Raw genomic sequence first — 72,089 nt, forward strand, 5'->3', positions numbered from 1 at the left:
TAAATATATATATATATATATATATATATATATATATATATATTGTGCATGTGTGTGTGTGTGTGAAAGAGAGAGTGTTATGTGCCAGGATTAGAGAAAAGTTGGTTCGGGACTGGTTTATTTTATAAAGAACGTGCAGGAGGGTATGAGGTGGGCAGTTAACAGGTCCATAATACGGTATCCTTGTTTCGTATTTATATGATTTAAGTATGATACACATCATCAAGAAGTGGCTCTAAAACATCACAAGAGGTCTGCTTCATCTCACACCTATAGCATGCTTCGCGGGGTAGTAATGGGAGGCATATGTGCCATCAAACAATTACGATAATAAATATGTTTTTTTAAGCATCAAGTTTCGGTATTACAAGGACTTGTATAGACCTTGTCATTCCGTTTTGGAATGCAGAAATGACTTTCTTCGAGACCTAATTGCCACGGTACATGTGTTTTGTTGCTAGAAGAGATGGCAGCATATGAACGAAGCAAAATATCGAAGATGTTGGCGAGAACACTTGTTTACTTCATTAGCCCTGACTTTCTTGAAGGACAAACGCATTTAGTCCGAGAAGTTATTGCAAACAAATGAGGCGGCGCACATTTTTCTTCGAGGCAGCAGTGCACTCTAACCTACATCTTCCTGACTTAGCAAACGTCACGATTGTTTGCACACACAATGACCTATCTTCAAAGCAGCTCGTTTTACGCGAAGCGCAACTCCGCCTTTTCTGGACCGAAATGACTCGTGTTAGCCTCGAACACGTATTTATCTGTTCTTCAAAAGGAGGCGACCACACAGTTGCGGAGACCGTCCCACTCTATCTCGATGCACACATCAGCTCAGCTCACTACAGGGGTCTCGAGTTTCGCGTCCATCGTAAGGCCACGAAAATATCACTTGGCGGCCCTCTCATGTACTATAGATAGCGACCAACATTGCAACGATGGGTATAAGTTTCAAATCAGCACTTATCACGCGAGGAGCAGTCATCAAGGTCGGTCTCACTTTCATAAAAGTATTTTGATACGCAATAAAGTGTCCACGTGCAGCAATTGGATACTCGCACGGTCAATGACCGACCGCTGCCATGACAGATCACACCAGTACTCTCGCTTCATTTTTTCCTGAATGTCGCGCAAGATAGCGCTTATGTCACGATGCGCATGATTCTTACCTTTATGAGGTATTTTAGAACATGCTAATACCATGTCCACGGTTAGTAACTTTCTTGTAAGTGGTTAGTGTAACCTTGTAATTACGGCCTCTTAGAGTGATTTGTGGATCAGCACTCAGCATTTTCATTGATTCCGGCGTATTTTACAGCGCGAGCTGTTATGAGATCAAAACAAGGGTCACGCGCGGTGCCGTAGTTGTCCGCCGCCGCCGCCGGTGGCTGTAACCAATATTGAACAAAAAAAACACTCGGTAAATAAAAAAAACACCAATAACACAATGGAACTCCAGCTCGGGTATGCTGCGTGCCAGCCCAGAATTCTACGGCTGAGCCCCGCCAGTGTTTGGAACTCGTTTTAGGGGCGAAGCTTCTTACGTCGTCGGTCGTACGTTCCGTGTCGTCGTAGTAGCCAGCTTTATAGGTCATAAAATTGCATTTCATGTCAATAAAAACGGTGTCGCAGCATATCCACGGAGTTAATGATGATGACATTGATGAGGGATGCGTAGCGCCCGTGCGTCTATCTATCCGTGCGTCCGTCTGTGCATATATGCGTCCGTCCACCCGCTTCGCCCCAATCATCTTCATTCACCTCATAGATATGCTTTGACTTTTTTGAAACTGGCCTCAGGCAGGCTTGATGTCGCGAAACTAATCGCGTTAATATGAGTAATAAACCGTTTTAGAACATCAAAGGAACAGCCAGGCGTCACACAATACGAATTGCGTAACGAGTTTGTCTTCCAGTGCTCCAACCTATTATAAAAGCTTGTTCTTGATCACCTACCAACAGTGGTACGTAGCCACTTCAGACATGATTCTTTATCGTCGTCAGCCACTGCATGAACAATTGCCACAAAATTCCTTGCAAGTGTGTAGCGGATACCACGATTCTCGAAAGAATGACGAAGCCCAAGTTCCCACGCTTTCTAACTACCTCCTGCCATGAGCCACCGGCGCTTGTCTTCTTTCTCTCCAGCTGGCTGGCCGCCATCGGCGGGGTGCTACATCCGTAATAGTCACATTGTAAGCAGATCTAAATATTTTATTTATTTCTATCTTCCTTTTACTTTTTTAAACATTCAGCCACGCCATATTTTTTTGAAACAATACTCATTAGCACCAAATAATATTTTTGGATACAATACCATATCATTCGATACAATAAAAAAGCCTGCTTCTTCGTTCATTCTTTTTGTGGGTATGAAGCTTTGGTGCAGAAAAAGAACGACAATGTCTGAACACAAGTTTCCTGCGTCCCTATATCGCCTTTGCATTGTCTACGTCTCTGGCAACATCGACACTTTGTGTCCGGCGCACGAGGACAAATTCGGCAGCGCCTTCCCACTGAACGTGAGCAAGGACTTAGTGGGGCAGTCATTGAAGCAGCAAAACCTCGCTTCGTTGTACCACCTGCTTAAGCACTGCTTGAGTCCAAAGGGGCTTCGGTATATCGAGTATCGCCTGCCGACGGCCATTCTATCGAGGCTACCTAAATTTGTGCGCGAGTCCCCAGACTACTTGAGGGAGCTAGTCGAGTTAACACTTGTCGGAGTCGCGAACGAGGACGACAGGAGAATGATTGAGGTTTTCGGCCACCACGCCCATCTACGATGAGTCAACCGACGTCGACTCAACGCCAGACAGCAGGCTCAGATTTGAGTCTCCGAGAACTCTACGGAGATCTGCAAGCCGATGCCGCCCTTTGCACTACCCATGGATGGCACACTATACCAGCTGATGACCCGGCAGCAGTTGCTAGAAAGTGAGATCCTCTTTGACCAGCGCATCACAGAGTGGTCAGGATTCAACATGCTTCACGGGCAGCTTTGGAAGCAGATGGTGAAAATTACCTGCATAACCGACGCACTACTCCCATTTCTTAAGTGCTTCCAAATGAACTTGTCCGACTTCGCAGCATGCAACCTAGGCCGACTGCTGCAATCCATGCAAAGCCGCGAAGCCAACAACTTCCCTCTCGTCTTGACAGGCCAAGAGAACATCCTGCCACTAGGCCTACAGCGAGTGTCTAACGATCGCACCCTAGGAGTTTTTTCAGCGACTTTGAATATATCCTCTCTGGAGCATGCCGAGCTTGGCCTCGAACTCACTGGGACCGGACTGAAGACACTGGCTGCGTGTCTGTTTTACCTGTGCGCTGCAGCCACCAGTGATGAGAGCCAGGTTCTGAGAAACATGGAGTTCAAAGATCTGCTCACATTGATCCCGCCAGATCAACTGTCGTTTATGAAAGACAGCCCCTTCAAGTGGGTTCTGCGACTCAAGTTCTCGCTTAGCACACTCAAAGGAACCGAGATGGGGGAATCTCCTCAGCTTCGGCGAAACGGCTTAACACTGACCGAAGCTCAAGTTTGTCAGCTCAGCGACACTTTTCGAGGAGACCGCTTCTTGAAGCTTCCCCACGCTCCATAAACTTGAGCTGAACGGAGTGAAGTTCATGTGAAACATTGAACTGGGATCACTTATGACATAGTTTCACGCCTGGCATAAATATTAGCCAGGGAATAAAGCGTGGCCTTGGCTGCTCCATTTTCTAAAATATGGACTGATGTCTTGAATTGCGGGAAAACTTTTTTTGATATTTAAATTGGGACGGTACCGGTGGTCTTTAAGAGAGTATACGGTTCGGTTTACGCTGGTCAATAGTTTTGCTTGGAGTTTTCTGAGCATCTATTGCGCAAGCATAGATAGCTGTTTGAAGGCCAGTCAGGTAATGTCTGTGAGAGGGTGTTCATGAGTAGGCGGCATGTTTGATCTGTCTTTTTGGCGAATAACTCTAACAGCCCTTACGCTCTTAGAGTTATCCGCCTTGAAGTTTGAACTTTGGTTTTCTCTTCTAAAAATGAACTTACGAGAATGACAGTTATAGCATTAGGGTTCTCAGTGTGGAAAGTAAGTGCAGCGGGAGGGAGTACACGGGACAACGCTACGAAGAAAGCGGAGCGCTGACTTCGCGCAGAACTTTATTGTGGAAAACAAAAAATATATGAAAGCGACAATCGTGCGAACAAACGACGGCATGGGATAAAAAACGTTCCCTCCCAAAAACCCGAAGCTGACATGAGCAAGCACTCGAAACCAACAATTCGGGGATAGGAATTGCTTGTTCTTGACAATAAAGTTCAGTTAGAAGTCAGCGCTCGTCTCTGTTCGTATCGTTGTCCCGTGTCTTCCCTTGCGCAGTATTGTTGTTGTTGTTCTCCTATTGTTAGTGTCGCATACCCACTGTGGGGGATTGGCCAAGAATCAAGTGGTTTCAACATTTACTGTTCAGATTTGGAATGATGGAGGTTTAACAGAAAGATTACCGATAGCCTTTACTCTACAAAATTGCATACTGACGAGCTCGTACCCCACTTTGCTTCAAAGTGCAGTTTGTCAATTCAAAGAAACTCATTTTGTTATCATTAGTGTCCCTTTGGGCGGGTGGTGAATCCCTGCAACTCTGCTCGTACTTAGCGGGTTGCAAAAATTTTAACCGCACTTTCTCTATTCGTGAGAAAACAAGTTCGTTTAAAGTGCGCCTAGTGGTCGAAATTATACGGAGCCCTGAACTACACCATCTCGCCAAGCTTGACTCGCTTCGGCACATTAAACCTCATGCAACGAAAACAAACCTTATTTGCGCTCCTTACAACTTTTTTCTAGGCACAAAAATTACCTTGTTATATTTCAAAATTTAGAAAATGAATACTTCTATTGTTACAAGCTTGTCTGTATTATACACAGGATGTACTTACAGACTATACAACAGGCACAGTCAAAAGCGTCCAAGTGGCTGACCAACACAATCGTCCGACAGCCTTGTTCTTGTTCTTATTCACCTGTTGCCCGTGACGTGCACTGTGGGGGATTGGCCAAGAGTTGAGTGGTTTTATGAAATAATGTGCAGTTTTACAATAATGGAGCATATATAATAGAAAGATTACAGATTGCCTAGAAAGTCATGGTGCTTTATCTAATACATATACTTAGTTAAATTAAAAAAGAGAAAAAACTTCTTTAAAAACTTCGTCCTTCTTCCGTGACTTTTTATACGTATATATGGTAATAGCCACGTTTGGATTATAACCTGATGAATTGTTCAACCAATAAGTTTTTTCAGTGCCGTCCCTGACAACCGCACATACCTTCGCACTGGAGAACCCAAAAATATAGGCTCTAAAAGACAAAATTAGAGGCAAAGACAAATCCATACCCATATCAGGTAAACGTATTTCTCCCTAGTGCAGTAAACCGGCTGCACGTGGCGTGTGTCAGCATATTTGAGAAGTTTGGCTAAAGATATCTGGGGCACGCTGTATATATTCGAGTAAAAGGTGACGCCCCATCCGAGAATGATAGAAAAAGAAGGGTGTTTGACTCACAAATGAAAATACTTTTTTATTTGACTTCTCAGTGTCTGTATTTTTCTATCAATACATCGAGAAAATGTATTTGCACCTTAGTAGTGAAACGCATTCAAGTATAACGCGATACTGCAAAGGACACGGGTATCTCGTTGCTGTTTCTTTTTTCGTAAATGAGGTGATCTGTTTTCGCAAGAAGCATCAAAAGATCTTTAAGCTGAACCAAGCAAAGGCACGTAGGAGTCGACGAGTGGCGGGAAAGGGTTCCTCAACGCACAGAATGGCTCATGGGCCAAAGCTCTCGATGCCGTGAATGTAGATTTGCCCAAGCAGTAATTTTACACTCTGCCGACAAAGTCGTGGTCTCTTTAAGCAGCTCTTTTTCTCGAGCGCCATGACATTTCACGACTCTAGTGAGACCGAAGTGATGTTGTCTAAAAGAAAGTCTATTTGAAAAGTTACATGCTGGTGCTTGAGTGAATTTTAGCGCAACCACCTCAGAAAGGCAGATCTAGTGTCTAGAATAAATGTATACTTTTTCCTAATTCCGTCGTGTTCGTTAATGATTGAAGCAGAATACTTGATTTGCAAGTTTTAATGAAGTGAAATATTAAATAAATCGTTATCCTGCGCCCAATTAATTCCATTTCGCTGCTTCAACCTTTTCGAAATCAATAAAGTATTCTAGTATTAGTATTGTTGTATTTGTATACCGGAACATTTTTTTGTATTTTTGCGTAGGAATTTTGAAACTATCCCTTTACGACAGAGACATATGTATCTCAGTATTTGTTTTAGGCTTCTAGTGCATGTACACGAAATCTGCATTCTGGACTTGTTTGCTGTGTATTTTGCCCAGCCCTGTTGCCAGCCAAGTATTCTACCACAGAGCCACGCCTGTACTCAAAACTACTTCGGAAAAACATATGTTCCGGTAACGACAATTGTGGTTCCGCTGTTCACAATCTGACTTTGACATAATGTAACAACCTTTACATACATATTCTTATATAACTCAGCTCAATACAGCAACCAACAAACACCGGAGAGAGAAAAAAAAGGCATTATATATATATATATATATATATATATATATATATATATATATATATATATATATATATATATATATATATATATATATATATATATATATATATATATATATATATATATATATATATATATATATTTATATAAGGTATAGTGTGACCTATGGCATAGTGTGCCTGTCCCACTTGTATTTTCCAGCATATGTGAGCACGTTAACTTGCATCTGGTTTGCAGCTATATATTGGATGTCATGACTTACCTCCCAATTATATGTGAACGTCTCACGTACGGCGCTGCAGTTCGAGTTTTCGAGTTGCTTTTTCGAACCATATGGTCGTGCGTGAACTTTTCACCTCGCTGTCAGAGACAAGCGCAACGGTGTCGTCTCAGCTTATGCTCCTTGTAATTGCCTCTGAGGCAACACGTGCATCTTCGAGAAAACGGCTCGTGTCCACTGCACACACCTGTCTTCATGATGGTGGCAGTCGAACACTGACGCATTAAGTAACTTGGAAAACTGGGCGAGTTGGTGGAGATTCATCGTGTATAACAGAGCGAAAAAGCACAAAGACAAGTGGACAAGGCACCACACTGTACCGCGTCTTCACGCATTATTGTTTCATAGCTACCTACATCTAGCTATCCCCTCTCCGCTTAGGGATTTAGGAATATTCCTATTGCAATGAGAAAAGTGAATGATCCAGTAGTGTGATACATCTTGCGGTTCTTTTTTCCTGCTCTACTTACACGGTAAAGCTTTATGTTCTGCACTCCATATTCTTTTCTTGCTGGTGTCTCCACGACCTGGTAAACTAGGATCTAGTTAATTTGAAACGTTCGCACGCTAGCTTCGCTACGAAGATCCGTCGGAAGCCTGCATCAGCCACGCATATTATGAACAACACCAGATTGGTTTGGTAATGTTTCATTAAACAGATTGTCTCTAGAAGAAGAAAATGAAAAATGAAAGGAAGAGGGCAATTGAGGGAAATGGACACAATTTTGTACGCTACCTAGTGAGTCATTTTGTGCATCCCAAGTATCACATGCTCCAACGAGCTTCAAAAAGCTGAAGAAAATGGACTGCTTATAGCGCTTTTACAATAGCAATTAACGCGTATGGCTGTAGTACCAACGCACTTGCACTGGTGGGAATCGCAGCTGGCCGGAAAGCGTGTACCAGTGTACACGTGCTATGTTTTCTTCGTATGCACGACTACCAGAATCGGCTTACACGAGCACAAAACAGTAATAATTATATTTAAAAAAAAAACGCTGTCTTCATCGTTCAGCCTACGTTCGCTTTATATCAGCGTAACTCGGAAGTCAAGAACCTCGTCTGCTCCACTACCGTCATCCCGGTCATCACCACAAACACGTTGGAGAACATAATACGGGGACGTCTTGGCTGACCTTCTTTACGGTTCGAGCGAACACAACGGCTTCTTGGGTTTCCCACCTTGTCTCTTTTGCTAGTCGTGCTTCGGACACAATGGTGTTACAGGGTTGTGACCGAGTAGGAGGCCTCTGACGAGCTGGACGATATCAGAAACCGGCGGTGCGGTGCCAAAGCGGGCGGTCCGCGGAATTTGGCCGTGCTGATTGGTCAAGCGGGGCCCGCCACTTGTGCACGCGCGCCGGCGGCCGTGAGCTCGCGCCGCGCTGTCCTTGAGTGCCAGTCCTTCAAAAACAGAGACCGCGTGGCCGGCCGCTTAGAGTTTTTCCCGCTGCTGCCTCTAACCATGAAGCTTGCGTGTCTCCTGGTTTTCGCGGCCGGCGCCGCGGCCCGCAGCATACAGCAGTGCGGCGAGGCGAGCACCTTACGCCAGCTACACGTCGTGAGTAACCGATCAACGCCATCCCGTTAATCTTCCTCTTCGTCTTCTTCCTCTCAATGCATGCGTTCGCTCGGCGGTGCGGCACTTTTTGTCTCCCCCCCCCCCCCCCCCATGTCTTATTTGCTTTTTCAGATGCAAATGTGTGGCCTGGTGCGTTCACAAGTAGCCCGCCGCCGCAACTGTTGCGCGTGGGCACCGTACGACCTGTTTTGCTATGAATAACTCACGTAATTGTACCTTTAGCTCCACAGCTTGCCGTTTAGAGTTGGAATGGCGTATGGATGTTGACAGTATCAAGCACTGCGTTCCGTGTTGGTGATGAAGACAGCTGGTAGTAGAGAAAATAACGTGATCGAACTGATGTGCCGCCGTGTATGACACGCAGGTCTGTTGTGTTTCGTTACCATGTAGTCGCGCAGAATTATTATTGGTTTGGAAAACTCAGTGTGTTTTGGGAAAATTTATGTCAATCACGTGTTTATATTTGTTATTTATCAAGGGAAACTAGGTGTTGTAATTATTGCTAAGATGTGTACTGAAACAAGTTTCGACCACTTACATGAGTATTCTAACGCTTGTGCTTGCGTTTTGATACGTGATGTTACTACAGTGACTGTGCTTGCGTTTAGATATCTCCATATTACGTGCACAAATACAAATCTAGAATATCGCCATACGAATAAGCCAAAATTAGTCAAAATAGTGTTAACGTGCCACAACCAATGTAGTCGGTTGAATACTCACTCACTCACTCACTCACTCACTCACTCACTCACTCACTCACTCACTCACTCACTCACTCACTCACTCAATCACTCACTCAATCACTCACTCACACACACACACCTCCGGCGCACGTGCCTGGTGCCTCGCGTCTACTCAGCACCGTGGTCTAAAGTATAACAGAATTGTTTAGGTCTTACCATCAGCCCAATTCGTTTGGAGGTATGTCACTCACCGGTATAGGCACTGTTATAGCGGACTTGACCTCAATACCTCTAACTAGCAGCAGTGTTGTGGGAGACCAATGAAACATCCGCAAGAACAGTTGCGAAGACTTGACCATGCTGCAGGCATGCAACGACACTGTTGTGATATAAAAGCATGCTTTAATAAAGGTTGCTGGACATACAGTGAAACAAGGGCACATAGGTTTATTACGCCCTTTACACTCATGACGGCGTACAGTGCAGCACGTGAACATAAAAAAAAGGTAGCAAAATAGTGCTACGCTATACGCCATCACATAGCGTCAAAGTAGACGCACGCCGTCAACTACCAAAACAACTCGCCCAAGCATCTGCTTCTGTATACAGAAACAGCGTTTCGTATGCGGTGACTATAACAAAATTGTTAGGTTAGCATAAGTACAAGTTTATGTTAACAGTGTTCTTTCCCGCAGCACACTTTGTAAATAACTGAGTGAAACTCTATTTACGTAAAAATAGACTGTTCGCTTTTAATTGCGCTTGTTAACCTTTGTAGATAGAAAACTTTTTCTTTCAGAAGTAAAATACAATATCTTACTAGGCAGACATTATGCTTGCACTCAGTATAATATGTCTTACAACATTCCAGTCCAATAAGTAATTTTTGTGATATACTGTTATTAAAATCTAGCCCAAGTTTTTTTTTTGCGTGTGACAAAGCGCAACTATAAATCTCACTTGTGTAATACTGTGCTTTATAAAAAATGGCAGCATATCCACAGAGTGAATGATGGAGAGTGGGGCGAAGCATTCGTCCGTCCATTCATTCTTGCTTCCGTTTTTTTTTTATTCAGGTTACCCCTAAAGGCCCTCTAGAAGAGGGTATTACATGGGGGGGGGGGCAATACAACATGGTTTACAGCAAGATACAGTGCAACGTGATAACCGCAACAAAGCGCAAACCATGAATACGGGCAGCCATTGCATGGCGTTATACAATAGTTAAAAAACGAAAGAAAACAAAACAACAAAAGCAAAAAATATTTAGTTAGTCACCGTAGTGCGCATGAGCTCTGAAAACTTTACCGAGTCTTTCTCGGTGGCAATATGTGCAGGCAAACTGTTCCACTCAATAATAGTGCGCGGGATGAATGACTGAGCGAAACGAAGTGTGCGAGATAGCGGGCGTTTGACTTTGTTAGGATGATCACGGCGGGGAAAGATGGAACAGGCGGGTTCAAAGAAACTGTCATGTAATGATGGGTGATAGTAAAGTTTGTGGAAAAGTGATAGGCGTGCATATTTCCGACGAATGGCCAAATCCTCTAGTTCAGCACGGTTTTTTAAGTTAGTTACGCTGGAATAGGTAGAATAATCTGAGTAAATGAAATGAGCAGCTCGGTTTTGCAAAGATTCAATATTTGATACGATGTAGGCTTGATGAGGATCCCAAATGGCACTGGCATATTCTATTTTAGGGCGAATTAAACTGGTAAAAGCAAGTTTTTTTAACTGCGATGGAGCCTGTTTATCGCAGTTCGTCCATGCGTCCATGTGTGTGACCGTCCATGCGTCCATCCACCCATTCGCACGTGCGTCTGTTCGTGCATCCGTCCCTGCGTTCATCCATGCATCCACCTCTGCATTCGTCCATGCATCTGTCTGTGTGTCCGTTCGTCCAGCTATTCAACACTCCAAGTACCACCATCTCGCATCTTTTCATCATATATTCCCCTTATAGAAGCACCGCCATCCAGCGGACATTCCAAGGACTAAACGAGAGGTGGCACACGCACACTTTCTTACGGATTGCGCTTCGGGTCTACTTCCCACCTTTAACCACCTAGTGGTATAGACTAGTTCACTGTATTTATGGCACTGCAGCCCAACGCTTGTTAAACTTTTCTAAAACCAAGGAGATTACGCCCAGCGAGTATAACATAGCAACACTTTTCTTTCAGATAGTGCTCAATGTACCATACGAGCACACACCGATGGCAACGAGCATCGGCAACTACAAACCTGTATCGATATGGTTTTGATTATAAAACCATTGCTTTAGAAAACACCTGGCGTCTTTCGTTAAGCAGCTGGCGTCTTCTTTTTGTTTTGCTTTAGAAACATCTGGAGTCTTTTTGTTTTGCCTTTAGAAAACATTTGGCGTCTTTCGTTGGTTTATTTCATCAATCAACGGCGTTTAGAACAAAAATTTTGTATTGTTTAATCACGCACAGGAGTAATATCACCAGGCACTACCTTTCAGGTAAACAATGGCTGCTACTGGGAATGCGAGACTGTAGAAGTCGGCTTTTAACGCTTCTACTTCTACTGACGTTTCCTACTGAAACATGCCAATGGCTGCTAATGGGTTTCCTACTGAAACATGCCAATGGCTGCTAATGGGGAATGAGAGACAGGAGCATTCGGCTTTTAGTTAAAACGCGCACGCCGCGAACTTTTTATTGTTCAACAAAGCACAGGAGAAATCTCCCACCGGCACCACCTTGCAGGTAAAAATGTAACACTGGTTACACACTACGACTACGAGAGACGAACGGGTGCGGCTTTAAAAAGCTTCGCCCCTAAAATTTAAAAGCCAAACGTCAGCTATATTTTTTTGAGATAATGCTCGTAAAGTACGAATCACAACCATTTTCTGTGACCTTGCTCCCCCCTTAATGCCCCAGTATTTACGGCCGACAGGAATTTCGTAACACTTAAAACTTCAAGGTAAAGTAACCGGATCTTTAGCTGCAATCATCACTACTTACAATTATTGTTAGGTAATATTATATCGTATTTATGAAGCTATGTGTGTGCTTTCAACCATTTCATTCTGTATCATTGTATGTATGACAAAATCCCCCCTCCCCCTTCCACTGTCCTCAGCGTGGGGTGGCAAAGCAGTCCTTCTCGACTGGCTTGTATCTTGCCTTCTCTTTCCTTCCTTTCTTAATCGTGATCATTTATTTTGTGATACCCCCCATATCAGTGCCTCGGACGAGCCCTGTAAGGACGCTTTAAATAAATAAATAAGTAATCACGTGAGCTAAACAGAACTAGGTGTAACGTTAGGGTAACCTTAACTGGAGAATTCACGGTGCGTTCCGGATTCCTCCACTACGGCGTCTCTCATAATCATATGCGGGATTTGGGACGTGAAACCTCACATATCAATCAATCAATTGGTATATGTCAAGCACAGTGATCATTTTCGAATAAAGGTTGAGACTTGCAAAGATGGCTTCGTCACAAAGCGCATGCTGCTCAAGGAGAGAGAGAGAGAGAGAGAGAGAGAGAAAACATTTATTGAATGAAGCTTGTGAGTGAAGGTGGAAGGGTGCGTTATTCCAGGAACCCTTTGGCCTGGACAGCCCACCGGGCTCGAGTGACAAGTTGACGCTGCTCGACCAGGTCCGGCTGGGAGACTTCAGCCTCCCACGCTTCACTGAGAAGGATGCCAAGAAATTTTGAGAAGCGAACCATGCGTAGCTTCGCTGTGAAACGAAATCATACACAAAAAAAGAAAAAAAAATATCAGCATATCTCACGCACTGTGGGAATCGGTGCTACGCGAAACAGTCAAAAAGGAGAGGGCATACAGTTTGACCCTGAGCCAAGTGTTCCGAGGCGGATGCACAAAAATGGAGAAGTGTACATTAGCGTGTACATCAGGCACGCTTAGTAAACAGCGACGCTGAAAAGCTATTTTATAGCTCAGTTAATGTGGTCTATAGGCAATGGACTATTACACAGTATTTGCATGCGAACAAATGAAGTGCACGTCATAGCACACACACAGACAAACACACACACACACACACACACACACACACACACACACACACACACACACACATATATATATATATATATATATATATATATATATATATATATATATATATATATATATATATATATATATATATATATATATATATATATATATATATATATATGTATATATATATATATATATATATATATATATATATATATATATATATATATATATATATATATATATAAGGGAAAGAAGTGTATACCTAAGGGCTCGTTTTTCAGTGTTTGACACAATATTAATGAGATCTAACAGACAGTAATGCCAAGGAATGTACAGGGGAAGTTATTAGAACCAATGGAATGTAAATAAGAAGAAAGAAAAGTGGGTGAAAGGATAACCAGCCGTGAGCTGGTTATCCTTTCACCCACTTTTCTTTCTTCTTATTTACATTCCATTGGTTCTAATAACTTCCCCTGTACACTCCTTGGCATTACTGTCTGTTAGATCTCATATATATATATATATCCAGTTAAATTACTACAATGGCACCACGTCATTAAGTATTTTATGTTATGCCATACATGACATGCACAGGATACAAATCATGATGTTTCGTGCGATGCATGTCATGAAAAATAATTTATTAACGCATGTTTATCATGCGCGCATGCCCGTTCTCGAATATACCCTGTTAAGTAAACGACACGGTGGCTTCATACATCATGTCATTGACGCTATTCTCTTCTATAGGTACTTTCATTATGCTCATACTTAATGTGGTGCACGTTCCGGCATAAAAGCAAAGCAATAAAACTGTTGCAGTGGAATCACGCTTACATTTTTTTGTTTATATCATCACCTACATTACGTGGATGTCATGAAATATTTATTACAACCTGTCATTAATTTTTTTTTCATACCATTATGCCCTACAATGCAAGATTTAGTGTATATCAAGTCAGCGACCACAAGGGCGCTAAAACGAGGGCGCATATAGCATGGTTCGCATGAACACATAAAATGTGCGTTATGGTATGTTTGTCATGACATCGGTATATGTCAATTAAAGAACCCCAGGTGGTCAAATTTTCCGGGGCCCTTCACTACGGCGTCTCTCATAATCATATGGTGGTTTTGGGACGTTAAATCCCACATGTCAATCAAATAATTGGTATATGTCAAGCCAGCGAAGTGAACACTAGAGCACTAAAAATTTGACAGATAGATAGATAGATAGATAGATAGTTAGATAAATAGATAGATAGATAGATAGATAGATAGATAGATAGATAGATAGATAGATCATACCAATAAATGTTTCTTTGTCATCCGCTTTTGTCGGCTTCCGTGACGTGCATTAGTAAGTCGCGGACGTACAATAAACTAACCGCGGACAAAAAAAAAAAAGAAGTATTGACGATACGTTGGGGTGTATTCGGCGTCAAGAACCGACAAATTATTGACGTTGTTGTGTGGCTTTCCGCGCAATACATGCTCTTACTCAGCCGTGTATTACGGACACGAATAATGAATTTCCCTATACAAATGAGCCATTCTTTTATCACCCAAATATTATTTGACTTTTAGAGCTGGTAATCCTGCAAACGAGGTGCGTTTGATAGATGGTGACCCCGCAACTCCCCGCCACCAATACTCCCTTCCTTTTTCGTCATAATAACATGAGAGGGTGAGTTTGTTTTGGAATGAGTGCGTTTCGCAACGTGTAAAATAATCGAATGCAGTGTTGCGGGTAATTTTCATCGTAACAGCACGTACGCGCGTAAATATTAAAAAAAAAGGTTGCGTTTCCAATTGCTTTTGATAATGATATAATGGGTCGTTGTTTCTGTTTTATGGCTTCATGAACAGCACCGATGCAATCCTTAAACCTTGAATCGCCGCTTGCCCGACCACTACGTTTTCGTACTATTTATTGCACTGACCACCGAGAGCCGCGGAGTCGACAACTGTGACGTGTACAACTTACGGTCAACCGACTCGACGCCGCTGGCGTAAAAGGGTGGACGGCGATCTCGCCGCTTTATCGGCCGTCGGTGTCGAAGCACGCACATCGGCAGAAGCGTTGCGTATCCGCCGCCCATTTTGCGCCTCTGCCGAAGCGGTAGCGGGACGCGTCAGCGCCCGCGCTTGACGTGCGAGCAACGGTGCGTGAAATACGCGGTGAAATACGAGCGGCGCTTGCGCGCCGGTATTCAGCGGCCAAGCAGGTCGTCCATCACGCGCACGGCGCGCCGAAAAGAACGCCGTCTCTGGCGTTGTGTCGCGCCCCGCGATCGGCCTACTGGAGCTTTCGCGCGCACCCCTCCAAGGGTTGGCGCTGGAACCGCATGTGCGCATTTGCCGGATTTTCTTTACAATTCAGATTGGCCGCCCATCCACCTCTTCTGTAAATGAAGTAAGGGACGTGCAGATGAGAATGAATGCAACCAGTTGCAAGCACCGCAACTCCCTCACGCATCTTGGGCAGCGATAATGCGTTATTCGTGGCGCGCGCCTTTTATTACAGCTGTAGAATACGGATACTACGTGCATGCGCATACACGAACGCGCAGCTACTTTAGTACCAATCCACAAAGTCTTTAGCTCGAGTCACGCTGCAGGCGTTGTTCCCTCTTAGGCGGCGATGCTACTTCAGGCACGGTTCACGCCGTGCAACGTGTATAGGGGCTCGGTCGCACGTTATTTGGCACACTTGCTCGCGCAGTGTCACCAGCGAGCTCGCTTGAATGTTTAGCGCGGCTTGCGCGGGCATTCCTGACACACCGAAGCTCTCGAAGGCCGCAATGAAGCATCCCTTGATCAACTCGTTACGAAAGACGTGCACATTGGTATGGCACGGTGAAGTAACAAGAGCCTCACCACTTTGTTGGAAGACAGATTCTGTCATAGCACCTAATATTTTGCATACAGGGTAAAAAAAAGGTATAGCAAGAACATATGCCAATGAAAAAAAAAGCGAGCATAAAAGTGACGCACCCCTGTGCTTCTCTTCTATTGATATCTGTATACGTGCAATTAGGGTGTACAGGGAAACTAAGCTCTTGCGAATGAATGGTATTTTCAGATGTTTCGCCACGGAGACCGCACGCCAACGTCGCTATACCCCAACGATCCAAACTCGCCCAGGGATTTTCCAGAAGGCCTCGGTCACATAACGCACGTGAGTATACGCACACATGGCTTGATAATTTATTTACTGAAAGCGCGGCACTTATCACGCTGTTTTGATCGATACCGAAATGGTGTTTTAACGCCACAAGTATAGGCTAAGGCTAATGGAGGTAATGTACAACACATTCCCGCAATTAGCTATGCATCAACATTCTGAACATGACATGTACTCTGCTTAAATTACGACTAACCACCATATATTCCTGCGTTAATAGAAAAAAGCACCTTTTCAGCGTTGAATTGTGAAGGCGTTCGAACTTTAGAGGGCGTCTTGAATTATACTATGTGTTTTTTTTAGCACGAAAGTGTTTTGCTCTTTCATGAGAGAGAGGCAAGCGACCCTTGTACTTTGTTATGCGTGATCCGACCGAAAGTATTATTTGTTGACTTGGTCAACGTGGCCTTTTCTCTATGCCACTCAATACATCCTTCAGCAATGTGAGAGCCGCATCTGTTATCTATAATATCATAGATAACACATGACAGATCATAGATAACAAATGTGATATTTAAATAATACTTTATTTTATTTTTATTAATCTTCTTGAGGATTGTTTGGACCACTGCGTATTACTTTTATTTAACACTGTTATATACAAATTGCCCGCAATTTGTAAGTTTATCACGTGTGCGTCGTGAATAGCTTCCTGCACAAGATACACCAATCCACCTCACCGGAATAGGAATACGACTGTGGTCATGAAGATTAGATTGTAATTAAGGAACATTATTTTAGAAAGTGTAAAGTATGCAAGTGAGAGAGAAAATTAGAAACAAAATTAGCAGTTTGGAGAGGTGCCGCCTCACATTACAGAAATAACTTGCACCGTGGCATAAAATGCGTCTTTAGAAAAAAGCAAACATTTTCCTGAAATACTTGTTAGGGAACACTTGACTGGATAAGCGCTTGCGATGAACCGCGGTGTGTTGCTATATACGCAATGATGTGCTGATGTATACAGACAGGGAACTCCCAAAAGTTGCTACAATTTTTTCGTCTTGTCGGCAATGCTGCCTGGCAGGGCAGGTCATCGGGAAAATGGCTTAATGGGGGATGTAGACTTCGGAATGATACCTGTCTCAATTGCCTAAGTGGCAATTGTGAACGCATGGTCGAACTCCACGCAAATGTAAATACTGCACCCTCATTGAGAAAAAAAAGTCATGTGGTTCAAAAGGTTTCAATAATGTCAGAACAGCCAGATGCACATCAACAAGTTTTCTCGCCCGAAAAAAAAAAGTAAAGATGAGCAAGTCGCGAATCAAGGCAATGATCATTTTGTTTTTCAACAGAAAAGGCATGGTTCACAGTGCATTCGTGCCACAAGGACAAGCTGGCAACAGGGAGTTTTACTGTGATATGATCAAACGCTGGAGCAACGAGTTGATGTGTTCGAGAAAAAATTGCGATAATCGGAACTGGAACCACGCAAACACGCCATTTACGACAGACACCACTCAATATCTCCGAGTTGCTGGCCAAAATGAATTGCATGGGAAGCCCCAACCATTGCACAGCTCTGATCTGGCATCACCGGACTTTTTTGCTACAGAGAACCAGAAGAACCCCGAGAAAAAAAATTGACATGAGACGTTGTAGATGGTAAAAGCAGCAGCGATGACATAACTGACGGAAGTTTCTAGGGCGACTACAAAGATTCTATATGAAACGTCAGAAACGGCGCATCGAAAAAGCCAGGGAATACGCTGTAAAGTTCTGAAAAGATTGTAAGCATATATTGAATGAATGTTTTTTTGAATAAAAACAACAACAACAACCACGACAACAGCAAGGACAACAACAACAACAACAACAGAGAAAAATGTGGGACTTTTGCGACAGACTATATTGTGGGCCCTATCAGAAATGTGTGCGGGAGGATGTTTCATTGGAATCTCGATTCGTGCAAGCCAACTGTACAATGTCAGGTTATTTTAACTTATGTCAGCGTGCTGTAGGTTTTTTAGTTGTTAACTTTTTACTCCGAATAAGCACTTTATTTATTTATTTTAGCGGGGAAGAACCAGTAGAAATGGAGTAGTGGAGATAATATAAGCACCAAATTCATCACCACACGTCAGTTGGAACAGAACAGCAAGAAACAGGGAATTACCGCGTGCACTTTCCCCTTTTGTAATAGGAAAAAAAAATTCAGCACATCCAGCTGATCACCTGTCTTCCTACAGACTCCCGATTCATGAAATCAGGATGTGGAAAGAATAAAAGAGGAGGAAAGGCATAACATGCGTCCCTCCAAAAAATATTCAAAGCACTAACTTCAAATAAATTCTAAGCAGAGACGAACATTTACCACGACGAAACAAAAAGTCGAGTTCGTGGGGCCAATAAAAGAAATCATGATTAGCATGCGGTGGGCTCTAAGAATTTCGCTCGTCGCTGTCACGCAGCAAAAGTAGTCAAGGCACCGCAGTGGAGCGCTCAGCGGCTCTCAGAGTTCGCGTTACGTACTTCATGCCGCAGCAGAGATCCAATAGCAGTATCCAACACTAAAAGATGAACAAAGCAGTGATAAATGCCCCTCGGTAAGCGCTTGTTGGCGTCCCCTGCTGTGCCCTTCCCGGAAACTATTTTTTCCGTGTGTGCCTGCGTGCGCAATTTCACTTCAATCTCCCCCTCTATGTCCTTCCTCCTTCGAGTTGGTTCAATGGCGTTGTCACAGAGGAGGAGAGACAGATAGATAGAGAGAGAAAGAGAGAGAGAGAGAGAGCGATAAAAACACATCAAAGAACGAGCAAATACACCGTGATGCACGTTTGGTGACGGGGGGTATAAATCACTCGCCACAGTTGTTCTGCCGTGGCTCTACTCAAATTTTACAGCGTTATATTTCAAGCGAAGCCCGAGGCGTGTGGAGTGGCACAATTTTTCACGCACCCATTAACTGTACCCCGCGGCCATTATCGCGTGTCCCACGACGCGGTCCTCGCTGTCGCTCCTTCGGCGTCGCTGTTGCACGTGGGGCCGTGCGTGTAAGGCTGCAGTCGGCGACCGGCTGCTGCGGAATTTGGGAGGCGTGCTTCCGTGAACGCGCTGAGCTGTTCGATTGCGTCAACTTCATTTGCTGGCATAAACCAACGGGAAAATGTGTGCCAGGCGCTCATCCTTCGGTTGACGTGGTCGACGGAATTACTCGGTGATTGTTTGCCCTCTTGTAATTACATGTCAGCTGGGATCTGTAGGGCGGCCCGTTTTTGAAGGATCGACGTTCGACTGCCACTCTGGCTGGCAATAGGTCAAGCTTTTAACAATTTTGTACATGATATATATATATATATATATATATATATATATATATATATATATATATATATATATGAAAGTAGATGCGCTTTCACATAACTGTTTATTGTGCCGACGTTTCGACAGGAACCCTGTCTTTTTCAAGGCATTATGCCTTGAAAAAGACAGGGTTCCTGTCGAAACGTCGGCACAATAAACAGTTGTTATGTGAAAGCGCATCTACTTTCATATTTATAACCTTGCGGCAACCGATGTTATTCTTCTGCATATAGGCCTTATATACATACATATATATATATATATATATATATATATATATATATATATATATATATATATATATATATATATATATATATATATTTTATTTTATATATATATATATGTATATATATATATATATGTATATATATATATATATGCTTGTAAAATCGTCCAGAAACAGCTATGAATCCTTGCCCAACCGTCGAGGCATCCTTTGGGAGCGGGTAATTCGTGAAAACGTTCCGAGAACGTTTTGCTGTCAGCTTCAATCGTGTCAGCTTTCGCCGGCGCAGACAAAAGAAACAAAAATAATTGGAGGATGATTTTCGCATAAAAGTTACATTTCGAACGGAGAACGTCACTGTTGACACACCGAACTGAGAAAGTAAAGAACACAGCATCATCTAGAATGTGGTAGGTGCATCCGCGCGTCCTAGTTCATTGATTTGTCATTAGCGTTGTAAGTTTGTCATTACGCAACCTCCATGAATGGAGCACGCGTTCTTAACGCCTCACGTTCTGCTGCAAGACTCTTGTCGCTGATCTGATGAGTGCAGTTCTGGAGCTTAGATTTATGTTCATCGCGCCTTGTTAGCGTTGGTTGCAAAATCTGTACACGTGACGCGAGATGTCGAAGTCTCTCGCACATTAATAAACATTATAAGATTGCGAGAACACTTTTGTTCATTATTTCTCGGAGCCAGTGAGTCGTGGTAATGCGCAGCTAAAACTACGTTAAACAACAAGACCTGCATTTCGGAAGCGTCACTTACTTAAGGGTAATCGTTAAGGTAATCTCCTTAATGAAGAGTTATAAGTGGCCATTTTCAGTCTGATTTACTGACACAGCTGTATTCTAAGGAAATGGCGCAGCGGCATGACGCAACGATGTTGCGATCTGCGAGCCAACCCATGCCACGGGCGCCGGAACGGAAGAAAGACAGCCGCCTCACTTTGTGGAGATAAGGAAGAGTACAAAGACTCCCGGTTGTTTTTCATGCGCTGTGAGGTGCGTGGGCGAAATTACTAGACGAAGCACTGCTGTCACTGGGGCCGGCATGAAAATGCGACGGGAGGCGCCTTTGTGGTCCAGGAAAGGCCTCAACGCCGACTTTCCGCCGATAACGGCATTCGGACCATGGCGGCGCATTCAGCATGGTATGGCCGATGGCGAAAACTTGTCGTTCCCTAACACAACTTATAACGAACTACAGGCGATTTCCATCTCTCCAAGTTACAGTTAACGGCTTATGCAGCGCGTTATATTACACCACGCTGTGCGTCCCTGACTGATAGGCCACGGACGCTCAAATCAGATGTCCAGGTGCATGTCATCGGAGGCACCTGGCCTGCGACCACCTTTAGACAGCATAGGTGGACGGGCCGAGCGGAGGGATTACGGACTCATCACACCGCGCTTGCTGGAAGCATGATTTGCCGGATGGGACAGCGTCGCCGGAACAATACAGGTGTTTGGGTTGTGTGTGTGTTGGGGGTGGTGCCGGCATAATGAGCCTCGGAAGCGCTGTGGGACGTGTTATGGGATAGTGCAGCCTGGACCCGTTCCACGATCTAGGAATCTGGGGAAACGAGACTCCTTATAATCAGCCTTTTCAGGCTGCTTCGAGAGCTTTTTTTATGTAGAGCTTTGGGCCAGAGAGCTTGCCATGTACAAAATGTAAATACACCCCCTGTTAAGTTTTCCTTCCTCTGGCCTTCGCATCTTAATCCTGGGTCCCCGGTTCCTGCAAAGGCTGGTTGCAACAACGCTCACTCTGTAGGATTGAAAGTAAGAACGCCGCCTCTCCTATCTGCTGATCTGTCAAGTGAAAGCAAGCTTGAGCGTGTTTCAGCTTGGAGTATCATTTGCTAACTAAGCCGACAACATGTCACTAGCGCCAGTCATCTCTTGAAGGTGCGCAAATCGAATAATGTAAAATTAGCAGAGTTGTATTCGCTGTTTCGCAATGACTCTGCAGTATCAATTTTTAATATATCGTTCACATGTGACGCCTGTATAGCTAACTGCGTGCCAAGTAAGGCAATGATATTAGCGCGACAGTTTTACTAATACAGTTGCCAACTATAGCTTGCCCAGCCGCGAATGGCACTTGCGTAAGAAATATTTTGTGAATAGAAGCCTTCGTTGTTACTGCGTCATTACCAGTGGCTTAAGGAAAGCTGAGCAGCTGCGTGAAGCTTTGTAGTAGTAGCTCGCTCGTTTCTTCCAGGAAAGTGAACAAATTTCTCGTTTGTATAATAGTGCCAGGCGCGAATGTATACAACAACTGCATCTATCTTACCGGTATACTTACAATGGAGTAGAAACCTGAAGGCTTACAAAAAGAGTTCAGCTTAAATTTAGGACGACGCAGCGAGCGATGGAAAGGAAAATGATAGGTGTACTCTTAAGAGACAAGAAGAGAACATAGTGCGTCAGAGAATTAACTGGGATTAATGATATGATAGTTGAAATCAAGAAGAAGAAATGGGCATGGTCCGGGCACGTAGCTAGCGCGTAGGCAGGATAACCACTAGTCATTATTGGTACCTGAATGGATTTCAAGAGAAGGCGAATGCGTCAGAGGGAGACAGAAAATTGGCTTGGCAAATGAAATTAAGAAGTTTGCAGGTATAAAGTGGCAGCAGAAAACACAGGACCGGGTTGATTGGCGGAACATAGAGGAGGCATTTGCCTTGCAGTGGGCGTAATCAGGCTAATGATGATGGTATTAGGTGCGAAGTGGGAAAGAGCAAATACTTGAGCGTGTTGGGAAATGCACGTTCTTAAAGGTTTGCCTACACTCAATAAGAATACACTGAGGTAGGGTAAAATTTACAAATAAGGCTGAAATGCTAGATGTAGGGGTAAATCTTTTTTTCTTTTTCAGAAAGGCAAGAACGACCAGTACAACTTGGGAAAATATTTGAGGACAAAGTACGAAGACTTTTTGACCTACGATTCCAACGAAGTGAGTTTTTCTTTTTTTGTAATATTTTACAACATATATATGCTCCTCAGAACAGGGATCTTGACCGGACTAAAGTAATGCGCAAATAGTTATAATATTTGAATGGCCTTGGTCATCAGTAAATCTTTTCGACGAAAGCACTCTTAGCATGAAAATATTTCATGCGAGCTTCTCCAAAAACAACTGATGCCATATACTTTGCGAAAGTGAAGGACCAAATTAAGTCCCTTTTTTACTTATTGTTAAATGAAGGGTGAAGAGCAGTCTACAGTGCAACTTCTTTAAAGGATTAGTTGCCCTACCGGTACTGCAGTGCACTTTTTTTTTGAAAAAATATTTATGACACACTTCTTTCAGGTTCCACTCATCGCAACTTTCATAAGAATATTAGCCACATCTGGTCATATTGTTAGCAATTCATACTTATTTATAACTTGACTCTATTATATTTCAGCTGTTTTAGAAAATTGTTAGCCCTTGTACGTGGCTTTTATCTTATAATATGTAATGTTCCAGGCACACAGAAAATAAATCAATCATTTGCTTATGGATCTTGGTAAGTTCTGCGCCTTAACCTGCAGCAGGGGTGCCTTAGCTAACAGGCCGCAGTCACGAAAATTTACTCCCTCAGGACCAGGACTAAAGAGCTTAAAGTAAAAAAGTAAAATTTACTGGAGTGGAGACGATGCCGCTCGGGTGAAGCCGTCCGCCGCTAACTTGCCATACGCAGAAAATACGCCTTCCACAACGCTAGCCGCTGCAGCCACAAGGATGTTCCAGATGCTCTCTGGCGTTGTGGCGTCCGCACGTTGTAATGGATATATTGTGCGATGCCTAAGGCTACATAAATCAAGGTAAAAGTGCACTGGGATAAATTTAAGGTTGCGAGTAGCACATTTCGAGCTTCTCTGTATGCCGGAAACATGTTGACAGCTCGTAACTTGTCTTCATATTTGACGATCATTCTTTTCAAAGCATGTTGGGGCGTGCTGTTCAAGCTTTGTGTCCTTGATATTACGGGAAGCCTGGAAGTCATAAGACCCCATTTTTTCACATTGGAAGCAGAAGACTGTACTGGCCGCATTGTTTCGACCGGACTAGGCTGAGACCTGCAAGTTGTCCAGCTGGACTTGACGCATTTCTAAAGCACCCGGAAAACACAGTAATACGCCTCCTTGTGCTCGTTTATATCACTGGACTGGTGCGCGAATAGAACAAGCACGCAGCCTATTCAATAAAATTAAAAATTACATTTCGTTTTAGGTTCCTTGTGTTAATTAAAAAGGTAGCTCACTAATACAAGGTTAAGTAACGTTATTTGAGCAACAAACCAGAACCTGTATTTTTTTTACAACCGTGCCTTGCGTTTTGTTATTTTTAGTGCAGCGAGCAAAACCAGTAGATCTGAACTGTGCAACGCCTGTTCTTGCTGCAAAGAAAGTGACCATAACTGAGGCGCCGGGTACTCGTACCGTTATATCTATTCAATTGGAACAAGTTGTTGAGGATGGGAGAGTTGCATCAACTAGCTGCACGGCAGCTCTTATAAAAACAATGCTTCATGTTTCCTAGGGTACATAAAACAGCTCAAGAATAAAAATCTATACCGCAGAGAAATCGCACACTGAACCATCGAGATAAAACAAAGGAGATAGAGAATCAAAAGCGCATGTCTGAGGAGGGCAGGCTTGGTGTCTCCCTTCATATACATACAGCAAATCCTCCACGGGCCACAAAAAGACCAGAAGGCACGTACACATCCGAGCTGCGGGCGTTTGCGTTTATGCTGCACTTCTATTCTCCATCAGCTTATGAGAATGTTTTGATCGAAGCACAATATCGAGCACTGTCAGCAGAGTGCACTATACTAGAATAGCAAACAGTTTCATGAAAGGACAGGCTGGAGTCACAGCTGGGTCGCTGAACTCGGAAAATCTCGCCAAATGTTGCACAGGGTATTATTGTACGTTGGTTGTTAACGACAAATGAGGAAACACGTTGAGACTGTGGGCGACTAGATGGACGTGAGTACCTTGAAAGTGGAATGCATTAATATAGACGGCATGTGCACACGCTGGTTGGCCTAAGCTTACCACTTAGGAGGTCACCTGTGTCCTTTTTTTTAATTGACTCATGAACAAGAGCCGAGAGAGTCTCGTTAACTAAATAGTATCGAAAAGCTCTGTTAATAAGGCCGGCTGCAATTAAAATACCCACATTTCAAGCACGACTTTGCAAAGCCAAGACATCTGGTTCTGGAGGTTTGGATACTAGCTGTGATAAAGAAACTGGCTTTCAATAATGAAAGCCTTCACGAACATATCTTTCTCGATGAGGATGTCCTTTTGTGTGATGCTTTGGACACCCACATTTATATTACACAAAAATGAAGTAGCCGAAATCTACAGATGCAAAAGATTGTATCCCATAAATAAAATTAACAGGAAAGTGTGTGCCGAGAAAGTGAGGTCTGCTCTCACGAGTATGGTTACTTTTAAAAATCAGCATCACATACCCTTCGTCGGTGTGCATGCTTGCAAGGAAAACTCCAAAGAAACGTAACAAAGTCGACTTTACTCTTATCTGCCGTTTGTTTTTTTTCCTTACAACTTGCCCCTTAATACACGTCATAACTGTTAAAAAACCAATTCGCACAGGCGCGGCGGGCGCTTCGGCTGTTTGGCTCCCGTATCTTGCATATGCCATGATGGCCACCGCCGCGCGCAGCGCAGCTTCGCTGCGATCCATTGGTTTAGATAGGTGGTCTTCACTCCATCCTTGTTCGAAAGTGAAAGCGAAAACGGCGAAGGGGGAGGGGGGTTGTACAATTGTCAAAACAAACATTCAAACATTTAAGGAGACCTTCATATGTCATATATCAGGAATTACTAAATGAGATTTGATCACAATATTCCAGCAACATAGCAATACTAACTTCCGAAATGACTAAAATCTGGACGCCAAGTCTGAAATATAGAGTTTTGTTTCGCGATTACGTATAAACACATTGTGAAAGCAGTAGGTAAATGACGAAAACAATGTTCTAGACCACTCATGCTTGCGTAGTTCATAAAAAAAATGGGCTAGACACAGTTATGCACAGAAAGAGATCCGCGTGTTTAGGACCTTTGACCTAGACAGTTCAAATGTTTAACACAAGAAGGTTTGCTTCGGGGATTTTGTGGTTAGTTAAAAACTAGGTAATAAAAATTAATATAGAAATAAATATAGACAACAAGGTCATATCGCATATCAACGGAGTGGCCGCGCAACGGACGCAACTGAGTGGCCCAGGGGTGGGGGGTGGGGTTGGGGTCTGTTTTGATATCGCTATTAAAAACTGGGTGATGAATATCTCGAATCACCTAAAATATAATTTTAAGAACGGGCATGCTATAAACTTTCACGGGCTACTAATTGCTACTACAGTAAAACCACACTAAAACATTTTTCTAAACTTAAGAAAAAGAAAAAAAAAACACGCAAGTGCCGGCAAACGTACGAGCCGAGAAACTTAAAAAAAATGGCAGCATATCCACGGAGTGAATGATGGGGAGTGCGGCGAAGCATTCGTCCGTCCATTCGTTCTTGCTTCCGTCCATTCCTGCGTACGTCTGTGTAACCGTCCATGCGTCCATCGACCCGTCCGTGCGTGCGTCTGTTCGTGCGTCCGTCCCTGCGTTCGTCCATGCATCCGCGCCTGCGTCTGTTCATGCGTCCGTCCATGCATCTGTCTGTGTGTCCGTTCGTCCATCTATTCAGCACTCCAAGTACCACCATCTCGCATCTTTTCATCATATATTCTCCATATAGAAGCACCGCCATTCAGCGGACATTTCAAGGACTAAACGGGAGGTGGCACATGCACACTTTCTTACGGCTTGCGCTTCGGGTTTACTTCCCACCTTTAACCACCTCGAGTTCATGGTATATACTAGTTCACTGTATTCATGGCTATGCAGCCCAACGCTTGCTAAATCTTTCTAAAACCAAGGAGGTTACACCCAGCGAGTATAACGTAGCAACCCTTTCTTGTCAGATCGTGCTCAATGTACATGCCAATAGCTGCTAATGGGGATCGCAGCGTGCGCGTTACCTAAAGGCTGAATGCTCCTGTCTCTCATTCCCCCTTAGCAGCCATTAACATGTGCATTGAGCACTATCTTTTATTGTTCAACAACGCAGAGAAGAAATCTCTCACCGAAACCACCTTGGAGGTCAAAAGCGTTAGGACCACTATTTCGGGTATGTGCCACTGGTGGTTACGTACTACGAGGGACGCACAAGCCACGCCATAAGGAGCTTCGCCCCTAAAAAGAGAAATTAGAGTACTGGGAAGACGCACGTGCACAATTTTATTTCACACTTTTCGCTTGAAGGAATCATGCAGCGCCGCCTGGCACATCTTCTCACGCCCGATGAGTAGAAGGTGTACCTGAAGCAGCTGCAGTGCCATGTGGTCCTCAGCATCGTCCAGTATACACGCCCCCCATACCCGACACGACAGCTCACAAGTATAGTGCCTAGAGTGTCTTAGGCAGTATACCATACACGAGATACAGGACATGCGAGGAGACTACAAGAAGCTTTTTCTACGATAACGGTAGCGATGAGTCCTCCCTGGCACTCAGTCCATGCATAAAGGATGACTACGGGAAGCAAGAAGGTATTCTTGAAGTACATACTTTCGTCAAATACGTCAATAGAAAATTTTAGCCCCCAATCACGCCAAAAAACGCCATGTTTTGACAAAAATAGCCAGAGGTAGTGTTTCTGGTGGCGCGACTTAAAGATTCATCATGGATGTCCCCTTCACCGCTTATGGCGGTCAATCCCACCGTCAAGCCACCAAGCAGAGCAAGCCAAGACACGTGAAAAGTCAATATGGCGGTCTTGGAGGGCCGTTTCACAACATACAATGCGGGAATGGTCCCACAGTTGTGACGTAACAGCAAGGTTGCCAATGCATTGGATCGTACATAGCTATGCCGGGGCTGGCCGAGAGTGATGTAACAGCAAGGAAAACGCAGCTCCCGGGAACGTAACAGCGAGGTTTTAGTGTATAAAGAACTGCGCTGAAGTAAATACCTACATGTTAAGTTACATTTCTTTATAAATTGGTAACTTCATAGTTCTTTAGCTATGGTAAAGTATACTTCCACATCGACGTATACTATAGGCTTGATGTGCTAAAGCGATAGGATACTAACTGTCAGAGGATTTTTATAAAAAATAGCAACATTCTGTAAAACTTCATTTTAAAAAATAACTTACACGTACGTCTTTTGCGGGCACGTTGTTGAAAAAAAATGTTCTTTAATTCGGGATATCTAGAGGCGAAATTATGGCTGTGACTAGGACCAAAGGGCTGCAAAAGTATTCTTTGATGATTCACGGCAACTTAAAAACAAAAAATGCAGTTTAATGCCTGTGCAATAGCAGCACTGCAGGTCAGTGGTTGGCAGGTCATTAAAGAGAGATATCAAATGTGGTACGTTACGCTGCCAACTGTGACATACGTAGGGACGTAATGGCCAATAGTAAGCATGATGGCTGCATGAGATAAATGCGAAGATATACTGTGCATAACGCAAGTCTCCCCGTCCTTAATATCTGTCTTTGTGAGTATTGATAGGCGCATTCACTCGACATATGGTGTTCATAATAAACTAGTGAGTGATGTGCTAACTCTAGTTCATCATTGTCAGATGCGAGCAAGAAGCTCTAGCCGAGAACGGTGCCTGGAGAGCATCCAGACCAACCTATACGGCCTTTATCCCCCACGGGACAAGAAAGTTTGGAACAGTGAAGTTGACTGGCAACCTGTACCCATTCAAACAATGCCCGTCGACTTGGATGGCGTGAGTGTACAATTTTTATCGCGTTATGTGTAAGTGATGAGTTATTCGATGAAGGAGTCACTGCAATAAACTTCGGATACGTTCATGCGACAAGTTAGGCTTTCTATGCGAAAGCGCCAGGAGGCACCAGTCCAAGACCATTCGTGGATGCACTTTACAGATGCTGTACGAAGATGCAATATGCCCCGCTGATGACGAGGAGCTGGAACGAATCCGCGAGTCACCGGAAGGCGCTGAGGTGATGAGCAACAACGCGGTGAGTTTATACCAAAGTTTTTTTTTGGCCCTCCCTCTTCACACAACACGATTTAGTTAAAAAAAAAGCATCGCAATGAATAAACGACAAATGTGGCATGCTTCCTTACCACTGCTCAAAGGAGGTCGTTTTTCGGTTATGTATTGTACAGCTTCTTTCCGTCTGACTGAATTTAGGCGACAGACAGGTGTGTATAGTTGAAATGATTCCATTACTCATTTTCCCTGCACGAACACCAAAAATGGACTCATTGTACCTAAAAAATCTTGCACTGTCGTAAGGTGCGGTATTCTGCCAGTCTGGCTGCCTATGTGTTGCCAGTCTTGATACGACCTCTCGTTCATGTCATTTCGTTCTCGTGAGGAAATCTTTGCGATACCCACAGGTCCTCTTTCGAAATTGAAACTTTAATGGTCAAACATTTATTATGGTTACCTTCTCTGTTTTCCATAAACCTTCTATGTTTCATGTTAAATCTAGGCCTTCTAACCACTACAAAGCAGTTTCCCGCAAAGACACGCTTGCACCACACGACGGAAGGAACTTTGCTCATCCTCCTGCAAAACTGATCTAACAAGTTGCATACCTGTTGCAGAATTTGATGAGGACGCTCGAGCAGCTGTCTGGCAAGAAAATGACAGACTGGGTCAGCGTGAGAGATTTGCTGGACACTCTGACTATCGAGGTATGTCAAGTGATACGCTAAACACTTTTTTTTCATTCATGAAAATATGCGCTGATAATCATTACAACTCATTACACAAAAAAAATGTTGACTTTCATTTCGGCATACACTAGTAAATGCAACAGTCCCCTAATTATGCTTCCCTTAAGGTGAAGTTATTGTTAGTGTTGTATTCTGTTTGCGCAGCGGAGTCGCAACCTGAAGATTCCTGACTGGGCGCTTCCACTTTGGGGCAACATGACAAGGGTGGCGAAATACACGACCATATTGAATTACAACAGCGCTCTGCATAACAGACTACGAGCTGGTAAGATTCTACATTGCTTTTTTCGTCCGTGCATTTACTTATCTCAGCGGTCTCATATGGCGTGTCAACTGACACATGCCGCTCCAGTCGGTTCGCGAAAAAAAAGAAAACGAATTATTCGCCTTAGCGCCTGGATAGAATAGATTATGTAACAGTATGGCTACGAAAACATTGTAGTATGTACGCTACAAAGAAGCGATGAGAGGTCATTTAATTTATACTTGGTGGTGGGGTAAAAGACACAAAACGATGTGACACAAACAATAGGAAAGAATAGCGCGTATGTTCGCTCATTGTTTTCATCCCATCATTTCGCCTTTCGCGATGTTGACGTCACATTGATTGTTACAGGTCTTCTCTGTCCTTTATCTATCCTCTATGTCAGGTACGTGACCTTGGCGAGACATAATGATATCCCGTGTCAAAGGAACGTGCTTTTCGTATTAATTGAAAAATGAGTGTGTGCTCACATCGATTTTCGTTACGAAGTAAAAGAAATGCTGTAGTTATACAGTCTCGGACACTAACCAGGTGTTCCTCCAAAATGCGGTCCACGCTGTTAATAAGTGGACATGGCCAAGTAGAGAGACTTGATGTTGTAGCTCATTCTGGATAAAATAATGGTATATACACTTACTTCTGATATTGGGTTTTCATAAATCACAAGTGATAAGACCTGCAACTTAGCGTACTGAAAATTTTTATATCTTCTGCCTCACGGGCTTATTACAAATATGCAACATTTCAGTGTACCGTATGTTTCTGTGGCAACACTATCTGAATGTAAAAGTTAAGGGAATCGAGATAAAATAATACCATTTGAATGAAGAAATCTGCCACAGGGGCTCACATAAAGAAAGCTTTGTGTGAGTTAATTTAGAAGCCTAATGAAATCATATTTTTAATAGCCAACACATCTATCAGTGACAGTTAGCCAATGGGATTCGGGCGTTGGTAGATGACGACAAAATCATTAAAAATTGACTTTTTAAATGAATCAAAATGCATTAATAAATGTTCTTTGTAATAATCTTTGTCCCACTCATCACCCACTATTGCGTTTCTATATAAGTTTCTTCTTTCACAGTCGGCTGGCATTGTCCTTTTTGATGGCGCTTGTCAGATAACTCTGTGTCTCTTCCTTTGCGCGCTTCTCCCAATTAATTGACGATGGCAGATACAAGGAGAAAAAGCAAAAAGTACCAACGTAGGAACAATCAGGCAAAATTTGCTAACAAATAAAAAAATCCACCCACCAAAAAGAAAATGTCGTTACACACACCCACGTGATCTTGCTGTCGGCCAGCGCCCATGTATATTCGCTTTGTTGTTATTCGTTCTCAGATGACGGACATAACCTAACCACAGACCGAAGTCGAGATGCCTTATCTATATGTTATCGTTAGAACCATTGATGTAGTGCTAAAACACGAAGATGTAAGAAGCAAAGCGCATATGACGAGTGCTCTAGCCTCGGCAGTGCATGGAAGGAAGCACGTATACGCCAGGAGAAGAATGAGAAGGGGCCGGGTAGGAGCTGTGTCTTGTGCCACTTATTAACGCGTTTCTTCCGTTTGCGTATAGCGACAACGAGTCCGTACCGAATAGTTCAACTTTCGGAACGCTCCGCGCATGCGTGATCGTGGCAATCCAACCCGGCACGCCAAGAAACGTCACTTGTTCTGTAATGCCACCACGTGTGACAACTGCGCAGCGTGATCCTGAAACGCTCGCGTTCGATTAGGCGCTGAAGAGCAGTCGCAACTCATCATGCAACGTAGTTTTTTTAAATTTTTAATGTTTATAGGGCTTTAGAAAAAGCCGAAAGGTATAACAGGGTTGTTGTTATTTAACCAACGTTTCATCCGCTAGGGAGCCGTGATGTTGGTAACAAGAGGTTAATTAGGGAGTATTACTTAATTAGGCTGCTGAACCAATCAACAGGGAGTATTTTATCAGCTCTTGTTGTGTATCTCATCATAAAAAAGGAGATAAAAATATTTGAATGCTGAATTTTAATCGCAGAGTTATCGCTGAATACCCGGTGTAACAGCACCTTCTTTTTTGCTTTGCTGGAATAATTCTCTGCAGGTCTGATGATCCGAGAAATACTGCGGCACTCCGATGAAGTCATTAATGGAAACTCGAACGTGAAGCTGTACATGTACGCTGCGGTATGTCTTTTTTGTGTGTTTTGTATGCAATATACACGCATGAGAAGCCGTGGAATGCGTCAAACTTCGCATTGGACAGTTAAGCAGAGTCGTATGCCCTGGTCGCTGGAATTTAATGTAGCGTACGCATACCATAGGTCGTTTGCGCGTGAGTCTGTGAAGCTCACTTTCTTTATAAGCCCGAACTCCTCGTAAAGGTACATCACTCAGATGTCTGTTTAACACGTCGACCACTTGCCGGTGACGTAACCTTTTCTTAATTTGTAGACACGATCAGCGATTGATCTATGCACCGCGCTTGTTTGCGATGCCCAAATGTGTCCAGGGGCACTATACAAGTTTTTCGGTACTATTAGAACTCTCACGCACAAAAGAAGACTAACCATATTTATGAAATACAAAAATAATTAGGTACGCACTAATTACTCAGAAAATAATTTGTAGCACTTCAACTACCATTGTTACTGACATTTTCTGTCAGTTATCCCAATTCAACCTACTGATTTTTTGCAGAAGTGTGAGTGGTTAGTTCCACCATGCAGCTGGCGAAATAAAAAATGATAAGCTTTTTTTTTAAGAGCGCCCATGGTACCGTAACTACTGTGGTAGCTTATAGCTATAGGTAAGGTGCCGCAGCTGGAAGATCGACAAAGCCGGCTACATTTCAGGGCCATGGAAGTCACATTTTGAAAGAGTGAAATGTAGTAACATACGTGAAGCTATATTTAGGACAACTTTAGGCATCCACGGGTGATAGAAATGAATACAGAGCTCTTTGATACAGCCTGTTTTCTAATCATATTATATTTTAACCACTGTATGTAACTTTTTTTCCTTCACTGTATTACGAGCTTCAGAAACTTGAACAAAAGTGGTCCACTTACGGACTCTATAAGTCAATCGAGTCAGAAAGTAAACTTGGATGATTGCACTAACAAAAATGCCTCTTTTAAGAAAGACTGAAAGACCAAAAACTTGAAATACTGGTGCCAAAGGGAACTAAATTATCCTTAGAGGCTAGCATAGCCTGCTGAGAGAAATAGCGCAGCTTATCAGTGCACTGTAACACTAGTGAAGTCACTTTGATCATTTTCACATACATTCCTTCTTAGTCCAACCCACTCGCTCTGAACTGTTTTCAGCATTAAAGCAAAATTTTGATACTTTTCGCATTATCTCGGGGAACGCTTATTGAGAACATGTTTTAAGTTACGATTAGGCTGTTGACTTCTTTCGCAGAAAAGGACAATTAGTTGCAAACTGACACGCCCTGTTACAATGAATGGGTGATGCAATAAGATCGCTTCATCCCTAAATAATTTCTTGTTGATTGCTAAACGAACAATCAGATTACACTTAAGCGCATTCACGTCTTGCTAAATGTTGCTCGGGAATTGCATGAATTAATTAAAAAAGAAGCAGTACAAACGCGTTCAACATCATGTCGCGAGCGTTCATGTCACTTGATCTATGAGCGATACACGTCAGGAAAGTTCGCAATTAGCGTGATTACTTCCGCTTAAGTTATGATGTCATACTTTGTCATCATTTGGCTGCGCCGCAATGTTTTTCTGAGTTGCCATTTTAGGATGCGTGTCTTCGTATTTGACCATAGCCCTTTTTGCAGTCTTGGTGACTTACAATATTCATCGTTTTGCAGCACGACGTCCTGATCGCAGCATTTACGTCAGCATTCGGAGTGTTCAACCAGTTGGCGGTGCCGTCATCGACAGCGGTCATCACCGAACTGCACGAAGACGCCGACGGCAACTTCTACATCCAGATGCTCTTCAAGAACGACACAACGCGCAAGCCCTACAGGCTCGAGATCCCCGGCTGTGAAGGGTTCCATTGCAACCTGAAAACCTTTAAGACAATCGCGAAGCCTTACGTCGTCGAGGACTGGCGCCAGGAATGTGGCCTCGAACCACTACCCGGTGGCACCAACCTATTTCCTTGAAGATGATTGCACGACTAGACCACCTGGTTGTCGGTGGCACGGTCGAATTACCTTCATTGAAGCAGCTATCCGGTTGCTGAGGTCCATGAAGCCTTTCCGATGGCTGTTTTTATTCACTGCAGAGCGCTGTACTTTGCGCCTGTTACCCCATCTTTCGAATAAATTTTGTTTTCTAAAAATATATGCACCCAACTGTTGTCCATATCGCTAAGACCATGGCACGCTCTTGTTGACTCCTTGAGGAGAGCACCCACGCTTATGTTGCGTGGCGTAATGCACTAAATCATCATTTTTGATGGTGATAGTTGGGCTAGCTGGTATACGAACTGGCTTGATGCATAAGCAATTGGCGCAAAAAGGACAAAGCGCAAATTGAAAGAAGCGAACAGGACGCGGTGCCAAGTTCTGTTTCCTTCACTCTCTCCTTTGTTATTATTGCGCTAATCATTTATGTCACCTCAACGATGCATATCTGATTGTAAATTCTGATCAGCTTCTGCCCACGTGACAGCAATACTATCGCATATCTGTTGACGTGCGCTCGCGCAATACTATGTCACGTGGCGATATTGCAACACCCTCAGCCACGATATCAATAAAAGTGCTTGGCGCACGGATGGGCAGGGGCACTTTCTCTTCGGCGTTCTTGGTTATCGTTATGTTGCTGGCGTGCGAATAAAGCAAGTGTAAAGATCTCGGCGTCGCGTCTTCATACACGATAAACACAGACACAACAAATACAGCTTACGCAAAACCAGCTTTAGATGCGTAGCTTTTAGAACAAATGAAAATTTATTCTTCTGCAGACGCACGTGGTACGCTTATGAGGTCGCTTGCGTGCAATTCACATCGGTGCAAACATCAATCGAGATGAGGAGCAGTAAAAACACCGTTACGATCACATACGCATGATGTGTATTTTCCATGTAGCTGACTCCCTCAAGCAAGAATTGCGTCAGCTTCTCATGGCTTACGTCTCGGTCACAGTTGGGTTTCATTTGCTTGCAAAGATGCACGAAGATGCGCTTCATTGAAAGTTCAGGATGTGTGGTTGGAGAAACATACAAAGCCGGCAGCATTTCGTAAAACTAAAAAGTGGCGCCTAACCGTTGTTCCTTGTTGCCCATTTACTGGAAACTCCTGCATGCCTGCTTTGCGTAAATATTTAAACCATGACTTTTGGGTGTTAGAGCTGAACCGGGCTGTTGTGGCTCCTGTTCACCCCAGCCAAGAGGAGGGTAGTAAACCAGAAACTCTAATCTCATTACCCCCCCCCCCCCTCTTTTGTACTTTCTCATGGCGAGAGACTTCTCCCGCGGTGGACGCCAGCTCTGCGACATAGAGCCTTCAGAGCGGGATGTTATTAGTGCGAGCAACTCCGAGGATGGCGACATGCCTGGCACCGCGTCCAGGACTCGATAGGAGACGCGCTCGCGCTGGGTTCTGGACAGTGACGCTTGTGGCCGCTCTAACGAGTGCGCGAACCCTATAATTTGGGGTAGCAATTAATGAATTCCAATGACGCGTTAAACATTGCCGAAAGCGTCGGCCCCCAAATCTCGACACACTCTTTCCTCTCTTCTCGGGCGTAAACAACACGGTCGATAGATTGTTATCTTTTCGCGCTAACGGCCCGCGCCTGTCGGTTACCAGCTCCGAAGCTCACTATGCGTATACCCTGTGCAAGCGCAGCCCTTGATTACTTCCTCTTTAGGCGCTCTTTAACAGCACCATCGTTTCCAGTGGCTTCTGCACATCAAAGCTGGCACTGTTCCTCTTCGTCACCCACACACTAACGACGCTCACAAAAGGGTCGCTTGATGCTCTGCGCAGGCAGGCACGAGAAGCGCGCGACACTCTCCGATCACTTGTTCGCGCCCAGCGAGCTCCCCGAATTTTCTGCAGGCGCATCGCACATCGTGGCTACGCGTTCTTCACGAAGAAGAGGATGTGAGGTTGGTGGAGCTGCGAGCGGCAGCATTATACGCACAGCATTCGATACGAGTCTGAAAAAACTGTCACTGACTTTAGGTCCCAGAGGAAAACGATAAAAAACTGGTCCTGCAGCAAGACCATATAGTTAAACCGACAGTGCGCTGCCTTATCATGCATACATCGTTTCTTGAATGTCAGAAGTAAGGTTGGCTTCCTCGTCGGTTGCTAATGATAAGTTTTGGCCCTTCGTCTTTTTTAAGTATTATTTTCTTGAATGCCTTTAACAAGAAAAAAAAACACGAAAAAAGTGCACTTTTGTAGCTCACCGTGAAGCTACAGATGCTTATCTTTCAAAATGTTTCCTTCCGTGTGGCTTCAGAGGCAGTAACTAACAGTGTTCATCTAGAAAATAATAGTCCCTGCGAAGTCTGGCCCAGATCACTTAGAGTAAATGTAATAAGGCCGGCAACGACAACTGATAACAAGTTCGTCAGCTCTTAAAATCAGCCTTTTAATATATAGAGCTGAGTGTTTCATCTTTGTCTGGTTGTAATGGTTGCCTTAAGCATCCAGGTGTGGGTGCAGGGCAGAGCAGCGTTCTCTACGTGTGGTTGTAGCCGTTTTTATCCATCCTACTGCACCGAATGCGCGATGCCAACTCACGGCGACTTAGCGTTCAAACGCAAAGTGTACTAGCCCCTGGATCGTAAAGGATCGTGGTTTAAGAACTGCATGCAACGAAAACAACGAGAAAATCGCCTCGCGTTTAGCGCCGAAAGCATGACGCCGCTCGTAGAACTTTCATAATCACTGCCTTTTAGCGCAGTCTTGCAATGAATCCAGCAGATGGCGCCTCTAGGCCAAGTAGGCTGTGGCCGGAGTTCCGCAGCTACACAAGGGATTCAATGAAGTGATTTATGCTCTTCTGCGCATCTGCGTAGTTGTGACAGTAGAATCGCACGCGTTTTCGTAAATATGTATACCCGACCACACACACCAAAAAAGAAAGAAAAATAAAGAACAGGATACTGATATCGCATGTGAATTTAGGTGCTGGGGACACTAAAATATAAAGCAAGGTCTACGCACACAGCGTGAGATACGCGAGACAGCTAAGCATACGACAGGTGTGTATGTGTAATGAGTGTGATAGTAGCTGCGCCCCTGGTGGTATCCATAATATATATATATATATATATATATATATATATATATATATATATATATATATATATATATATATATATATATATATATATATATATATATATATATATATATATTTGTGCAATGTTCACGCGTGTGTTATATGGGTGCTTATTTTCTACTCTCCCCCTCTCCCCCCGTGGCTACACCATATAGATAGGCGTGAAATCACGCGATTTGGAAGACAAAACAGTCAAGCTTTTCATTGTGCGACACTAGAGAAAAAAAGTTTTTACACATGTCGTTTGCACTATGAGGTCACAGTCGCTTATACAGAGTTTGAGTGGAAGTGCTGCCAGCGACAGATGACGTCATCAAAAATAGAGGGGAGTTAGAACGCACTAATATAGCAAAATGCTTTGTAATCACGGTAATATAATTTTCATTACGTCCAATACTGAGTGATCTTATGTTGCGAAATGCGAGAAGATATGCATTTACAATTCAAGGCTCAAACAATGCCTGTACAAAAATACATATATACTGACAGCAGCAAGTAATATGCATCAAATATGTGGCATCAGGAAAACCTGCAAAAACACAAAATTTGAAGCATGCAGTCTCCAGGGAAATTTGTACTCTTGCAAAGGCTCACAGACTAAAAGCATAATCGATAAGGAAGGAAGTCGCGCTTGTTCTTACAGCACTGCGTTCATTGCTTGAGAGAAAGACGAAAGGGGAGGGTAGGGAGGTTAGCTCGGTTCCTGTAAGTGGTTTGCTACCCTGCGAAGGTGTAGGGAAATATAGCAGTCAAAAAAGTATACAGGGAGAGAACAATAAATTGAAAGGAATCCAAAAAGCACGCAAACACACACATACAGTAAAAGCATTCCAATCAGAGTATAGTTCAGACGGACTGGTGGAACGCAGAAAGTGCAGCAGTTGCACAGCATCTTTCTGTGATGTGAAAACTTCATGATGACAAAGAATTACTTGTTCCGAAAGAGTTTGGTTGTCCAACTTGTTGGGTGCATTGCAGAGTAGAGTGAGTTTCTCTTTTCACTGTACTGCAGGACGCACATTTCGAGTGGTTTTCTTGCCTCCACCATATGTAGAACACACCCGCTTTGCTCAGTGCAACGACCAACTCTGCAAAAAAGGATAGTATAACCTCAGTGAAGCAATAATGTAGCTCTAAGGATCAAGGATGGATGAAATGAGCGTACTAGTGCGTGCTTGAGGTGCGGCTCGTTTATTGCGACGTGGCTCATTGACGAATGAGCACGTGGAGCTTCCGTTCTGACTCGGTCTTTGAAAGCGGTCTCTACAATCGGGAATCTTCCACGTGAATCTTTATCAGCCCATTTATTGCTGATAATCCCGTGGTGAATGGTATCCGCTGAAGTTTGATTGGATGACCATTTTCAGGTGGTGTAACAGTTCTGCTGTCAGAAATACTGGCAGTTCATGTGGACCGCGGAGTAAGGCTGACAGAAGACTGCAATGCAGCATTTGCGTTACTGTTGCGTCTAGGTTGAGTTCCGCGGATCGAGGGGCACACTGCAGAATTTCTGCGAATGCCCTTCACATGGTAGACCTTCTGGCAGGTAAAACATTGCATAGACCTCGGAACAAATTGTAGAACACCGTGACATCAGAAGCCACCTTCCCGTATTAGGGAATACTGCCATTTTCAGTGTTATTTTCACACAACGCGCGTAACCCAGTCACCGGCCAACACAAGATGTTGTCCTTATTCGCTGGTTTTGAAAGATGTTGCGAAGTCCGATCTATCGAATTTGGCAACTCAGTTCACTCAGTGCACTCAGGTTTCTCACATCAATTGCCAAACTAGTTTAGCCTGATAGTTTAGTTTAGCCAAAATAGTTTAGCCCTCGTGTTTTTCCTAAGATTCTTCAATTCGTTCCGTACGGTGTTTTCATGGTACAGTTACAGCGCTTAACTGTTCAGGACACGTAGGTTATCAGTGGTGTTTTGTGAGGAAATCGCTGACACGCAGTCTTCATGGTGATTGAAATAGACGCTAAAAGTGCGTTAATGATTGGACGTTTCACCTTGAGGTAGAAGACAAGCTGAGAGCAATCTTCTGAGAACCCATCGTCTGGTGCGCGGTGCGGCTCAGTGACCTCACTCTCACCGGATGCAATGCTTCCCCGCTGCCAGACCCGAAACAAGAGGGGGTTTCGTGAGGTTGTATATGCATCACCGCGATGTATGGGATAGTAGATAATGAAAATGCGCTGTAAAGTCCAGAAAACTGCAGAGCCGGGAGAGGTGTAATAACCACAAGAGAAATGCTTCATGTATCTTTATTGGGTATCCTTATTTTACGCTGCAGCAGAGCCACACAGCAGGTATTGATCACTGGAACGCCTCAGAACTAAATACCCAAACATTATTAAAACCAGTTGAACGTAGCTGCTTAAATTTATTCAGAGCGCGACTTTCTCAGCGGCTAGTCAATACTTTTTGCAACATGGACACACATTCAATTATCATTTTCACCTTCAGTTACTGTGAATGGCTAGTGTGAACTTTTTTTCTTCACCAATAACTACGATGCACTTTATAGTTTCGTTTTTTTTTCATGACAAACGACAACTTTAGAGTAGAATAGCAATAGGCACAGCATGTATTGTGGGAAAACAAAAACACAGTAGCAAGCAAACAAAGCCATGCTACCATGTTATATGAAAGCTCAGATGCGTATACTTTTGAACCATTAGAGTGTTTGTCTGCTTCAGAGTCAATACAAGATATCATCAGACATCAGCGATTTCCAATGTTCCTAACTCATTAGTTTTGATAGCAGACACCGCCATCATCTCGAGAACGCCTCCATTGGGATCAAACGCGTTCGAACAAGGAATGTCGCCTGAACTTACGGTCCGGCAAAGGGGTCTGTCTTTGTGGTATTTGTGCCAGGTACTGAAAAAGGGGGTTATCTTCAAACAATATAGTTATGACGTTAATTGTTTAACTTATCTGCCTTTGTATTGCATGTAATGCATTTTAACCAACTCCGGCACACACGGCCTCGCTATACTCTTGGCCGTGCGCGCCGAACCCCACCAAGGATCCGAGCATTGTGAAATTTATGTAGGGTGCCGTGCCCACGTTTGTCATACTGTGCACCGATCACACCTCTGCGCTCGCGGACTGCGCGCGGGGACTGCACATAAGGAGCCAACCGCGAAAAGACGGCGAGTGCGAACGCAGTGAGGGAGATAGGGGACACTTTGCACTAGCGTTGTTTATTACCAGGATTTCAGAACAATGAGACGAACTGCTTCACATAAGAACCAATTGAGACGTAATTGTACAGTAACAGTGCACTAATTAGCTTATACAATCTACTGAATATTTCAATTACCCACCGAAAATGGAACGCCTACAAAACAAAGAATTAAGTCAGGAGGGACAACCTTATACCCTTTGGCTAGCGCTCCTGCAATCGAGCACTCCAGCGCAAAAGAAACAGAACAGACATAGGTACAGATGACAGAAACACGCGGTGCACGATGGCTCGGCGCTGCCTAGGGACGTTCGGACTGCCGAAGGGACCGCGACCTCGCCGCAGCAGGGGGATTCGACGAGACGACATAACCACCGGCCGGTGACGAACAAATAACAAAGGATCACCGCTGGCCAGCACCCTCTGTGGTCCCGAAGTGGTCTCCCCGAACCCAGTGGAATTTTCTACAATATTTTCTACGCCGTTGCAATAAGCTGCATCCGTCGATTTGCCCCCTCTGGGTCCTCGTACCAGAGTGAAACGGCCTTCAGGATTGCGAACCAATTTTAAACGTTATTGCAACCGACTAATCATGGCGGTCATGTCTCTTTTGTTGTGCATCAAGCAAGTTACGCTTCAAATTTGTAAACGCTAGTGGTTACTGATGTACATAGCTCTTTTGCTTACTTTCATTCAAGCCCGAGTTCCCAAGCAATGTATAGTTGTTTACAATGATGTACGTTTTTTTTTCTTTTTCTTTTTAAGTTGTAAATAACTCTTACTGTGCTGCCATGAGCCCTTGTAATGGGGTCGGCAGGCTCGTCAAGATGTCGGAGAACGGCTTTTATTCGCTGCTGCATAGTCTGTTTTATGAAATTAACAAAAAAGTTTATTGATTGATGTCATGGCAGTACAGCAAACACCCCTCCCCCCTCAACTCAATTGCTTTGGGGTGGCGGACCCCTTTAAAAAAGTCTGTGAGTACGCTTTGCCGCTACCGTCCAAGTCACAAAAACCTGCGCTGATTTTCACACGATAAAAGCCCATTACCATTTTTCCCAGTAGCTTCGCCAACCTTCATCGGTGGCCTGAGCTCCATTGGTAATGACAAGATAAATTTTCGACAAGGTTAGATGATATGAAGTGTCGATGTATCTGCTTACGTTATAGTATCCAAGAACTATGGTTCGACAGTAAATAACTGAAAATGAGAAATTGTGATTTGAGGAGTGATTTCCACATTTGAAACCTTCTCAAACTACTGCCGCTTCCAACGCATTTGACCAATGGTTATAATAATCACGCTTTCTGACAAGTGGTCTTGTCTTCTTCGAGCCTGCAGCTGTATTGGGGGGCTTCGAATTATTTTTACCAATTTCGGACCCCCGAAGACTCTTTAACCTGCACAGTACTCTTAGCAGACGCCTGGTTTTGAGTTTTCAACCATCGAAATGCGGTCGCCATGACCGTAATTGAACCCGCCTCCTTAAGTTCAACAGCGCGAAAGCTTTATACAAGGGGTAGTTAGCTCGATAAAAAAAATGGCTGCGACTTAGCTGAAAATTTGTTACACTATAGGGACGACGACGAAGTGATTGCTTAGCAGATCGCTGTTTCAGTAGGTTCTCTCTTTTTTCACCTAATTATAAGTGAACTTCGCGAATGTCACTTCCGTGTCCGTCGGTGATGGACGTGGACCCCCACGGACGTCCGCCAGTTACGGTGGCGTCGGCGGTGGCCGCATCCAGGAAGCGTACGGGACTCTACAGTGACTACGACAGCGAGGGCGCTCTTGTTTGCCCAATGAGCAGCGAAGAGCCTTCCGACAACGACGATTTTAAGCTGGTGCTGAGCCGTAAAGCGAAGAGGCGGAACGTCAGAACATCTTCGTCATCGAGTACGTTGAACGACAAAGTGCCAAGGAGACCCGTTACAAACACTATCCTTTTTGTCCCTGAGGTACCGGATGGTAACATGAAGCGCCTCAACAGGCAATCTGTTTCGGTGATGCTGGAAGGACTCGTGCCAAACGAGATCACAGACATCAGAGTGAACACGCGTAAGAACGTATTGGCCATCGACGTTTTGCATGCTGCGGCTCTTGATATGCTGCGCAACGTCAACGAGCTGGGGGGAATTAAAGTTCGCTCCTACATTCCTGTGAGCTCTAACGTCGTCACTGGAGTCATCTACGGTGTGGATACTGCCATTCCCAGCTCCGACTTCGATGTTCTGGTCAAACCGGCAAATGAAGCCAGCATCATCGCAAAAGTTGTCCGTTTGGGAAACTCACGCTGCTTGAAGATCATGTTCAAGGGTGACTCTCTTCCTTCACACGTAGAGGTGGGGCATTTTCGGCATTCTGTGCGACCTTTCGTACCGAAGCCCTTACAGTGTTATAAGTGCATGAAGATGGGCCACGTGAGAAGCGTATGCGAAAATAGGACGGTGTGTCCTCGTTGCGCGGAAGCCCATTCTGTGGATGACTGCGAAGCAACTACCCTCAAATGCTCAAATTGTCATGGGTCACATGCAGCTTCGTCAAAAGAATGCCCCAAAATCCAAAGAGAAATAGCGGTATTGAAACAAATGGTCAGAGACAATTCGTCGCATCGAGAGGCTGCCAGGACCGTCCGAAAGAGGCGTCATCGTCGCCACAGTTCATCAAAGAATGCCGCAGACGCTGCATCGAAAGCGCCACTCCACCACCCTTCTCTTCCACCGCCCTTGCCTCCCAGACCGAAGGCGGCCAGCGCGGTCAACAAACCAACGAGCAGCACTGTTGCAGATGAATCAGTTTGGCCTTCATTGCCGAAATCACAGCCACCTGCAAATCCCAAGCGCACATCGACAGTCACATCGCTCCAGCCAGCCGCTGACAATCTGCCTGAGGAGGACACAGAAGTCATCAGAATGTTCCGAACACTGCTGGATGCCACGCGAAAGCTGTGCAGCAGCCTGAAGTCTCCACTCGCTCAGAGTGCACTACAAGTACTGGATGCTCTAAGTCCAGTATTTGCAAGTCTCCAGTAGCAACCATGGCTCGACCAATTTTCTCCTTCCGCAACGAGGTCCGACAAGCGTCGATAATGCAGTGGAACGCGAGAGGCCTGAGATGCCGCATCTCTTCATTCCGTCAGTATATATTCATGAATTGTATTTCTATAATAGTTATATGTGAACCAAACGTGCAACAACCTCCTAAACTATCAGGGTATGAATCTTTCGTTTCTTCAACGTGCGAGGAACGCAGCAAGGTGGTTGTTTACATTCGCACAGATTTCACATATGTGCATCATGCACTTCAATCGCATGATGACAATCAATATGTCTGCTTACGTGTTAAAAAGGAAAAAAGTGTCATTCACACTCATTGGTGTCTGCATATCACCATCCGGACGATTTGAACAAGACCGACTACGAGACTTACTGACAACAACTACGGGCCCGTGGGTTATAACTGGAGACTTCAACACACATCACTTAATCTGGGGTAGTTCGACGATCAACGCTAAAGGAAGAAACCTCGTGTCATTCGCCTCCAAGCATGACCTATGTTTCTTAAATGATGGCAGTCCTACATGCCTGCGGGGCCTTACGTACAGCAGTTGCCTCGATTTGACTCTGGTATCCAGAAACTTCCGGTCACAAGTGCACTGGTTTTCAGACATCGAAACGCATGGGAGTGACCACATTCCAACTTATATGCGAATAAGGGGTCTTACTAACTCCTCTCCTAAGACCACAGTACGAAGAATTGATTGGTCCAAATTTCAGCGACTCATAGAAGATACATGCCGTGAAGAACCTGACCAGAACTTGGAGGATGTCATCAAAGAGGCAATGTGGGAAGCTTCCTGTCTCCTCTCGTTCACCGGCAAGCGTTCATATTTTGACGTTGAACTGGAAAAACTGCGCGCGCTTCGCCGAAGGGCGGAAAGAAGATACAGGCGGACGAAAGCAATATGCGACTTGAGGCTGGCACGACGCATACAGAAAAAAGTCCAACGACGTTTAGACAAACTTGAACAGGAACGCTGGAAATCATTCTGCGAATCATTGGATCCCCGAAAGCAGTTGTCACGCATCTGGAGCACAATTTGTGGTCTGCGCTCGACTCCCCAACAAAGACATCCTTTCATAGCTTTAGCCCTACATTTAGGCCACACCCAACTTGAAGTGGCAAATGAGTTTTGTACGCGAATCGCTGGTGTGTCCGCCTTGTCCGCTGGCACCATTAGGAGTGTTATCCCTGAATCCCGCATCTCCGAAATGGACAATCTTTTCACTATAGAAGAACTTGACGCATCTTTGGCCGCTTCCCGACGATCATCTTCACCAGGACCCGATGGCATCACCTACGCCGCTCTAGCCAACCTTTAAAAGGAGGCAAGGGGAAAGTTGTTAAGCTATTACAACCACTCATGGCAGGCGAGTATTGTTCCCCAGGATTGGAAGATAAGTCGACTTGTGCCACTACTCAAAGCAGGAAAGTCACCATTTGATTTGACATCATTTCGCCCTGTTGCCCTCGCAAGTTGCGTAGGAAAAGTCATGGAAAGGATGATACTTACACGCCTAGAATGGTACCTCGAGCGCTACAACGTATACCCAAACTGCATGACGGGTTTTCGGCGAGGTAGGTCATCTCTTGACAACGTGATTGATCTCACAACATTTATCCAGCAACAGAAGAGCCACAAGCGCATACCACTGGCACTCTTCCTCGACGTCAAAGGGGCTTATGATAACGTAGCACATAAAGCCATCCTAGACTCGTTGGAAGCTGTTGGAATCGGTGGTCGGATGTTCCAATGGATCCAGGATCATTTGACGAGAAGGTCCTTTTTTTGTACAAACCTCAGATGGACCTACCACCAATTACTACACCTCCCGTGGCGTCCCTCAGGGCGCCGTATTAGGTCCCCCCTTATTTAACCTCGTGATGGTAGGACTTCGTGAAATTTTGCCAAGTACTATCCTCATATCCATATATGCTGACGATATTTGTCTATGGACTTCGGCTGTAACTCGTCTACAAGTACGTGCAAGAGTCCAGCAGGCTGCCACCCTGACATGCTCATATCTCCGCAAGCAAGGTCTTTCCGTCTCAATGGAGAAATGTGCATTGGTTGCGTTTACTCGCAGAGCCATGACACAATACCCCGTTACCATCAATGGGCAAAATATTCCATACCAGAAGAACCATCGCTTTCTGGGTGTGATTATTGACAGGGACCTTTCGTGGAGTGCCCACTGCAATTACCTGAAGAGAAGGCTAACTTCCATTGTCCATATAATGCGGTTCCTCTGCGGAAAATCTTGGGGCACATCAATAAGGTCAATGATGCAGCTATACAGGGCACTGTTTCTGGGATTTTTGCGCTACAGCTTGCCGTTACTGGCAAGTACGTGCAAGACGAACATCCGCACACTCAAAAGTCTGCAAGGACAAGGACTACGCGTGTGCTTAGGATTGCCGCGATGCACCTCAACCTACGGGGCATTTATGACCACAAGAGAGCATCCAATTCAAACATACATCACCACTGACAATTTGAGAGCCCACATAAGGCACCTCTGCCGAGTTCCTGGTCACCATGTTGCAGTGTTGCCACTTCAAAGACCACAAGCGATGTTTTCAAAGATTATTTCTGCCCATAGAGAATGCCTTCCTTTCGGCTTCACTCCAGCAACAAGACCAGCGTTACCTCCGTGGTGCCTACAACAACCACAGGTGTGCCTCACTATTCCGGGAATAACGAACAAGAGCCGTCATTCAACAGTGGTCTTACGACAAATGACATTGTCGCTACTCAACAAAAAATACGGCCAGAGGACCCACATTTACACCGATGGATCGGTCTCGGCTGACAGCTCCACAGGTGCTGTTGTCATCCCGGCGCACCAGGTCACTATAAAGCTCAAACTGTCGCATAGGACAACATCCACAGCAGCGGAGCTTGCCGCCTTACGTGCTGATATACTTTATATCGCGGAAGCCCGACCTCAAAAATTAGCTGTGTTCTGCGACTCCAAGGCATCCCTTCAGAGCTTGCAATCAGCTTTACGACAAAGGGAGCATCAACAACTAGTGAATGAAATAAGAGAAGTGATTCACGAAGTTTTATCGAAAGGACAAGACGTGGTGTTCCAGTGGTTACCGGGACATTGTGGTATTGTCGGTAATGACCTTGCTGATAATGCTGCCTGATCCGCCCACGCGGAGCCCAGACAACGCCTATTCCATTGTCAAGAACCGACGCTGAAGGGGCCTTCATTCGTTCGCTAACACCATGTCGGGAACTTGGCTGAGTGACCCCAGTGTCAGGAACTGCCACCTACACAAATTGGACCCATTGAGAAAGCTCCAAGTTCTATCGGACCTCTCCCGCCAGGATGCAACTTTACTGTGTCGCCTGTGGTTAGGAGTAGCCTTTACAAAGGCGTACTCCTTTGGCATAGGAATGGCGGATAGCTGCCGATGTGAATCGTGTGACACTGACAAGACAATAGAACATCTACTGTGTTCATGTGAACGTTTTTCAAGCGAACGCAACTTGCTACGCGAAACGTTAGAGACACTAGACAGTAGACCTTTCTTCGAAGATCCTTGGTTCATGGCTGTACGCGTCGCAGGCCAGCAAAGCGACGCTAGCACTGCTAAGTTTTCTAAAGACGACCGGACTACGCGACCACTTATAAGCGTGCAATGGACAAGGTCACATCTAGACACACGTTGCCCTTCACTTCTCTCTCTCTTCTCCTTTAATCCCCTCACCCCTTCCTCCAGTGCTGGGTAGCAAACCGGACGTGCGTCTGGTTGACCTCCCTGCCTTTCATTTCTTCCCTTCCTCCTCCTCCTCCTCCTTGTTACACTTGGTTATGAATGTTTATTCTCGTAGCCGAAGCACAGTTCACCCGATGAACGAGAAGGCTATATAGACAAACGAGCCGCACTGTGAGCACTCAGCACCTTCGTTTAATCAGTTTAAGAAGACGTCGCCAAAGTCGGTATTGAGGCGTTCATTGTCACCCAAAAAGCTCGTCGATGTCGTTTTTATGCGTTTTCTTTCTTTTCGTCGTTTAGATTACCAAATTTTCCGTTCATCACTCGTTTCAACCTGTCACTTAGCCTATTTGAGCACTGGTACACATATTTCAGCTTTAACTCATTGGCAAGCCGAGTGGCGTCCGCAGGATGGTCCGATGCATGCTTGCCGCTTTCGTCACTGAGACCACGCAGACAACTTCGGCACAAAGGGACCAGCGTCTTCGCTTTCTTTTCCATAGCGCAACCATGGCACAACGGCTGAACGAAAGCCCTCGCACGCTGGCTTGACGTGGCAGACACAAGAGTTGCAAAGTGGGCTTGATGGTAAGCAATGAGAGAATTGGTTGCAGCGTGAACTGGACCACAAGAAAGAAGACCACACACGCAACGCTACACTATAGCAACAACAGTGTTTTTTTTTAGACCCACACAGCCCTAAGTATATCACTATGCCTCGAGAGTGAAAAAAACGTCACACGATGATAATGACAGACATGTGCGAGAGAATGATTCATACAACAGCACCGTAACAGGTAATAACCAAACAGTAGCAGCACGTGAGCGTTCTCGCAAGAACCTGAACTTTTTTGACGACAATGAAACAGATGGCTTGCTAGCGCTGATATCGCCAAGAGCAAAGAATTACCCGCCTCATCGTATAGAAGCTTAGCAGATCAACAATCTTGGCGATATCTGTGGTGATATCTACTTCAGAAAGAGTAAGTATGATATAGAGGGATGTTAGTGAAACAAAGACGAAGTTGATCAGCCACTCATTAACTGCCTCGCAGGCTTACCGTAGAGGGAGTAAAAATTATAAACGAACAAAAGGCCGCCCGCACATAGTGTAGAGTGTGCTGCCGGGTCCCAGACGCTACGGCGCATGCATCACCAAACGCTTGCTAACCTAATCTAACCTAACCTATGCTGACCCAACCCAACCCATCTTTACCTAACCTGACCTACACACGGGAAAGGCATGCAAAAGGGTTGGCTGAATTTTATTGAAGCAAAAAATTCTCCCCACTAGATCTTATGACTGTCGCTTAGTGAAAAGTTGATACGAGACTGCGGTGACGGTAGACAAACGGGAAGGTTCAGAAAACGCTGCGAAAGTCTTGAGTGATTTCTGTAAGTCAGGAAGGTAACCACAGAAAACTCTGCAATTCGCGTCAGCCATTGCTCTGTAAGACGCATTGTAGAAGATCAGATCTGACCTTCCAAAAGTGTACTGGCCCTAGAAACAGAGATTGCAATACCGGCACGCTAAATTGGAATATTGTGTTCTATTTTGTTACACTTTTGTGTCGCTGTGGCAGTTGCTATAAGCTCAAAATTGCCTTCTATTTCTGCATCCATTAGTCCGCCTTTGTCGTTGCTCCGTGATAAGGTGGCAACCTCAACTTCAGCTCATCGTCAGCACAAAGCTAATCCCCTGAGTTTACCGCCAACACCACCAATTCAGGAAATAGAACGTCTCGGTATCGCCCATACGGAGATGTACTGTTTGAATCATAGCTATACGTTTGGGTAAGCAGGTTCTTTAAGGCATGATGAGAGTAGTGCACGGAAGAAGTCCTGTGCTTGTCTTTCTATTTCACGTCCTTGTTTTTCGTGTTGTGATCCTTTTGCGTGCGCTGGGCGGAGGCCACGAAGCCTGCTGAGCCACCACCTTCTAGAAAAATATGAAGGCCTTAGTTCTTTTCATTTTGCCCTCGCGTTATGTCAGCAGGTGGGGCGGACGCATGACGCGGCGAGCGCATTTTGCCCGTTGCCACGACGACGCATCCGCGCCTCCGAATCGCGCTGGTGCGCGTTGATCGCACGTCTCCAGAAACTCCTTACCCGGCGCGTATGTACTGTCGTACATCTCTTCGCTGTTCAGTCGGACGAGTTTTCTTTGCTGTGAAAACAATGTGAAAGCCACGACACCGCAGTGCCGTGCAAGTGCTGCGTACCTCGATGCCGCGGAAATTACAGGGGGGCCACGAAGGTGCACGTCTTCAAGTTGACAGAGCTCAAGCTCTAAGAGACGCTTGGATTTCGAGCTGTACCTCAGGAAAACCTCACGGTAACCAAACATTACAGGGTAATTTTTTTATGTAGGCGTTAGTTAATTCAAAGAATATATACGTACATGTGGAAGTGGCTCATGAGCCGCATGATTGTGTGACCTGTAGCCGTCAGTTTGCTGATCGGAGCTTATTTTTTTTCTAGGTATTTGAACTTCATTTCATGGACGAGATTACTATTCAAAACGCGACGCGTATACAGATCAAGCAAGTGGCCATGTAATGCCTGTGCCGCTATCTCATGTGCGGCTTCGCACAGACGCCGCTGTACCGTCGAAGTTTCCAAATTATTCGAACTATTTTTCCAGAAAGACCACGAGAAGGGAAGATACTGACTCCGAGCGCGCGCGCATAAAGAATGCAGTCCTTCAGAAAGCCATCACTGAATCCAATGAGGCGTTTATCAGAGCACGTGCGGAGGATAAAGTCAACAGTTTGAGCGAACGTACGAAGCATACAAGGAGCGAACGAATAAAGTTCGGGGATGTTATCGAAATAAATGAAAGGCTTCTTCTCATTATCAATGTCGACAATGAAGCACCATGCTTGAACTACTCTGCCTGAAAGGAAACTTGAGCGTGACACTACACGTTATAAAAACGGCCATAAAAAAGCTAGGTGTGAATCTCTGCATTCTTGAAATCGCTAACATTAAAAGGGGTATGGTGGAATTCCTGGAAGGCATCGAGAAGTGGGTTGGGGACCTGATGTTCAACTCAGTCGCAGAAATTAGCGAGTCTGTTTGTTTACTGCTCGATCACCTTTGCACGTTCCAAGCAGAAGACGACGCCGACTGATTCGATTTCAGAAATAGCAAGTCACCTTGCAACTATCGAAAAAACAGCTCAGGCACTACTCTGCTGATCCCATGACGTTTTGCTGTATTGTTTTTCCTATATAGCCCCATGCATATGTGTTCATACATATAGCCACGGAAGCATCACCTTGCCGCATTTTATGACGAAAAGAACAGTGTGCTGGTGTTATGGCATAAGTCCTCAACAAGAACATCAGAGTTAAACAATCCTCAGTTACATAACTGTGACAACACGTCGGCAGTATTACCGCCGCTCACTAATAAAAATGAAGCTGCTTACTGTGCGCTCGTTTTCATAGTGCGCAGCCTGACGAGTAAATTTAAATAAGTTGTGCACATCGTGCCAGTACACCGTGTAGAGGCGCAGTTCCTGCAAAAGACGCTTAAAGACGTGATTTGTGGGCTGAAAAAGATGGGGTACCGAGTTCTGTGCGTCATCAGGGACAACAACTCTGTGAACAGAAAACCTATGTCACATTACGAATCACCTCCGCGTAAGGAATTGTGTACCAACACCCATCAGACCCTTCAAGGCAGTGCAAGCGATTCTTAAAAAAGAAAAAAAAACATAAAAGTGATCCCCGTAACTGTGTGCATCATAGTGCGACACCTCCATAGTGGCTCACGAGGGCTGGGGATAAGGTGGGATTAAAATGAATAGGGATAGAGATGAGGACACCCACATACAAAAGTAAAGAGAAGATAGAGAAAGATGGGGACATGGTCGCAGGAGTACGATGACGGGGCAAAACTCAGCGAGAGCTTCGCGGCGTCAGGAGATAGCGGAGGACGAGCCGGTCGGCGAGAGCTGCGCTGTCGTCGGAGATCGCGAAGCACAACCGGTCGGTACTGAATCCAGTGAGCGAGTCCCTTCAATGCCGCCGTTCTTCGTTATAGTATACCCAGTGCACATTTCAAAATACATACAAAATAACTAGATAAATCAGAAGAATAACCAAATTTGTTTCTATTTCCCGGAGATCCAAGGAGACCCGCCAGAATCTTAGTGAATGCAAACAGTGTCATTTGCAACAATCAGGGACATTCACAGCAAGGAGTGTGACCAGCTGTTGAAATATGGCTATGGACTGTCAAGAAAGCCCTCTACCCTTCGAATCTTGAAAGGCAGGACGTGAAGCTTGCTTTACGAATCTTCAATGACTATCTACCAGAAACGTTACGTGCTCTTGGAGCAAAGTACAACGTTTATTTTCTTTCGAGGCCACGGCTACATTCATTGTGATCGTACTCGAGTGGTGGAAAATTGTAAACGTGTAAACTCCATGGAAGGAAGAAAGGCTTAGAGATCACTTCCAACAACTAGTGCTTTCTATTGATAACAATCCGAAAATTGACTTCTTGCACATGTTTCTGAAGTGGCTGGATGCGCGGAAAAACAAAGGTTTTGACAAGCGTACTACAAAGGAGACTCACGCTGTTCTAGAACACACCACATATGCGCTTTTTGAGCTCACTAGGTACAACTTCAGAGAGCTTGGAATGTCGCATGTACTTTTTAGGAAAATTCAGTCAGACTGCCTTGAAGATCGGTTTGGAAAGTATAGACAGCTGGCCGGTGCGCAATATCCCATCTCGATCAGGCAGATTTGTAAAGTTGAAAACAAGCTGCGCCTGCAGAACACCTTGCCTACAGTTTCCCCTGACCAGTACTGGGAATGTGCCCGAAAGCAAGTCGAGGCATTGCTTCCTAGCAGCAACGTTGTTGTTACCAGCCAGGCTCTTACCAAAATAAAGGGCCTCCATCCAGTCCTCGTCTACGTTGCAGGTTATGCCGTATACGGGGCTCTTAAAAAATGAATTGCGAACAATGCAAGGACTTGTTGACCATGGACAAGAAGATCACAGTCCCTGCCACAAGCGAACAATAAGGGCTCGTGAAGCAGCTGGACCGAGGAGGTTTAAATTATCTATCAATGTTTGCACTTAACACAGTTGCTCACATCAACTTTGTAGTAGAACAGTTCGTTACAGAGCCAGCACTGCTTAAGATGCCTGAACAACGCAAGTTCGTAACCAAAATGACGCTACAATTTCTGGCTAGAGAGGAGCAGTCCGACTTCAATACATGTGAGAACGGCCACATGGATGAACTAGTGCTTGAACACATCCTGCGGTAGAGCACCAGCATTCTGCTAAAGAACTTTTGTGGGAAGCTGAATGACAAACTTCTCGACGTTGCCGATAAACAAAAAAAAGAAAGCTACATTTTTTGAGGCCAAATAACTGCATGCATTGCTCCAAATATATAGCGAGTACAAAAAAAAAAAAACTGGGCTTCGTAAATGAATGTTTGCTGCTATACAGTTTTCTGGCATTATATTTTAATGCATGCATGCTTCTTCTTGAAGAAAAAGAAAATGTTTCCGCCCAGTGCATCTGCGAGACAACCTCTCTTGAACAGTGCTCCATGTCTTCTTTTATCCGTCCCGTCGTGCGGCGTCACGCGAAGAGAGCTAAGGCCTCCATATTTTTTCTAGAGGTTGCTGGCTGAGCTGTCACGCAGCATTTACGTTCGCCACTTTTTGAGTGCTGTGCAAACAAACATAATTATAGAGGTGACGTCAGTGTGTGCATTTTGCAGGTTGCCGTATGGAGTGCGGCAGCTCATGAAGAGAGCATCGCACGCATCGGAAATAAGTTCTTGCGAAGGCAGCACGTTTTTTTAGAAGCGAGCAAGCATGCAAGAGAGACAGACAGTGATGCCCAATGTGGTAGTTTGCCTCTGGTGCAATAAAACAGCCCGAAAGCAGTGAAGCATTTAATTTAAATATGACGTTTTCGTTCAGCATGCTTGAGTTATACTAAAGGTGTTATGTCGTTTCTTTACATTTGTGTGTTTCCCTCTCTCAGGGGCGCAAGCGAAAGCGGGCCTTCAAAAAAAAAAGAATGAAGAAAGGAAGACGATTTATGGAGTCTAGGTCTCGGGCAGGTGCAGACCCACCTTCTGCTATCCTGTTACCACAACAATACAAGTGTGCTTGGTGCCACCAGGGCCGTACCCAGGAATTTTTTTCGGGGGGGGGGGGGGTTGCGTGTAGAACGGCTGCCATTTTTTAAGATTTACACTGGCCTATTTTCGTGAATAAAACAAGCACATCGCTTACTTGTAATAATTCGATGGTACTTTTCAATTATTTGTACCCAAATAAAGAAATTGGTATGTCAATCTCAAATTCTGGTTAAAGAAAGAAATAAGTTTGGACAATAGCACCACCAAAGCCGGGGACACCGCGACCAACGGCTCCTGATGAAGTAACACAATGTAACCGCGGTACAAAAACGGTATGTATGTGTTACAAGCTGCCACTCTAGCGTCGCCAGCGCGAAGTCGGCGACGGGAATGGCAGCAGGTTAGCTCGTTCCGTACGTAAGCAGAGACAGTGAAGAGATCAGAGACGTATGTGGGGAAAACAAAACTCTAGTGATATTGCAGCACTGCAGAGGAATCTAGAAGAATTGCAGAGTAATCTAGTACAACACTTAATACCAACTAACAAAATACATATAAAATCAATAAATCAGCTTACAAGAGAGAATTATTACAAACTACACAAAACTAACCAACAATAAAACTACAGATGAGAAAGTCCGAAGGTGAAGAAAGTCCGAAACAGGTGAAGGTATACCTGTGATGACCGGCAGCGTTGAGTCCACGACGATCGGATGCGAGAAGTCAGAGAGAGTTCTGGCGCAACTGCGATGTCGGCGGTGTTGCAGCGCTGGTGTTTCCTTGAGGCTAGTGCTTGAAGCCGATCTCGGGCAGGTTGAGCTTACTCGAGATTCAAGTACCGATGCCTCCGTTACAGACGTTAATTTCGCGTCACAACTAGACGAATGGCTAAGTTTAGGTGGCCAGCCAACACGGAGCCACAACCACTTAAGGGATACTTCTTGATCTCCTTCTACACCATGTTGGTCAGCAACTAGACTGCTTAGCAAGGCGAAATCCTGCTCTTAAATTGACCTCCGTGTCCCCTGATTCTCATCCTGGGGGAAAAGAGACCTCTACATGGGTCCAATCATGTACGTTTCATTGTTAGAAACTCCACCATAAAAATATATTGACCACGTCCCTTTTTAATTAGGAGAGGGTCCTCAACTTATTAATAATGCCATTATTAATAATGCTAATCGCCTGCTTGGCTACCTTCGCCGCAACTTCTTTTCTGCACCTACCTCTTTAAAAACACTTTTGTATAAATCATTGGTTCGTTCTAAACTCGAATATGCATCGTCCATTTGGGACCCGAGCCATGACTATCTGGTGACATCACTTGAGCTCGTGCAGAACAACGCAGCACGTTTCATTCTCGGTAATTTCACCCGTGCGGCAAGTGTCACGTCCATGAAAAACTTGCTTCAATTACCCACTCTAACTTCGCGCCGCAAACACTCTCGCCTCTGTCTCTTTCACAAAATTTACTACCATAATTCGCCCCTATTCAGTGAGTTAATTACTCCTCCTTCATATATTTCTTCTCGTATGGATCACCGACACAAAGTAGGAACAATACCATGCAACACCAATGCCTTCTTTCAGTCATTTATTCCTCGGACGTCACAAGATTGGAACCGCCTTCCCGGACTGACCGCCGCAATCGAAGACAACCATCAGTTTCGTGCAGCACTAGCTAACATTGTATGATTAGGGCCCATGTATGTTTGTACTTATCTGCTTACTACTTTTGTTGCTGCTTTTTAGTTTTTTGTATAACCTTGTAACCCACTCCCCTCTGAAATGCCTGTAGGCCTTGAGGGTACAAATAAATAAAAAAAAACTGAGCGAGAGTGACAACCTGTTGGGGTTCTCTCATACGGCTTGTCCACAAGCAGTTTTGCCCGTGGGAATGGTCAGTGTCCTTGGTTTCAGCCGGTGCGTCTTGCAGTCTATACAGCTAGTTCGGGGTGCATCGCGGCCTTTGACGACCCTGCCGACGCCGCCGTAGGTACAAAGGATCAAACATCGGCGACTAACGTTTGAAGAAGAACACCCCATTAAGTACTTCCCTGCCCTAAAGGCCAGTCTTTTCATGAGCGAACGGTTCCACCGGTCAGCGGGGGAGTGCGGCGCCCGTTAATTTGCCGTTACGCCGGGTCGCAAAAATAGCAGTCCGTGACAGCATGTATGCAAGCAAACAAACAAGTCGCCCGACATTCCGATCTTCTTGTTACCGTTCGCACATTCTGCTTGCTGGATAGTTTCCTCGTAATTGCGAAAGGATTGAAGGGTTGAAGCTTGGTCTAGCTGGGTTTAGCTTTTAATCGACTCTTGAAACATAGAGGGAAGTTTAAACGAGGAAGTTTTTCCTTCTCGGCAACTTGCAAATTTCTGTGAGGACTTGTTCTGGGGTCACTTGAAGTTCTCGATGGATGCTGAGCAGTGCTAGTCCGCTCAATCTGTCGTTGTTCATATGATTTCGAAGGTAGCTCTTCAGCCTTCTCAGTGTGGGAAAAGTCCGTTCCGGGGTCGACGTCGACACGGGTAAAGTCGCCAGGATAGAAAGTAGGCTGTGGATGTTCGGAAAAAAAGTCGCGGTTGCACATCTCCAAGGCCTGTAAAGCACAAGCTGGGCGATTCTTTTCTTCGATCTGGCAGCATTTGTTCACCCACAGTGTGAACTCTGCTTCGATGACATTAGCCGAAGGAATGTCCCCAAGGTAAAACTGCACTCCATCATCAATATCAGAAAGGCTAGCCGATGCGCAGAATTTCGGCAGCAGCATGTTAAGGCCAACCACGACCTTCTTATGGGCATCGAACCGGTCTCTTAATTGATTTTCGAAGTCAGCCAGCAAAGGCAAATACACATTCCTCCGGTAGTACTCTTCGGGAGTAGCAGAAGGTACGTTGCTTCTTTGCATCTGCCTTCCAGTGATGCGTGGTAGGGCCATCTCAACATTTGTGATCTTCAGCAAAGAGAGCGACTTCAGAAAAATCTTATTAAATTCCGTTTCCGCACTAGCCATTTTTGTGGAAAGAACGTCTATAACATTCTTTACGTGATCGCACGCTTGAGCGAAGTCACAGTCAATTTTTTGAAGAAACTTGCAAAGTGGCAGTGTCAAAGAGGTCGCTACAGACCTGAAGCGAAACGACAAACTCGGGCTTCGTAATGGCATTGAGCAGTTGAGAAGCTTTTGACGAAGTATCAGATGACGCGGCCTCTTCTTCCAAATATTCGATAAATTGTACAATAGGCACGTACAGTTCAAGGAAACGCTGAAGTGCATCATGACTCTCTACCCACCTTGTTTGACAAAAGGAGAGAACTGATTTTCTTTTTTCTTGTGTTAAATCTTCTACTTTGTCTCGCAGTTGGTTCGTCCTCTGTGGCGAAGCTCTCACAAACGTACAGGTTGAGGATACAGTTCCCAAACAGTTGCGGATGCTGGGGAGTTTGCATGCGTGAAGCAGAGCAAGGTTCAACGAGTGGGCGCTACAATGCACGTACAACGCTTTGGGCGCTGTTTGACGAATGAAGGCTTGAACACCGTTAAGGTGGCCACTCATTGATGCCGCGCCGTCGTATCCTTGCCCGCAAAGTAGGTTCAGGTCAAAGCCATGACCTCTAAGGCTGTTCAGGATTGTGTTCGCCAGCGCCTTGCCAGTGAGATCGTACACGGGAACGAAATCTACAAAATCTTTAAGAATGGGCACTTCCGACGTGTCGTGTCCAACGTACCTTACACATAGGGAAATGTGGGCGGTGCGAGATATATCAGTGGCCTCGTCAGCTAGAACTGAAAAACACGAACCTGAGTTGACGTTTTCCACTATCTTTCTTTGTATGATTTTACCACAGAGGGTGATCAACTCATTTTCAATTTTTGGGCTCGTGTACAGCGCATTCGCCGGAGATGTTTCCATGTGAGCTCTCAAGGCGGCATCTCCACATTTTGCTCTTATCCTAAGCAGTGCGCGGAAATTTCCATCATTTTTGAATGGCAGCACTTAAGACATATTTATCGGACCAGAGTCGTCTGTGCCGCGAAGCGGTACTTCTTGCCTGAAACAGAAAAGGATTGTTTCTATTATTGGCAGCAAGTTCCTGCGGTTTTCTTCCGCCTGCTTTTTAAGGCCATCATCAAGTTGTGTTAAGATGTCATGCTGTGAGCGGGACCGGACTGCTAAAAAGTTCTCCGATAGCGTTGTTGACATGGCGTGATAACTGCTGGATGCGTGGCTCTTAAAGGCGTCCATGGCTTTCTTGTAATTGGTGAACTCCTTAGTTACAAAACAGCCCAAGCGCTGGTGCTCCCCTTTTCCTGCACACTCGCTTGCGAAGACTACGCAATATTTGCATAATGCTCCTTGAAGCTTCTCTGAATAAACAAGCCATGGGTAACGATCTACCCAGTGAGGTTGGAACTTCAGATTCCTTTTCCCTGTGGCTGGATAATCATAGTTAGCCGGAGGGGTCCACGGATTGAGCAGCAGCTTCTCCATCGTCTCTGGATCATCGACATTATTGCTTTTCGAGACAAACAGTCCCAAGTCGAAAATATTCGCACTCGTCGAACAGAGGGGAGGCGAACCAGAATGTGTAGGTGCCATGCCACTCACCTTCCTTGGGCATTGCCCAGTGGTAAAGGCGTCACTTTGCCCAGCGTTGCCTGTAGAACAAAGATCACTTGGAGTTGCACTGCGGCCACCATCATTTACCTGCGGCGCATGGGTGTCCTGCTTGTGTTCGTTCTCAGGTGATTCATATAAACCGGTGCATTCTCCTGAGTCGCTACAGAAGTTCGGACGCGCTTGGCTTTCCAGCAGTGCTGAGGAGGGCGAAGTTTTATCCTTCGAAGGAGGCGGTTCTTCTCCGTCCGCTTCATCGGTTCGAACTTTCTTGAAGTAAGACGCAAGACTCCTTTGCTTCGTTGTTGCAGAGTGTCTTTTCATTTTGCTGCCGCAATCCTGTGCACGCACACAGAAGTGGCCAGTGGCTCCAAAAAGATGTTTGCGACTGCTTCGACTGCCTGGCGTGAACGGCGGGCGATGTTTTCTTCCTCTCTTATCCACTTTACAGTGGCTAGAATGTAGAAGTGTGATGAACGCGCCGGCTCCCGCGTGGCGCATGTGTTTTCTGAACGCCGCTACAGCTGGTGTGCATGCAGGCCCATTATTGTACTCCAGCTGCAGCAAACTGGATTAACGCTACTTAAAGACCTTTTCACAGAAGACTCCATGGGCACTGCATACTCCCCTTAATATACGTGAACCCCCAAGAATGCACTGCCGAGACATTTGCACTCCCATGGTACAGTCCAGAAAGGAGGTGTTGCTCCGTTCCTGTGAAAAAGTCACCTTTTCACAGATAGCTCCCTGGGCGCCTGCATAATTCTCTCTGGGCTGCGCTAATTATATGGCCGTGACCCCCCAAAAATGCACTTTGTAGGCGTGACCTCTGTACTCCCGCGCGCAGCCCAGCTTGGCGGCGTTCTTTTTTTCTCCTGTGAAAGTTGACCGCTGGTGCCGGATTGTGTGCCGGCTGTATCCTAGCTTTGTGCGCTTTGTAGGGAGGCGCATATACCTTCTGTGTACAGAAGAGGTAGATTTCCTTGCGTGTGGTTAAGGTTGTTCGAAGTTGCTCGGATATGCCAGTCTTTCAGTAGATGTCATCTTCGATGATTCGTTTCGGTGGCGAGGTCTACAGTTTGAGAAAAGTTTGCCTTGCAGCCTGCGTCCTCGGAATGCACCGCTGAGTTTTTCCGCTTAGGGGTTTCATTCCCTGGCAAATTTGCGCACGTCGTGTTGGTGTTGCCATTGCTGTCGAACTGTTTACCTTCACAGAAGTAGACGCGCTTTTCGTAGGAACCCAAAGCCGACACGTGCGGTCCGCACAGACGGATAACTTCTCCAGCGGCAATGCACAAGGAAAGCATCTGGAATCAATAAAGGAGCTGCTATGGTGTGAAAGACGAAAAAAAAGAAAAACACTCGAAGGAACGCGAGGGCGAAGTGCGAAGCTGTACAAATAGGGCAGGTGCGCGTGCGGGGGAGGGAGCGCTGAGGTGTTCTGGTAAAAGGGTAGGTTTGAAGGAAGGAAGAAGAGGGAAGCAATGCCAGGAAAGTTGCAGTGTAATTTTGGCAGCTGGTGGTCGCTGTGAAGGCGTGTAAATATTTTAGTATCACCCAAAAAGTTGAAGCATCAAAAAAACTTCGGGGGGGGGGGGGTCAGAGCCCCCTCAACCCCCCCCCCTTGTTACGGGCCTGGGTGCCACCGCCATGGTCATGGTTTTTGCGGGGGAAGAATGCCTATATGTGGTGTGATGAAAGACAATCAGCATATAGTGAACGAGACTGTGAGAATCGCGCCAGACAGTGAACCCAGAAAGACGCTACTTCTCTATAAACCTCTGTCTCAAGAAGATTGGAAAGACTAGAATTCAATTTAGCACATTCGGAGATGCCTCTTCAGCCCAGCAAGAGTGTCGTTTGGTGCAGGTATGCCTGCGCAGCCAGTATGACGGAAAGGTTCACCATGCCGAAGCCATTGAGATGCCGTTAATTTGCAACGACATCATACATGTGCCGGTTGAAAATGAGTTTGTGAAAGCTATGGAAGACGGTCGACAGCCAAACTGTTTCGCAGACAAACTGTTTTTACCGGGTATGCCCGCCATGCCTGGAATTGTACTCCTCATTGGTGCAGACCATCTATGGAAGTTTAAGACCAGAGAAATATGATGGCACATCGACAATTCAGATTTGGTTGCACTCCGTTTCGTCTTTGGTTGGATGTTTCAGGGTCCGATAGGCATTCATAGCCCCCTACACGTCTGTTTAAAAGCATGCGATTTGAGAGCGAGCACCTCGGTCGAAACTGCAGAGACTTGCTCGATGGTTTTGGGTCTTGGATAGCGTAGGGATCTTGGATCAATTCAAGGGACCTTGTGAGGACGTCTAAGCGGTTCTTAGCCAGTTTGAACAGCAGATCAAAACGAACGATGACTGCTACGAAGTAGCACTGCCCCGCTAAAGGAAACTGTGGCCAACTGTCTGATAATCGCGCACAGGCCGCTAAGCGACTACAGAGCCTTGGCCGAAAGATGCTACGTACTCCCGAATTCGCCTTGCAATATGATGCTGTCATACGAAGCTACGGGGAGATGAATTTCACTGAAAGAGCATCTAAAGAAAGGGACAGCAGTCATCCAATCTACTTTATGCCTCACCACGCTGTGCTGCGTGGTGACTCAATGACAACAAAGCTGCGGGTTGTGTTTGACGCTTCCTCTCATGAACAGGGTGCTACGCCACTGAATGAACACCTTGAAAAAGGATCATGTCTCCTTTCCGATCTCGTCAGGTTGCTGATCAAGTTCCAAGCATACCAAATAGCGTTGACAGCGGACATAGAAAAGGTCTTTTTGCAGATAAACGTCAAAGAGGTCGACAGGGACGCGTTACGGTTTATTTGGTTCCGGACATTGCCTTCGAACGAGGAGCCAGCTCCAGAAATGGAGGAGGGGAGAATGAAAAGGGTGCCGTTCGGAACCAGAGATAGCCCTTTTCTACTGAATGCTACTCTGCAGCATCACCTGAACACAATCAAAGGACCTCAGCTTTGGACAGCGGCCCTTCTCGCCAACTCGTTTTATGTTGATGATCTCCTGGTGGGAGCGGAAACAGAATAGGAGGCTGGACAAATATTTTTTTAGTCTAGTAACATTCTAGAGGCTTGCGGAATGAAGGTGCGAAAGTAGTCGTCTAACTCAGAACACTTACGGGAGTTATTCACTTCCCATGATGACGCCTCCGACTCGAAGGACTCTTTGAGGGTGCACGGTCTCCTTCGGAATCAGCGGGAAAATATTATCACAGTAGCCACCACGTCGGTGAACGGCGTTTTATGCCAAGAACACCACTGCAAATGATTGGTTCTTCAGACGATCGCCAGAATATGTGACCCTCTGGGGTTGTTGGCCACTTTCACCTTTACAGCCAAAATCATTTTCCAAGACTTATAGAAATCGGGCATTGGGTGGGACGAAGATTTGCCCGGGGATATGGTAGAGCAGGGGAAAAGATGGAGATCTGAGGCGACCAAATTGTGCGTGTTCACAGTACCACGTTGTGTTTGTCCAGGCGTTGAGTCGAAATAGTGCAACTGGACGCAGTTTGGGGCGCCAGTCGACGAGCATACGGATGTTGGATATACTTGCTCATAGAAGGCCCTGACGACTCTGTTCACACAAAGCTTATATTTGCCAAGTCTAGAGTTTCGCCTCTGAAGAAAATGACGCCTCCACAACTGGAACTATTGGGAGGACTTCTTGGTGCTCGGACAGCGGCCTTTCTTATAAGATGTTTGATGTAACAACGCCAACTGCAACGTTTCTACTTGGCAGACTCCAGCAGAGTGTTTCATTGATTGAAGGGACATCCATCGCAACGTAGCCAATTTGTCCGGAATCCTATGGTCGAGATTCAAGGTTGAACAGACAATGGTTAGTGGAGACAGTGCCGAGGCACCGAGAACACAGCGGATCATTTGACTCGAGGCATGTCGTTACACAGCCTCCAAAAAGAACGACAATTGTGGCACGGACCTTCGTGGCTCTCATAGAATGTTGATTATTGGCCGGCTCTCAAGAGCATATCACGCCTGCTAGACATCTGATGTTGGCGGAAGAAAGGAAAGGAGTAATGGTGTTGCTGGTGAAAACCTTCATGCCCATTTTGTAGCTGACTCATCGCAGCAATTTTCTCCGGCTTCTGCGTGTGACAGCATGGGTTTTCAGATATTTAAGTTTTCAAACAGCCATCCATGCAGGTCGAGGCCACGCTTACTGCTGAGGAACTTGAAAAAGCAGAAGTCTATTAGGTCAAGACTATCAAAGAGGAGGGATTCACTGAAGAGATTTCCAGGCTTCGGCAAAGGCATCCTGTAGGTTTGCAGTCAAGCGTACACAAGCTAAGTCCATTTTTGAATAATAATGGGATGTTGCGTGTGAGAGGCCATCTGCATTTCTCAGAAGGTTAACACGTCAAGCATCCGCTGCTATTGCCTACTGGCCACCATTTCAGTGAGCTCGTTATACATGACGCCCATCAAAGAATGTTTCATGGCGGATTTCGAGACACGTTGATCGAGGTACGCGAAAGGTTTTGGATCCCACGAGGCCGACAGCACGTCAAGAGGGTTGACAACAAATGCAACTCGTGCGCGAGAATGCGTGCAAAACCACGTGATGCACCCACTGAATCTTTACCAGCAGAAGAATCTGCCGTTTGAAACCATTTGAGGGTGCGGGTATTGACTTCGAAGGACCGTTGTTTACAAAAGAAAAAGAGTTGTTTTCCAAGTCCTACATCACTCTATTCACTTGTGCTGTAACAAGAGCGGTGCACCTTGAGCTTGTCTCTTGCCTATCAAAAGAAATATTATTGTTGGCTTTCTGACGGTTCACTGCACGAAGAGGTTTGCCGTCGGCGATATACACTGGCAACGCCAAAACCTTCAAGAAAGTGACAAGAAATATTGCGACTTTGCAGAAAATGCTATTTGATAGAAAGTTCGAGAGCCACTGCACGGCTGCATGCATAAAATGAAAATTTATTGCTGAGAGAGTGGCCTGGTGGGGTGGCTTCTGGGAAAGAATGGTGAGAACAGTAAAGGTTTGCCTAAGAAAAGTATTTGGGCATGCAAAGCAGACGTTTGAGGAGCTGAATTCGATCCTCTATGAGGTCGAAGGTATCGTGAATTTTCGTCCTCTCACATACATCTCGACTTCTCCTGAGGATCCTGAAGTGTTAAATTCAACCCATTTTTTGACGGGAAAGAGACTTACCACCTTACCATCTTCTGCGTAGAAAGTAGATTCGACAAAGAAGACGGTGACACGGCGTTCATTGGAGACACAGAAATCAAATGCTGAAGCACTTTTGGCCCCGCCGCGGTGGTCTAGTGGCTAAGGTACTCGGCTGCTGACCCGCAGGTCGCGGGTTCGAATCCCGGCTGCGGCGGCTGCATTTCCGATGGAGGCGGAAATTTTGTAGGCCCGTGTGCTTAGATTTGGGTGCACGTTAAAGAACCCCAGGTGGTCGAAATTTCCGGAGCCCTCCACTACGGCGTCTCTCATAATCATATGGTGGTTTTGGGACGTTAAACCCCACATATCAATCAATGAAGCACTTTTGGATACGCCAGAGGAAAGATTACCTCTTGTCGCTCAGGTCTGTGCACATTTCTGACAATAGGACTCGGAGCATGAATGTCGGAGATTTAGTGCTCATCTATGAGGAGAAAGCTCCCCGTCAGATGTGGAAGATAGGCACGATTTTTGAGGCATAATATAGAAGAGATAATTAGGTCAGAGCCTGCATGGCGAAGCTTTCCATCGGGTCCTGCTTACGGCGGCCAATACAGCTACTTTACCTTCTAGAATTCTCTTCCTAGGTTTAACATTTCCGGCGTTGGGAGGTGGTTGTGTCTTTTTTTTTTTACCTTTATGTGTTTTACTGTCTGAGGGAGCGTATAGCGAAAGCGGGCCTTCAAGAAAGAAAGAACGAAGAGAGGAAGACAGTGTTATGGAGTGTAGGTCTCGGGCAGGCGCGGACCCACCTTATTCTATCCTGTTACCGCAACGATACAAGTGTGCTTGGCGCCACCGCCGTGGTTTCTCGACTCCGGGGAAAAAATGCCTATATGTGGTGTGATGATAGACATTCAGCAGATAGTGAATGAGACTGTGAGAATCTGGCAACAGAGTGAACCCAGACAGACGCTACTTGAAAAGTGAACTGAACAGATCTGAGTTTCATTCTCTGTATCTGTGTGCTCTTGTAATATTTATGTAATACAGTTTGTGTTATTGTCACGCTGTCGACGTGTCTTTTATCGCTCACAAAGTATTTTACAGTAGTCACAACAAATTGGATCCCGTTTTTATTTTTATTTTTTAACGAAATGGTAACTGTAAATGGCGTACAGTGCGTTATGCCGCAGTAGTGCGTAAGAGAGAGCTTAGATTTTTTTATGATGAAATATGCACGATATCCATCCTTATAATAGGGTGAGTGTCCCTGTGAAGAAACCACAATCCCTTTATTTTTGAAAATAAACAGAGAGCCAGGTGAAAGATTGCTTGTTGTTGAGTTAGTTGTTTTATTCTGTTGGCCTGCTTATTTGCTTTCATACTGCGATATTCGGTGGATTTTCGGGATTCAACGTCCCACAGTGATTCAGGCCATCAGAGACGGGCCGTAGTGGAGGGCTCCAGATAACTACAACCTTCTGGTGTTTTTTTAAAATGCACTTAAACCACACACAGTACACGGGCCTCCTGCATTTCACCTACGTCAAAATGCGACCGCCACGGCTGGGATCGAACCCGTGTTTTTCGGGTAAGCAGCCGAATGTCGTGGCCTCTCGTTCACCGAAGTGACATTTAAACCTTTGTCATCAAGTTGGTGCTCGTTGATCTTTAGGAAGGAGAGAAGGAATACAAAATGGAGAAGTCAGACAGATTAGCCATACAGCACTTTGGTTTACTACCAGACATAGAGAGAGGAGGGCAATAAAAAGAAAATGATCAACCAATGCGCTCGCACTTATGTGGCGTTGGCAATTCACAGCAGTCACTGATGTTCACAAAGGTCCATAGTGCTTAAAAACACAATAGTGCTTCAACTGCCTTGTTGACTGATGAGTGATGGAGATGGTACTCCTGCACCATCTCTATCGAGAACGACCGATCATCCATTTGTCGCATCACATCAGAAAGCGTTCGTTTTTAAAAGTCGAATCGGGGGAAGCGGAAGCAGATGACTTCTTCGGTGCCGCAGACCTCTAATTCTGCACTGTTGCTCACACCAATTAATGTTGTGTGTGCCTTCACAAAGACCACCCTCAACCAAAGCCGACAGAGAAGTGAAGGATCACGCGAACGAAGTACAGCAGGAGGTCGGAGTTCCAGCGTAGGGTTGATTTGGTGAAGTCGGGTGTGTCTTATACCTTGCCTATTCCCCTCCACCAAACATAGATTACAAGCCAGGTGACGAAGCTGCCTAGCAGTGTCCGTCCTAAGAAAGGAATTAATAGGATCTCTTAAAGATAGGATCTCACAGTCATTGTACTCACGAGCCGTGTTGTCTGCAAAAACATTGCCACTGATCCCGCAATGACCATGTAGCCTCTGAAAGTCAACATTTTAACCTTTTTGTTTGACACGCATCTGAACCCTGAGAATTTCGTATGTAAACTGTTCGTGGCATCCACATGCGAGAGCAGATCGCTCACACTGTAAAGCCGGTTTTTTAGTCGGAGAAGACAGTCCATTTGTTCAGCCTCTCAGAAACTATGTACGATAGGGCACAATGCAGACTATGAAAAAAAAGGGCTTGTTGGTGGTGATACACTGTGAAAATGCGTGGCGCATGAAAAAGATACGAACTAAGAAAGACTACGGCACGATGCGAGCATCGTCCCGTAGTTGGTGTAGATGTGCATGTGGCTGCTGTAAGTTACATGCAAGATAAATACGCTCGATTGTTTAAGTGCTGGGGCAGGTAAATCTGATACATTGTGCAGTTTTGTAATTGTCAGAAATACTTGTGGAAGGTACAAGCACCACGGAGGAAACACCGGTTCCCCCCCCCCCCCCGGCATTTGCCATGTTGTAAACGGTGCACCATTTTAGACAGTTGTACTAAATGGCGCACGGGGCCATTCAGCAGCTAAGCTTGTCAGGAGGTGGCAAGGGTTCCTTGCATATGGCCTCAGGTAGGTACGCATGATCTAATTGGTTATCTGCGTCGTGATTGAGTATTCTTGAGCAATGGTGATAATGTGAGCTGGTAATTTGCATCGTGGTAAACCAAGGAACATCCTAAGAGCCAGGGCTTAGATGCTTCGATCAGTACGCAGGTTCTTTTCGCAAGTGTTGGATATTGCAGGAAGGCTGTATCACGGAGCAAGAAAATACTTGTTTCTCTGTGGGCTGTACCGCAGGAACCCAATAAACAATACCCGGTGCAGCTGTAACATGGTGTGTATGGACACTCCCCAAGATTTTCTTGCAAGAAACCTTGACAAGTGAGAGATAGAAGTCAACCGCTTTTTAACAATGCGTTTGGGGTACGAGACATATCTCTGTCGATTATGACTCATAAAATCATAGGACTCTTCCTATATATGACACATATTTCCCTTTACTTGATTCGCCATAAGCGGACGTTGGCTTGTTGGTGAATGCCACGACTGCAGACTTTGCAGTTGCGATCTGAAGTTGTTGAATACAGAGTTCTGCAATGTAAGTGTGGCTGCCTTCTGAAATATAGAAAACTCACAGGTTCCCTCAAGTACTCACATGATGATGATGATAATGATGATGATATTTTTTTTTGCTGATGGCACTAACCTACAAAGGGGAATGGGCCGAAAACCGGGGGGGGGGGGCAGGACTTCTGAGTTGATTGATTGATTGATATGTGGGGTTTAACGTCCCAAAACCACCATATGAGAGACGCTGTAGTGGAGGGCTCCAGAAATTTTGACCACCTGGGGTTCTTTAACTTGCACCCAAATCTGAGCACGCGGGCCGACAACATTTCCGCCTCGATCAGAAATGCAGCCGCCGCAGCTGGGATTCGAACCCGTGACCTTCGGGTCAGCAGCCGAGAGGACTTTTAGTTAAGTACCCATGAACGTAATAAACAAACACTAACTTCCGCCTAAACGAAAATATAGGTAATACATGAAAGTTTTATAGAGCAAACAGCCAAACTACCAGATGGTATGTTTCGTAGATTCAACAACGTGTTGTAATTATTCATGTAACTACCTGAAATGGGCGGAAGGCGAAAGCCATTTTCTTCTTCTTCTCAGGCAATGCATTGTTCCTGCCCCGCCATCTTCCGAAAGCTCTCCGCTCAAAGCGGTTTTTCACTGCCTCGAGAATTGGGGGCACCTCACCTTGTTCTGGACTGCTTCTGGCATCGACCCACTTTTGAAAAAGCAATATAACGTCGTGTGATGACATCACCGTGTGTCGTCAGATTATTTAATGTAATGACGATGCCTCAAATTTCGGACATATGTGGCGTCACAATCACGTCTTATGGTTGTGCTATCACGTGTTGATTTTTTTTTTGTATTCTGGGCACCAACCCCGCTGACGTGGGACACCAGTCATTTTTCGTGTTTGATGAGACGGCTAAGTCTTTAGTTTAATAAAAAAAATTCAAAATGGCGTTCAGGACATGATAATCTGCGCGTTTCCATGAAGAACCTGAAGCCTCGAGGCTTCACGTTCCAGCCAAGTACCGGCACGTAATTTTTGAGCATGGTCGCAGAAAGCAACATGAAAAAAAAAAACACAATCATCCCCATTCTTTCATGTCTTCATTAAACAATTAAAAAATTTTTGATGAAGTAAATGTGGTGTTCACGTTATTTTTATAGAATCCAAATAAGTATAGAAAAGTTATGCGCTGCCACACATAGTAAGAAAGTGCAGGTAAAAAAAATAAACTAACAGACATGTGTTTCGTTAATCACAACAATAATTTAGAGAATGTAGTTCCGGCACAATGTATTAGGTTCCTTTACGCTGAAGGGCGTTCAGGGAAGAAAGACGGATGGTGGTATCAGAGGTTAATTGAGTATAAGAAGTAATTTGCTGGAAGATCAACGGCTAATATTTCGTTGCATTGTGGCGGCTACAGACGCACACCGAAATATTATGGATACGCTATTTTGAACAAGCACACGAACAAAAAGAAACGCTTCGTATGATTGATGCTCGGCCTATCAATATCCGTTAGTGAGAGTGCATGCATGATCTAGCCCTCGATTATCTTTCATAAGGAAGAAATTCCAGGCTGGAAGCGTCTCACACGGACCCGCACAAGTGCTAGATTTGCAGGTGGCGTCACCATTCGTGAGCATGCGCAGATTTGTTCTAAGTTCGGGGAACAATATAGGTCCGATTCGTCGTATGCTGCCGTTGTCGGATGTAGCTTGGTGTAACGCTGGCAAAACCATCAATAATATAGTCATCTTTAGTATATTGAGAACGTGCTCGCGTCATGGACAAGTCTTTCTTTCTCGTGTTCTTCGGTTAGCTCGATGATGATATCAAGTGCGGCGCACTTTGGGGGCGTGGGCTGGCGTGTGCTCTTGCCGCTTTACCCGCCATGGTGCTTTAGTGGTTATGGTACTCCACTGCTGACCTGAAGGTCGCGACCAACTTTGGTGGCGGAGAAAACGCCTGAGGTCCCTGTGCTTAGATCAAAGTGGCCCTGAAACACTCTTTCAAGTAAGCATGAAATGAATTTACTTGAAGAGCTTATTGCCCCACGAATTCAACGCCGCAAAAAATTTCAAGAATCCGTACAGTACGGGTGGAGTTAGAAAGGTTTGTCGCATGCTGCAATTGCATTCTCTCTTCTCCCGTCCCAACGAAAGCACTGGAAGCTAAGCAGAGAGGGATGGCAGGGCCACACAAAAACGTCACGCACGCCTCGTGACCTTGATAAGTTTTTTCTTTTTTTCTTTGAATGCGCAGCTTTTTCCGTGTGATCGCGCGTGCGCGTGGACAAGTAGCGGCCTCCCACGGCGATCTCTGTAACGAGAAAGCGCGCCCTGTTCAAATCAGCCAATGGCTAATAGATGGGCTTACTGCGTGAAATTTTTGGGCATATTGCGTGGTTTGTCGAGAGAAGAGAAAGCAATTTTTAGCTGACTTTGATAATTTATTCTGAATTCCAGGCCGTGTGTGGTGCTATAATATTTGGCTCGCGTGTTGTCGGGAGTCTCTACTTCCAATCGACAGCGTTTTCCAACCATGCTCAAAAAGTGTTGCAGGGCCCCTTTAATGTGCACGTTATAGGACCGAGGTGACTGCGATTACCGGAACCCTGCACTACGACGTCCCTAATAATCATATCATGGTTTTTGGACGTTAGAGCCCTACAATTATTATTATTCTTATGCTTGAGTCGCTTGGCGAAACACAGGGATGACCACGTAAAAAAAGTGAAAAATAATATAAGAGGAAGCAAGAGAAAAATCGGACGAAATATAGAAATAAAAAGAAATAAAGAACAAAAAACGCATAAAAACTGCAAACGACAAAAAGCAAGAGAAAGGTGAAGAGTAACAAATTTGCATTCTTTCTTAATAATAATAATAATAATAATAATAATAATAATAATAATAATAATAATAATAATAATAATAATAATAATAATAATAATCATTCTGACTACGCCCTCTGCGGGACGAAGGCCTCTCCCATGTTCCGCCAGTCAACTTGGTCCTGTGTTTGCTGCTGCCACTTTATACCCGCAAACTTCCTAATCTCATCTACCCACCTAACTTCCTGTCTCCCCCTAACACGTTTGCCTTCTCTGGGAATCCAGTGAGTTACCCTTAATGACCACTGTCTATCCTGCCTACACGCTACGTGCTCAGCCCATGTCCATTTCTTCTTCTTGATTTCAACTACGATGTCCCTGACCAACTCGGCTCTCTTGTCTGTTAAGGTTACACTTATTATTTTCGTTATCATTGTTTGCTGCGTCGTCATAAATTTAAGTTGAAGCCTTTTTGTAGGCCTCCAGCTTTCTGCTGCATAGGTATGTACTGGTAAGAGTTAGCTGTTATATACGTTCTTTTTGAGGGATAGTGGCAGACTACTTTTCATGACTTGAGAATTTTTGCCGATTGTGCTCCATTCCATTTTGTTCTTCCAGTTATTTCACTCTCATGGCTCGGCTCAGCGGTTACTACTTATCCTAAGCATACATATTTCTTTCCAACTGCCAGTGTCTCGCCATTTATCGCAAAGCACTGTTCTCTGCAGAGATGCTGAGACTACCACACATTACTTTATTTTTATGCATATTATATTTCGGAACCACTCTTTTGATCTCCACGTCATTTTCATAATTATGAGCTGTGATTTGTCTCCTGAGTAACTCATAAATGCAATGCCATCTGTGAATCACTGATCACTAAGTGATACTCTCCATTAACTCGTATCTCTTACTCAACCCTATCCATGGCACCGAAAACCTCTTGTAAACACGTGGTGAATAGCATTGGACAGATCATGTCTCTCTACCATACAGCCTACTTTATCGGAATTCCGTGGCTTTCTTTATGGAAAATTCACTGTAGATTTCTTTCAGTACGTATATATAGGCTTCATCAATGCCTTGACCCACCAGAGCTTCAACGATAGCTGATATTTCGACCAAATGAAATCCTTTCTCGCAATCTATATATATATATATATATAAGCATTATACCTTACTTTTAATTGATATGTGGGATTTAACGTCCCAAAACCACCGTATGATTATGAGAGACGCCGTAGTGAAGGGCTCCTGAAATTTCGACCACCTGTGGTTCTTTAACGTGCACCCAAATCTGAGCACACGGGCCTACAACATTTTCGCCTCCATCGGAAATGCAGCCGCCGCAGCCAGGATTCGATCCGGCGACCTGCGGGTCAGCAGCCGAGTACCTAAGCCACTAGACCACTGCGGCGGTGCTACCTTGCATTTAAGGCGTGAGCGTTAAGGACCTCGTTTTGTAGAAATTCAGGTGTCCGTGCTGGGTAGTTGGTTGTTAGAGAAAAATTATGATCTTGTGCGTGATTCCAAAATCGAGAAATATGCAAATAAAATAAATATAAAATTCCGGGTCCGAGTGAGGATTCAGACCGAGTCTTTTGCGTGGCAAGGAGGTGTTCTACCACACAGCCTCGCGTCTGCTTGGAAATGCCGTAAAAAGAACTTCCAATGCTTGGAAGTTCAGGAGAAACAACACTCAAACACACGCGTTCTGTATACATGCTTCACAGTGCAACATGTAATATCGCAGTAATAATGCGTGGTACGAGCGTGAATTTTCCTAGGGCGTTAGAACATGCGATTCACAATGACTTCATGGTTTGAAGCCGGCCCCCCCCCCCCTACAAAATGCCCACACGTTACTGCGCGTATTTTCTCAAGGCCATGTGGTGGGTCCACAGCAAGTTCGAAAAGATTTCACTCGCGTAATTGCCCGTAGTTTAAAGCATGCTGCCTATGACACATAATGCCGCCCTATGTGATAGCTTCATTGACACAAGCCAGTTTGAAATTATCGATAACATTTAGTAATCGACAATTCAAACTTTTCGAGTAATATTATACTATAGAAGTATATGCTAAGTGGTTAAAGTACGCAGTGAGGACAGGCTATCGCTTAAGGGAGAAGCTTGATATTCCACTAATTTTTCCCCATCCAGATTCTTTTTCACCCAAGTGCGATATTTATTTATGTTTGTATAGTCTGCGTTCTCGTAGTCGAATTTTCCTCTCTCTGGTCTGTGAGATCACCCTTTGCTTCACTAAAACAAAGAATCCCAACCTACCAGCTCGACCTTCTGTCGTACTCACGCTATTGGAACATTCAGTTGTGTAAGTAACAGAGTGAAAGTGCGGTATACAGGGTGTGGAGCTAGCCAACATTGGACACGGGTGACAAGTCTTCGTGCGTGGACGACCCTTTGTTCAACGCCCAATCTATTAGTCACAGAAGCCTGCATTTCTTTACATTGGCTAAAAGGGAAGCGCGCGTATGTGGCTGTAATACCGAGAGGCATACAAACTCCATTGAAACATTGCATATTGGTGTAACACTTATCTTCCTGTTGTGCTTAGGCCATCTTATTCCACGTCATTCCCTAATATTTTTTATCATCGCCT

General features: G+C 44.9%; 1 protein-coding gene across 1 annotated transcript; it reads left to right on the forward strand.

The window, feature by feature from the left end:
- The first annotated feature begins 8,271 nt into the window (after positions 1–8,271).
- On the forward strand, positions 8,272–34,266 carry LOC119176312 (testicular acid phosphatase homolog). The gene is made up of 9 exons (XM_075877441.1): positions 8,272–8,436; positions 16,238–16,333; positions 22,762–22,842; positions 28,551–28,703; positions 28,864–28,959; positions 29,555–29,644; positions 29,831–29,951; positions 32,043–32,125; positions 33,786–34,266. Exons 1-9 carry the CDS (start codon positions 8,341–8,343, stop codon positions 34,083–34,085), a joined length of 1,116 nt encoding a protein of 371 aa, XP_075733556.1. The 5' UTR covers positions 8,272–8,340; the 3' UTR covers positions 34,086–34,266.
- Positions 34,267–72,089: the final 37,823 nt, after the last annotated feature.

Source organism: Rhipicephalus microplus, chromosome X (genome assembly GCF_043290135.1).
Source record: "Rhipicephalus microplus isolate Deutch F79 chromosome X, USDA_Rmic, whole genome shotgun sequence".
Lineage (NCBI taxonomy): Eukaryota > Metazoa > Arthropoda > Arachnida > Ixodida > Ixodidae > Rhipicephalus > Rhipicephalus microplus.

Coding starts and splice junctions, on each gene's coding strand:
- LOC119176312 (XM_075877441.1), top strand. CDS start 8,341: ATGAAGCTTGCGTGTCTCCTGGTTTTCGCGGCCGGCGCCGCGGCCCGC. Junction 16,334..22,761: donor GCCTCGGTCACATAACGCAC/GTGAGTATACGC, acceptor TTTCTTTTTCAG/AAAGGCAAGAACGACCAGTA. Junction 32,126..33,785: donor AGCTGTACATGTACGCTGCG/GTATGTCTTTTT, acceptor ATCGTTTTGCAG/CACGACGTCCTGATCGCAGC.